This window comes from Lynx canadensis, chromosome B2 (genome assembly GCF_007474595.2).
Source record: "Lynx canadensis isolate LIC74 chromosome B2, mLynCan4.pri.v2, whole genome shotgun sequence".
Taxonomy (NCBI): Eukaryota; Metazoa; Chordata; class Mammalia; order Carnivora; family Felidae; genus Lynx; species Lynx canadensis.
The window spans coordinates 56,449,084-56,521,172 of record NC_044307.1 but is presented as its reverse complement, the minus strand read 5'-3'; positions in this window follow the sequence as shown (position 1 = coordinate 56,521,172).

Genomic DNA, 72,089 nt, shown 5'->3' with positions numbered 1-72,089 from the left:
AAAAAGGAAGAAAGCTCAAAATCAATAAAATAACCTTCCACCTTAACCTAGAAAAACAAAACAAAACAAAACACCTAAAACCAGAACAAGCAAAAGGCAGGAAATCATAGAGATTAGAGCAGAAATAAAGGAAATGGAGAATAAAAGAAAAAACAATAGAGAAAATCACCAAAATCAAAAATTGTTTCTTTACAAAGATTGGCAAAATTGATATTTAGCTAGACTAACTAAGAAAAAAAAAAAAAAGAGAAGCAGTCAAAGCTATTAAACTTAGGAAAGGAAGTGAGGACATCACTACCAACTGTAAAATAGTAAAAAAGATCATGAAGGAATATTATAAACAACTGTATGCTAACAAGTCAAATAGTGAAACGGATAAATTGATGGATGCAAATTATCAAGGACTCAAGGAGAAATAGAAAATCTGAATAAAACTTTGACAAATACGGATTAAAAATAGTAATTAAAAAATTTTCACAAAGCATATCCTAGGTTCAGATTCTTCACTGGTAAATTCTACTAAGCATTCAAAAAATTAATTTCAATTTTCCTAAGCTCTCCTAAAGATTAGAAAAGGAGGGAATACTTCCCAACCATTTTATAAAGCCATTATTCTGTCTATTTTAGACAAAGGTAGCAAAAGAGAAAGGAAGCTACAGGTCAATATTTGGTATGAATGTAGGTGCAGAAAATCCTCAGTGAAACACTGCACACCAAATCCAGCAATATATGGAAAGGATTGTATGCTCTGAAAAAGTGGGACTAATCCCAAGAATGCAAGTTGGTTTCATACCTATAGATCAATTAATGTAATACATTATTGTAATTAATAAAGTGTAAAACCATATGATCATCTCAACAGATGCAGAAAAAACATTTGACAGAATCCAACCCTCTCTCACTACCCACCAAGGTAGGATTATAAAGGAATGTCCTCAACATGAAAGAGCGTAGCTATGGAAAGCTATGGAAAATGCACAGTTAACATGATAATACAATGGAATATTTCAACAATAAAAAGAAATAACCAACAATAAAAAGAAGGAACCAAAAAGTGAACTTTTTTAAGTGAAAAAAGTCAGTCACTAAATGCCATGTATTATGTGAAACTTGTATTTCACATTTATATGAGATGTGCAGAGCAGGCAAATCTGTAGAGACGTAGAGACGTAGAGAAGGTAGATTTGTGGTTGCCTAGGTTTAGGGATGTGATAGGGAGTAAGTCTAATGGATATGGGGTTTCTTTCAAAGAGAACACCAACATTCTAAGATTTGGTATTGACAATGGTTGCATAACCCTGTGAATATACTGTGACTATACTAAATATGAATATACCAAAAAATATACTGTGAATATACTAAAAGAATGAATTGTACACTTTTAGTGGATGAATTTTATAGTATGTGAATTATACCTTAATAAATATGTTCAAAATATTCAAATCAATAGCTGACACTTTGTGAAAGAGTCATGTCAGATAATGAGGACTGGGCAGCTATAGCAATTTTATATTTATCAGCAGAACTCTGAAGATAATCTTTAGTTTTGACAGAGTCCATTGTCCTAAAAGAATCAAGTCGAAGCAGAAGAATCATTGAGTTTAATATATTGTGTTTCTGTTTCTGGTATAAGAAGTTGCCTTTCAAATATATAGTACCTTTTATATTTTCTAGTATCACTAAATGGGTATAAAGAAGGACTTGCAATCTAGATTTCCTGTTTTCTCTTCTAACAGATCCATATCAGTTTCAGTTGAGGATTTCAGAAAAGCAGGTAGGAATACTACTTGTAGTCAGGTGAAAAGCATCCTGAGTAGTCTGCTCACAATACCTAATCTTTTAACCAGTGTTGATCAACTTGATGATATTTAAATGAGCTAATCAAATCAACTTTCTTCTTACTCTACTACTGAATTGATATTTAACCTTAAGGAATTAAGATATCCTTTTAGAATGGTTGGAATTGTCCATATTGTATGCAATAAAATCCTAAACAATACAATAGTTGATTTTTACACAGCCTGAACCTTGGAAAAAGTAGGTAGCATTTAGGAAACAGAAAAGCAGTTGCTTGATTTAAGTTGTAAATAAATGTTTGTTTGTTTGAAAGATTTTATTTTTAAGTAATCTCTACACCCAACATGAAGCTTGAACTTACAAACCTGAGATCATGCGTCATACCCTCTACCAACTGAGCCAGCCAGGCACCTCTAAATCTATATTTAGAATGAAGCTCGCTAGGGTCAAAAAACACTGTTTCATGTGCTTCTATATTCCTAGTGTCTAGAACAGTGCCGGTTACATAATAAATACTCAATAAACACTTCTTGAATGATTATGTCGTTATCAAGCACAAGCTCATATATTGATTTCATGACATTGCGTAGAGAAGAAAAAGTCCTGTAAAGGACAAATATCTCTAATTTGGACATGTAAACACAGTTTACAAGGGACATATGTGGCATTTAAATAAAGGATTTAGTTTAGTTATTTTTTTAAAGTTTATTTTATTTCATTTCGTTTCATTTCATTTCATTTCATTTCATTTCATTTCATTTCATTTCATTTCATTTCATTGTATTTTATTTTTTGAGAGAGAGAAAGCACATGAGTGCAAGCAGGGGAGGGACAGAAAGAGAGGGAGAGAGAGGGAATCCCAAGCAGGCTCTGTGCTGTCAGCACAGAGCCCAGCGCAGGGCTTGATCTCACAAAAGGTGAGCCGAAATCAAGAGTTGAACGCTTAACCAACTGAGCCACCCAGGCTCCCCAAAAGATTTACCTTAGAAATTCAGGATTCTATATGATGGCACCATTGTGATTTATTGAAAGATTTTTAAAATTCCAAACTATACGAATATAACTGACTTAAGATGTTATTATAGTGACTATTTGAAAAGCCAAAGAAATATCTGCTAAGTATTTAAAGTGCAAACATGCAGATAAAAAAAGAGTTATGTGCCTACATGTCACTGTACTGAGTAAACACTTAATCATTAACCTCTACAAATGGCTTTATGGTAATCTCATCATACAGTATTTTAGAAGCATTTTTATTCAGACAATTGTATATGTTGAACAAATTAGTGTTTGGGTTTGAGCTGTGGTTATAATTAAGATGATAGTTGTTTTTTAATGACACTTTTCACTTAATGATAGTGATTTAAATGAATCTTTCCAAATAAAAATAACTTGAGCTTGGAGAAGGTGCCCCTAGAGTTGTATAAATATGACATAGATGGGCTCAGAAGACATTTAACGATGTTCCACACCGGATGAAAAACATTTAAAACATGACCAAAGGCTCTTTAGTTGTCTACGAAAGGAGAATATGATTTACACACATAGTGCTGAAACATAGGAAAGAATTATTTATAGCAGAACAAATAGGACATGAATTGTATATGTGTTTGAAATTATTAAATTATTTACATTATTAAAATTATTAAAATTTAAAACTGGTAAATTATTTACATTATTAAAATTCCTGTCCAATCATTTTTTATCAGCATCTTGCCAAGTTTTTTGCTGTTTCTGTAAAACATGGACTATTCTGTAGAATGGCAAAAGACAGTGTGATTTTTAACCTTGACTATGCTTTTTGGAAACTTCAGAGACAAATATTGATTAAGCCCAAGATATACTGAATCACCACATTTTTAAAGGATCCACATTTTTATACTTGGTATAAATGGATTCTTCTCCAACCCTGTATGCTTTCTTCAAATTCAAATATTTCCCTCTGAAGTGAGCAATCCCAAATGGGATTTTATGATCTCATGGGGAAAGCATGAGTAATTGCTGCTTATGTTTTTGGTAGGCCTTTTTATTTAAACTCTTTTAGTTCATATATGTGTTGACATTTACTGTTATATTTTGAAATGTTATCTAAATTCTGAGTTTAAATATAATGTAATGATTGGTGTTTTAGCACAGAATAAGAATTCTTCCTAATTGCCAGATTCAGTGATCAGTTTGTTTTTTCTCAAACCCTAGGCTAGCTCCATCTGTAGCCTCTGCTAAAGTTATTGCTTCCTGATTTCTCCACCTCTTTTGCTTACTCCTTCTATTCTTCACACTTCAGGCAGCAAGATGCCTTTAAAGAAAGTTAATGGGTGGGGGTGGGGGAAGAGGGCGCCTGGGTGGCTCAGTCAGTTAAGTGTCCCACTTTAGCTCAGGTCATGATCTCCCGGCTCATGATCTCATGGCTTGTTAGTTCAAGCCCTGCATAGGGCTCTGTGCTGACGGCTCGGAGCCTGAAGCCTGCTTCCAATTCTGTGTCTCCCTCTCTCTCTGTCCCTCTCCTGCTAGTGCTCGCTCTCTCTCTCTCTCTCTCTCAAAAAATAAAGACTAAAAACAATTTTTTTTAAATAATAAAGTAAGTTAATCAGGCCTCAGTTCTCTTGTTCTACCCCTACTCCCCACCAGTCACCAGTTCAGAGCTTCAAAGGCTTTATACTGCTTTTACCTAAGACCAGAATTCTCAACAGGGTCATAAGTACCTGAATATTTTCTCTATGTTTGTCTCCCTTCCAGCCACATTTCTTACACCTCCAAAGTGAATTTTTACCAGTTTATCAAACATCATACTGGGGTTTTTTCATGTTATTTCTTTTGCCTGGAAAGTCTCCATCAGAACTCCCATCTTTTGCCCCTGCCTCAGCTTCCTATACATCCCCTCTCTGCTTAAATGCTAAGTCGCAGGGAAAGTTTTCTAAGGACTCCAGTTTTACGTTCCCGTGTAATCCTAACCTTCTTTTAGCACAGTACTCAGAACATAATTGTCACTTGATTCATATTTGGGGATTGAGTGATTAAACAGATCTAGCATTCTTTTGTTTTCCCCATTCTCTTGTATTCCTCCAGACCCTAGTCCTTTGCCCCTCTTCCTTGTTTTCCTTTCTAAATGTAAGTGTTCCTCAGATTTCTCTCCTGGGCTTTTTTTTTCTTTTCCCTTATCCCTTTCCTGTAGTAATTTCTTGACTTTTAAGTAGCACTTCTATGTAGAAAATTGCTAGACTTATATTTTTATCTTAACTCTCTCTCTCTCTATGTCTATCCATATATGGCTACTAGATTTCTCCAATTGGAGGGCATGGGAAATGGATTATAACCCAGGTTTCCCTCTAAAACTTTCATTCTTGTCTTCCACAGTTTTGTTAATGATACAATATATTTTCAGCACTCCAGATTTAGAATGTTTTGATTAATAATTCAATATCCTTTCTTCATATTCCTCCAATTTAATAAATTGCCAGGTCTTGTTGCGGGTACCACCCCGGTCTCTATTTCACTTCCTGTCCTCTTATATTTTCTATGACTGCCATTCTACTTTACGCTCCATTATCACTATCAACGTTACACCAAACAACTTCTGATAGGCTCCTCCATCTTTTTTTTTTTTTTAATTTTTTTTTTTCAACGTTTATTTATTTTTGGGACAGAGAGAGACAGAGCATGAACGGGGGAGGGGCAGAGAGAGAAAGAGACACAGAATCGGAAACAGGCTCCAGGCTCTGAGCCATCAGCCCAGAGCCTGACGCGGGGCTCGAACTCACAGACCGCGAGATCGTGACCTGGCTGAAGTCGGACGCTTAACCAACTGCGCCACCCAGGCGCCCCGGCTCCTCCATCTTTAATTCCCCAACTCCACTCCACTACGTCTTCTCTAACCTCCCTTTTTAGAGTTTTGCTATGTGCCTGCCTTTTTTCCATGCCCAGCTTCTGCCTCCTTGTTCAAGGTTTAACAAAAACATCAAACTTCCTAAGCTTTCCCATAGGGAAACGATTTCTTCTTCCTTTGAATTTTTGTTGCACTTAATGTACTTCTTTTATGGCATTTACCAGTTTCTTTTAAAAATTTTAACAGCTTATCTATGCCCTTTTCCCCCCACAGGAGTATAAGTTTCCTGAAAGAGTATTTATATCTATGTGGTTCACTTTGTATCCTCCATACATTTCACAAGTTCTAGGTGCTAAACCAATGTGTTTAGTGAGCAACTGAATTGATTCCATTCTTGATTTTATATAAATATGTTTTTGAATAACATTTAGTTTATGATAATATATTGATACTATCTTTAATGGTTCTAAAACATTCTCCCCTACTCCTGCCATTTTCTTGAACACTCATCCTTGTCTATTTTGTTAAATTGGAAGTGCTTTTCTTTATAGAGTTCTCTGTTAATTCCAAATGGTATTATTTAATTCTACAGACATAGCTTGATATTTTTGTGGTTGAAGAAAGCTCTGTTCCTTTACTCACCAGTGTCCTTTGATGATTGCTGAGATGAGTACCTGAAGTATTGTCTTCTCCTGTCTGTTTATACAGAAAGAATATTTTTTGATCTGTAACTGTGGTCTCTCTTTGTGCAGTCTGCCCAAATTTGCTTAACTCTGTTTTAATGGCAACAAACATAAGAGTAGAATACCAAAGGATGACTTAACGTTGAATTCCCAAATACAGAACAGCAAGCAGCTCTATGAATTCCTACTCATTAAAAAAGGGATTCATACTCAATTCAGGAATAGGATAGAGATGAAAATGGTGTTCAAATATAAAGAAAAATTAGGACAAGGGGAATTTGAGGATCAGGAAATGAGGGAGCTCAAATCCAGTTGTGGCATATGAAAAAGTAGATGAAGCCAACAGCAGAGACTAGTAATTCAGAGATTCTTCACAAGTGGCCCTGGTGATAAACCCTGACCTTTCATTGCAAAGCAGATGTAATTCTGGTGCCCACAAAAGGAGAACTAAGGCTAGGTGTATTGCCTCTTCTATTTGAGAACAAACAGAACTGCCGGAATTAGTTTACAAACATTTCATTAGAAGAATACTACATGGTGGGGCACATCGGTGGCTCAGTCTGTTGAACATCTTACATCGGCTCAGGTCATGATCTCACAGTCTGTGAGTTCAGGACCCACATCAGGCTCTGTGCTGACAGCTCGGAGCCTGGAGCCTGCTTCAGATTCTGTGTCTCCCTCTCTGTCTGCCCCTTACCCACTCGCACTCTCTCTCTCTCTCTCTCTCTCTCTCTCAAAAATAAATGAACATTAAAAAAAAAGAAAAAAAAAGGAAAATGCCACATGGTAAAAAAAAAAAAAGAAAAAGGTTTATTTTATACAAGTATTGATGAAACATTTTAAAAAGGAAGAAATGAACTAATCAAGAAAAAAGGGTAAAATGAGAGACTGGAGATTCTGGAGTACTCTGTACTTAAAGGGTGAATTGGTAAACCTTGAAATACATATACCCAATATTATTGAAGTTTATTTTCACCTAATTTTCTTTTGTTTTTATTTATTATTATTATTATTATTATTATTATTATTATTATTATTATTATTTTAAGTTTAAATAGGCTCCACAGCCAATATGGGGCTCCAACTCATGACCCTGAGATTGAGAGTCATATGCTCTATTCTTGGAGCCAGCCAGCCCCCATATTTTCACTTAATTTTAAACTGTTCCTGGATTTGCTGTGTTAAAAAATGTCCCTGAAATATTTTGCTTAAGATGTCCCCATTTTTATGAAAAGCAATTGCTTTGCCACAAATTATATTTTATAGCTTTACAAATCCATTGAAATGTGTTCTCTTGGTTAATTTTACTTGACATGATTTAAATATTTCCTTTTAGGAAAAAAAAATTAAAAATCTGATTAAAATTGCTCAAAAGGCTTTTTGAAAATAAAAGTTATTACAAAACAACTGTTCAGTGACTTAAGCATAAATGAATTTGACATCCAGAAATTTAATTTTCTTTAAATACATGTGGATAAAATACTTTCAAATTATTTGAAGATATTTAGCATACTGAAAACACAGCTGTGTTCACTCTATTAAGCCTTAGGAATCTTGGAGGTTCCCAAGTTACTAAATTATAGCTAAATATTGAAGACACTATGGTGTAGTGTTTGAGTTATTTTCCATGTTGAAAGAGATTTGCTTTAAAGAAAGGTTAGAACCAACAGTTTTCAGTGAACTGATAACTCACCTGTCATGACTATGTCATTTGACTTTGTTTGGAAGGGAACTGAATATAGGCTGAAAGCAGAACAACAATAACAACCACAAAAAAACAAGTCTTAATTAGAACAACTTTTGTATCGTGTGTTTTCCGAATTTATCTTAACATAAATTTCCCAAAACTAAGCACTGTATGCAAAATATGTACCAGCTTAATGATTACATCTTGTTTTAAAATATGAAACAGAAATGGTATCCATTCTTTGGATGGAAGTGCCTGCCTTTACAATAGAGGTGGCCATGTGAGGAGGTGTTTGTAAACATTTCTTCTCGTCACCACACTTTCTGTGAGATCATCCATGTAGAGGACTTAGTGCCCAGCACAGAGTGACCCTTCAAAATATGTTAATTGTAGCAAGTAATAGTAGCCAATAATAAAAAAATCATTATATATTATAAATATATAAAAATAAAAATATTAATATAAAAATAAAAGAATAAGGGTTACTGAAGTCAAATTTCGGTATAGGTGTCATACTATTACAATCTACTGAAAAAAATAATAATTGTGTAATAATAACAACCCACTTTATAAAACTGAAGTATAACTAACATGATGTTATATTAGTTTCAGTTTTACAATGTGTTGATTCAACAATTCTATACATTATTCAGTGTTCATCATGATAAGGGTATTCAGCATCTGTCACTACAGAATGTTATTAAAATATTATTGAATATATTCCCTAATCTGTACTCTTTATCTCTATGACTAATCTGTTTTATAACTGACAGTTTGTACCTCTTAATCCCCTTATTTCAACTATACTTCCCCTCTGGCAACCATCAGTGTGTTCTCTGTATTTAAGTGTCTGTTATTTGGGGGCATCAGGGTGGCTCAGTCGGTTAAGTATCTGACTCTTGATCTCAATTCAGGTCTTGATCTCAGGGGCGTGAGTTTAAGTCCTGCATTAGGCTCCAGTTTAAGTAGGTGTGGAGCCTACTTAAAAAAAAAAAAAAAAAAAAAAAAAAAAAAAAAAAAAGTAAGGGTCTGTTTGTTTCTTTGCTTGCTTTTTAGATTAGATGTATAAGTGAAATCATACAGTATTTGTCTTTGTTTTAAATTCTGAAAGAGACTTATTTCACTTAGCATAATACCCTCTAGGTCCTTCCATGTTGTTGCAAATGGCAAGATCTCTCTCTCTCTTTTTTTTTTTTTTTTTTTTTTTTTTTGCTGATAATATTCCATTATACATACACTCACATACACACGCATATACCACATTTTCTTTATCCATTTATCTATCAGTGGACATTTGAATTACTTCCATATATTGGCTATTGTAAATAATGGTGCAATAACAATAAGAGTAAATATATCTTTTCAAATTAGTGTTTTTGCTTTCTTTGAACTACCCGCATTTACTGGGCACTTATTGTGCATGTATTATTATCTTTATTCTTCCCATTTACAGATAAGAAAAATGAAGTTAAGGGGAAGTTAAGTAATGTAGCTAAATGTATATAGCTAGCAAATTTACAAACCCATGTAATTGGTCTTCAGAACCATGCTATTAATTATTATGCTCTAATTGTTCACTGATGTTGGTGCATTTTACTTACCCAAATAATAATTGAGAAAAAAAGTTTTCGTGCCATTCCTCATTGTTGGCTCCAAAAACTGCAGATATTAAGGAAGAGATAAAATCACATAAGCAAACTTAAAGTATATAAATAAATACTTGTTTGCAAAAGCAAATGGTAGATTATGTTTATAAATTTTAAAAACACATTAAAAGTTCTGCATCTTTAAAATAATGTTATATAATTAATGTTACTCATAAAAGATACTTTCCATCAGTTTAAATCTGATTATACAACATCTTCATTCCGTTGAATCTATGTGTTCTATTTCAAAATGTAGAGTTTGGGAAAGAATTGAAAGGGATGTCTCCCTTACAGCTTTAGACAGTTTGGTTTCAGATTGGTCACTGGTTAGAAATGAAGCTACTGTATTGAGAAATAAGTGTTGGGAAATGTGTCACAATAATCAAGGCAAAGAAAAGAAATTTCTCAAGAGTATAGCCCATATATATATTTTGTTAATAACCTGTCCTCAGCCAGGAATGCGTGAAATGCAATCTCTTCCTTTCAGTCATAAGCATTCCCAGTGGAGATATCACTTTAAGTGCTTTGGTTTTTCTTTTCTTTTCTTTTTTTTTAAATGTGTTTATTTATTTTTGAGAGAAAGAGCGTGAGTGGGGTAAGGACGGAGACAGAGGGGGACAGAGGATCCCAAGCAGGCTCTGCGCTGACAACAGTGAGCCCAAAGCAGGCGTAGAACTCACAGACTGTCAGATCATGACCTGAGCCAAAGTCAGACAGATACTCAGCCAACTGAGCTACCCAGGTACCTCACTTTGGTATTTTTCTATCTGATGTTTTACTGCTACCTGTGAAGGGACAAGAAAGTTCTACAACAGAGTATTGAAGAGAAGTTCAGTTAAAATTTACTCAACTGGAATTGATCTATTTGATTTTTTAAGTTATGTAGTATTTAATGCATTCAAGTATATGTGTGCTTTTCATGTAGAGCATAAAATAAAATGGATACTCATGAGCCCCTAAGTTAAACTAAAGTCTAAAATATTACTTATCACTTTGACATCACTGTGTTTCCCTTTGATCACATTCTCCACTGTCCATTCCCAGAGGTTACCAAGACCTTGAATTTTATGTTTATTATTATGCCTGTTATTTGAGCATTAGATTAACTACTTAAGCATTTATTCATAAACAAAACATTGATATTGCTCATTGGGTTTCATGAAAACAATGTAATATGTCTAGAACTTGAATTTTTTACTCATAATTTTATTTCTAGGATTTAATAATCAGACTTCATGTAGTTATGGGTAATTTATGTTCACTGGTATAAATATCCCACTATGGATATGTCGCAGTTTACTCAATCATTTGTACCATCATGATTCTGGGAGATAAATAGGATCTACTCTCTAGATAATTGTTATAATCTCTAATTTAGGACTAGCATGTTGTTGAAAGAGGTAAGGGACAGGACCTTAAGAGAGCTGTCACCCATGGGCAGTGAAGATCTGAGTCTGAAGCCTGACAGAACCTAGAACTGGAAGCTTGTGGACAGTCTGTGGAGCTTTTATATACACGGAGTGGGGGCTCATGTAGACGTCAGTAAAACAGCCATGTCTGAGCACCATGATTTGCCAAGAATAATGGATGACAATTCATGTTCATCTTCCTCGTCTCATGCAACTTCCTGTTATTGACAAAATCCCAAAACAAAAGGAAAACATATGTAGAAGATCTGGGAAACACATCTCAGACATAAACAAGTGTTGATATGGGGTCAAGTTGACAGCATACCATTCTTGAATTGATGGCTTTTCCCAATTATTTTTGCTCTTACAAGCTTTGAGACTTTTAATGTTCTTCTACATGCACCAAGACTTACCTGCAGAATATACCTGAGAACAGAATTGCTGAGACATGGGTTAAATACATTTGCAGATTTACAAGACAATGGCAAAATAGTTGAATCTATTTACATTCCTGTAAGCAGGGTATATGAATCTTTGTGTCTCCACATTCTGACCAGTGTTTGGTTTCTGACTTCTACCATGATTGGGTGTATAAAATGACATCTTATTGTCATCTTAATTTGACTTTTATTTAAATTCTAATGAAGTTGAAATTTTCATGCATTTTTCTTTTGCTGTTCTTTCCTCAATGACATATTCATGATTTCATCTTTTATTTATTAAGATAAAAATGATTTTATCTTTTATTTATCTTTTATTTATTTATTAAGCTGTTTGTCTTTTCCTTACAGTTTTGTACTTGTTTTTGTAAACTAATGTTTTATTGGTAACATAATGTAAATAGTTTTCAAATTTGTGACTTATGTTTTCGTCTTTGTGGTTTATTTTATTTTATTTATTTATTTATTTATTTTTAATTTTTTTTTTTTAACGTTTATTTATTTTTGAGACAGAGAGAGACAGAGCATGAACGGGGGGAGGGGCAGAGAGAGAGGGAGACACAGAATCAGAAACAGGCTCCAGGCTCTGAGCCATCAGCCCAGAGCCTGACGCGGGGCTCGAACTCACGGACCGCGAGATCGTGACCTGGCTGAAGTCGGATGCTTAACCGACTGCGCCACCCAGGTGCCCCTGTGGTTTATTTTAATAAATAGATATTCTTAATTTTAATCAAACTTTTACTGTTAGCATGTTTTATGTCTTGTCTTAGAACTCTTAGGCATTATTTTCCTTTATTTTTCTGTTAGAAATTCTAAAATTTTGCCTTTCACTCCTAAATCTATAATCCATCTCTATTTATCTTTTTTTTTATGGTGTAGGAAACAATTTCATTATTCTTACTATGGGTAGCCAATTATGCTCTGTATTAGATAGTTCCTTCTTTCCCTAACATATTAGTTTTCTGTTGTTTCTGTAATAGTTAACACAAACTTAAGTGGCTCGAAACACAACAGATTTCTTATTTTACAGTTATAAAGATCAGAAGTCTGAAATGGTTCTCATGCACTAAAATTAAGATGTCAGTAAGGCTGCATTCCTTCTGGGGGTTTTATGGGAAAATCTGTTCCTTGATTCCTCTAGCTTCTAGAAGGTATCCTTATTCTGTGCCTCATGGCTTCCTCCTGTCTTCAAAGCCAGCAACTGCATGACTCCAACCTCTGATTCTGTTGCATTTTTCTTTAATGTATAAGGACATTGAGCACACCTGGGTAATCTAGGATAATCTCTTCATCACAAGATTCCTAATTTAGTCAGAGTTGCAGAGTCTCTTTTGCAGATTAACATATTTACAGATCCTGGGTATTAGGCCATGGGCATCTTTAGGGGGCCATTATTCTGCTTTAGTGATCTGTACTGCCCCTGGTATCATACATCATTTTAACATAAGGAGGAGTCTGTTTCTGGATTCTGGATTCCACTGCTCCATTTTCTATCTGTGTTCCAGGACTACACATATCACATTGTCATAATTAATACAGCTTGATAATGAATCTTTGTACATGATAGGCATAGTCCTCAACTTGTTCTTCTGCTTCTGAATGCTTTGACTATTCTTGGACTTTGATGTTTTCATACAAATTTTACAACCAATTGGTAAATTGATCCAAATCCTATTATGATTGTAATTAGAACTGTGTTGAGCTATAGATGTAATTGAAAATACTAGAAATTGAGACTTCATGTCCATGAACATGATCTGCCTCTCAGTCTATGTATATCCATTTGACAGCTTTATTAATGTATTTTATATATTTTCTGTAAATGTTTTGATTATACAGAATTCAGTTTATTCTTAGGAAATCTTATTTATTTTTTACTGATACTGTAAGTGATATCTCTCTTTTAAAAAAATTACTAATTATATGTTGCTTGTGCACAAAAATACAATTGATTTTTTATATTGATTTTGTATGAAACACCTTGCTAAGCTCTTTTACTTATTCTGATGATTTTTCTGAAATTACTTTAAGCTCTCTCTCTCTATATATATATATATAATATATATGTATATATATAATATATATAAATTTTATATATATTATATATATTTTGTTTCTTACTTTCTGATGTTTATGACATTTATTCAGTGGCTTGAATCTTCATTGTTGAAGAAAACAAGAATGTGGATCTTTACCTTGTTTTTAATATTATTTTACTCATAAATACACTATTCTAATGGGTTTTTAGTAGAAAGCTTCTACTAAAATGAAGGAAGTTTCCTTCATTTTTCAGATGATATGAGTTTTACAAAGATTGGAACTGAATTTCATAAAATTATTTTTCTGTTTCAATAAAATGTTAGCCTTTTTTCACATCCAAATAAAACGTTAACCATTTTTTCTCCATTGTTATAAATTAAGGGTTATAACTTAGGGGTTATAAATCTTAAACTACCTGTGTATCTGTGACAAACACAACTCAATCATCATGTGTTTTTTTGTATATACAGCAGGCTGGTATTTTGTTAAGTGGTTTTTATTTCATGAGTGGATTTGCTCTATAAATTCTCTTTTCTGATATGCTTTTATATCAAGGTTATACTAGACTGCTAACTGAGTTGAGGGATATTTCCCCATTTCTTCCTCTGGATAGTCTGCTATTAGCTCACAACCATAGGAATTTCCCAGTGATTTTCAAAACTGGCTCCCGTACACGCAGGGCAAGAACAGACTGAAGAAAGAGGTAGGCCACTCCAGATTGGTGGGTGAAAGGTTTAATAAGCAAGGAACTTCTATATGAGACTTGTCTTGGGTGACTGCAAAATGAGTAGATCTTAGCACCTGCCCACCACAATCTTAAGAGTTTATACAGACGCCTTAATATGGTTCAGTCATGTTTACAGTCCAGATGGTCTAAAGGCTGTGTCCTTAAAGTGGCTCCTACTGTGGGAACAGTGGGTGGAACATAAATTCCAAGGATAAGGGAGGGGATAAAGAGCCTCTGCTTGCCAAAGTCCAGGTTGTGGGTCAATTGGCAGTCATATCTCGACGACTCCTCCAACATCTGCATAGATTGGAATGATGTGTTTCCTAAAAGTCTAGTGAAATTCCTATGTAGAAGTGCCTGCAATTAGTATTAGTTATGATACTGTTCTTAAATATTTCTATGTTTTCAACCTTCTAATTTTGCCTCCATTTTTAATTGAAGTACTATTTACGTACTGTGAAATGCACAGGTTTCAGTGTACAACTTGATAAGTTTTGACAAAAATGTACCTATACTTTCAACACAATATAGAACACTTCCATCACCCCAGATGTTTCCTTCAAATCACTTTCCCGTCAGTCCAGTCCTGGCCTTCTATTTTCCATAGGCAACCACTCTTAGGAATTCTACCACCATGTATTATTTTGGCCTCTAGAACTTTGTATTAATAGAATCTAATGTGATATACTTTTTTTGTATCTGGCTTCTTTCACTCAACATAATTGTGAGATATATCCATGCCATTATATTAATCAGTGAATTATCCCTTTCTATTTATGTATAAACTTGTTGATCTTTTCTCCTTGGATAGGCATTGGTTTATTTATAGTTTAATGGTGACTGTGAGTAAAATATTATGGAAACTCTTGTACAAGTTGTTTTGTGAACATGTGCTTCTATTTCCCTTGGTTAAATACCTAAGTAGAATTGCTAGGTCATAGCAGAACTCCATGTATGACTTTATACATAATAGCCAATCTTCCCAAGGTAGTTGTATCGTTTTAAACTGCCAACAGTAATTGCTCCAGTACTTCCACATCCTTATCCTCATCAATATTTGGTCTTTGTTTGTTTGTTTGTTTTAGTAATTCTGATATATGTGTGTTTAATTATTGACTTGATGGAATTTTTTATAGATTCTAGATACTAATCTTTTTTTTAAGTTATTTATTTTTGAGAGAGAGAGAGATAGAGAGCAGGGAAGGGGCAGAGAGAGAGAGACAGATTGAATCCCAGGCTCTCAGCATGGAGCCTGACGCAGGGCTCAGTTTCATGAACCGTGAGATCTTGACCTGAGCCAGTCAAGAGTCAGACAGACGCTAATTGACTGAGCTATGTAGGCACCCCATAGATACTAGTTTTTTTTTAAGTTTGTATTTTAATTCCAGTCAGTTAACATACAGTGTTAACATTTAGATACTAATCATTTTTCAGATGTATACACGGGGAATATAGTCTCCCAATCTGTGGCTTGTCTATTCAGTTTCTTAGTGGTTTTGGGATCAGCAAAAGCTTTAGTGAGTGCTGTTTGCTTCATATTAAGTAACTTTTCCCAGTTTAACTTTGCAAAGGCATTCTTCTATGCTTTATAACTAGAATTTTTATAATTTTAGATTTCATGTTTAGATCTACGATAGATCTCAAAATAAAGTTTGCCTAAAAGCGAGGTGGGACAGAAAAGTTTCTCTGTGTGTCTGTTTTCTTTTGGTGTTTTGTTTTGTTTGCATATGATTATCCAAATGTTCTAGCTACATTTGCTAAAAAGATCTGCTTTCCAAATATTATTACTTAGGCACTTTTTCTGAACATCAATTTACCTTGTAAGTGTAGTCTTTCTGAACTTTGTACTGTTCTATTTATCTACTTCCCTATAGGTACGACAATCCACACTTCAGTACAATATTAAATAAATGTGGTGAAAGCAGACATCCTTGAATTTATCCTAGACTTAGGGGAAAAGCATTTAGTCTTTCAACACTCAGTAGGGTGTATTTCTTACTACAGGATTATGGATTTTAAAACATATAGAGAAAAACTCTCGTTTAGAAAGAAGTTACTTAGTTTTATTTATCTTTGTTTTTCATTTACCCAACACAGCTTTTGGTGCATTCTATGGTTTTTGGTGCATTCTAACCCCTTTTTATTTTTTATTTTATTAAAATAATTTATTTCTTTATTTTTGAGAGAGAGAGGGAAAGAGAGAGAGAGAGAGAGAGAGCGAGCGTGAGTGGGGAGGGGCAGAGAGAGAGAGGGAGACACAGAATCTGAAGCAGGCTCCACGCTCTGAGCTGTGAGCACAGAGCCCGATGCGCACTTGAACCATCGAATCAGACTTTGAGATCATGACCTGAGCTGAAGTCGGACACTTAAGCGACTGAGCCACCCAGGCACCCCAAAGCCCTTTCTATTTCTTAAATTAATAGGTTAAAGATTATTCAAGTCATTTGGTGTGGAGTATGTTAGTAACTGACAATATACTCCAATAACTGCTTTTATTTCACTTGTTTTTAACTATGTTTTAGGAAGAATAACATACTGAATAGACCCTCTAGAATTTCCTTTTTAGAGAAACTGTTTTGTATGTATGCACTATCAGTAGTGTTTTAAACTTTTCTGTATATGTGTAGTTTTCAACATTCTGTTTGGAGAGAAAAAGCTTTTAGTAATTTTGTAACCATTGTGCTCCTCCCTAATTTCTTTTTTGTAAGTGATTTATTTATTTGATTATGTAAGTATATGACATGTTCAATATATTATTGATTTTGGCAGTCTTTAGGAAGAGGCATCCTTCTTAAAATGGATCGTAGATGAGAAGATCTGAAATAGTTTTGTGTGTGTATGTGTCTCTGTGTGTGTGAATGGCATAACTCTCTTCTGCATGGTAAAGTTTGAAAAGCCCACAGCCCATCATTTATTTTTGGTGCAAATTATTACTTTTTTCTACTTTAAAACAGAATTCTATTGATTTTGTTTCCTAGTTCAATTTTGTGGGGAAATTGCTTGGACCAAGAGGAAACTCCTTGAAGAGACTACAGGAAGAAACAGGTGCTAAAATGTCTATCCTGGGCAAAGGATCAATGAGAGATAAAGCAAAGGTACTGAACTTTGAATTTGATATTTAACACATACAGGAGGTTACCTGTAACACTGATGGCCAAACTTACAAGCATATCTGCACTGTTGTCCCATCATTTCCTATGATTTTTCACCTTCTGGAACCACCCTATTGCACTCCCTGTTGATTCTTCTATTTTCGTAAAAATCAATTACCCGCCTTTTTTTTCCCCAGAACATGTAATTCCATATCTTTATTCTCTTTAGTCCTTTGTGTAAATTGTTGTCAAATCTTTTCACTTTTCCTGTGTCTTCTGTAGGATGTTTCTATATGTCTATGCTCATTTTCTTTAATTCCCTGTCTGGATCCCCTTTCTCTCTTCAACTATGTCACCTAATCACATCCATTATATCATTGTCTCTTTTTATCTCTTTGCTCCATTTCACTCTGGCCCTCTTATCTAAAGCAATTTCAAATACTCATCTGCAAATCTAAGAGAATTCCACTTCTTTTCTTAAATGTTTCAATTCACCTGACCTCAAAAGAACAAATTAGCTAAGAAATATATGAACTTTGATATTTGAAATGATTTCCTTCATATCTGAACGACATCATCGTCCCATTTTATAAAGTGAAAGCAATTTTCAATGTGTTAGAATTCACTGTTTTGGAAAAATAACAACCATTTATAGAGATTTATTCATAAAGGATCCTTTAAGATTCATTGAGAAAAGGTGGGTGTGTTAAGGTAGTATTATTTGATCAGGCCATGCTTTTCTGATTCAGTATGTTACCATGGAAAATATAATTTTCAAACATTTATTTCTGAATATGGGAATTACTTAGAAAATTGTTTAGGAGTTCTCCCTTTTAACTGTTAATGTGAAATCTTGAATAAATTTATAGTGGGAAATGTCACTGTACAGATAGCTCATAATCTTACAATGTAAACTTCATATTGTGCGCTTTTTATATTCTTCAAACTTTCTTAAGAGTTAGATCAGGCATCATCTCCCCAACAGGGATTTCCTGAACTCCTGTGACAGGCTAAATCCTCTCATCACAACGCATTTTATTGAAATGTTGGGTTTCTCTCATTAAACTGTATACTCCCACCAGCTGGAGAAATACTCAGAGTATCTGTGTAGTCCCTCCCTCTGTAGCTTTCAAAGTAAATGAGTATTTATTGCTTTTCCCCATATATTTGGAAGTTTTTTTTCTGTTCACAGAGTTGTACATTGGATGCCTTTTTTCCTGTTAGGTACCAGCATAAGTATTTGAAAATCTAGGAGGAAACAAATTTGGTTCTATTAAGTTTCCATTATGTTTAATTTACTAATATTAGCTGTTGCTTGAAATCCAGGTTCTCATTGATTACTTTTTGGGTGATCCATCATGTTTGCCTATGCTTCAACTACTTTGATTGTTCTTTTACAAAATGAAAGAAAGTAAGAACATTTAAGAACAACAATAGGGGTGCCTGGGTTGCTCAGTCGGTTAAGCCTCTGACCTCAGCTCAGATCATGATCTCAGGGTTCATGGGTTAGAGCCCGCGTTGGGCTCTATGCTGACAGCTCAGAGCCTGCAGCCTGCTTCAGATTCTATGTCTCCCCCGTCTCAGCTCCTCCCCCGCTTGTGCTCTCTCTTAAAAATGATAAACATTTAGGGGCGCCTGGGTGGCGCAGTCGGTTAAGCGTCCGACTTCAGCCAGGTCACGATCTCGCGGTCCGGGAGTTCGAGCCCCGCGTCGGGCTCTGGGCTGATGGCTCAGAGCCTGGAGCCTGTTTCCGATTCTGTGTCTCCCTCTCTCTCTGCCCCTCCCCCGTTCATGCTCTGTCTCTCTCTGTCCCAAAAATAAATAAACGTTGAAAAAAAAATTTTTTTTTAAATGATAAACATTTAAATTTTTTTTAATATTAAAAAAAGAACAACAATAATGTATTGCACTGTAAACTCCATTTTATAGAATCTAGATAAGATCTTAACTGCCAAGGGTGGTGGGCACACAGATGACATAAAACCACAGACGTGGATATGCAAAAGTTCACCTTAGTAAACACTTTATTAAAATAAAAAAATAAATCCTTGTTAAAACATTGATTACTATGCTGCTGTTTTACCTCTTCCCAACATGACCTGATCAGGAAGAAAGATTTTATATGTGATTTTATTCTTTTAACAAATAAAACTCATATGATTCTTCTGTGGAAGTATCTCTGTGTGTATGTATTATACAGCCACACAGGAATATATTCATGCATAATTGCAGAAGTATTTGTTGCTATGTGTCACACTATGTGTCATCCATAGTCTCCTCCTAAAGTTTACATTCCAATGGCAGAGACAGATAATAAATAAGTGAATAAGCACAATTTAATAATTATTATGGATTGAAATAATACGGATTGTTTTCCTGTGTTGACTCTGCTATTAAGATGCTACACAATGTATGTCCTAAACTTGATCTTTGCTTCACGACAAAAAGGAGATACTTGGGTAGTTGTCTAAGTCAGGACAAAATAACTATGCAAAAGTCTTGCACTTCTGCTATGTGCTTACCTGTAGATTAAATATCATGCTCTATAGAAAATAAATATTAGACATGAGTCAAGCCCTCACAAAACTTTTAATTTAATTAAACATCCTGATATGTTTAACGCTTTCTTTTTTTTTTAACTTTTTTTATTGTTTATTATTTTTGAGAGAGAGAGACAGAGAGACTGAGAGCAAGCAGGAAAGGGGCAGAGAGAGAGGGAGACACAGAATCAGAAGCAGGCTCCAGACTCTGAGCGCTCAGGACAGAGCCCGACGCGAGGCTTGAACTCACAGACCACGAGATCATGACCTCAGCTGTAGTCGGCCACCCAGCTGACTGAGCCACCCAGGCACCCCTGTTTAACACTTTCTTTAAAAAAAAAAGTTAAGAAAGCATCAATCATTGAATTAGTAGGTGGAAAGAGTGACATACTCATTTAATTTTATAATTCTAATAAGACATTTTCATCCTTAGCAAAGCATGACATTTTAAGATTTATTCTAAGATCATTATAAAATTGCATGGTATAGAAAATAGTTCTAGTGGTTTAGTGTAGTAAAGAGATTCTACCAAGTTTAATGTTTTTATTTGTGTTATTTTGGTTTTGATGGATTTGGGGGAAATATTCCTTTTAGTTTTGTGATACCTAGCCAATAACTCTATAAGCAAAGAAAGGAAACAGAGCCAAAACAAAGTGAAATGTGGTAATATCCAAGGTAATACCAGTGGCAAAATCCTACCGTATATTCAATATTTTATTCCCATAGTGGTCAGATCACCGAATATATGAACTCACATTTTACCTAAAACTATGCAGGAATGCTTGAACAGAAGCTGGCTTTTAAATTGTGATGATAAAGGTATTCTTAGAGAAAATTAGGAGGTAATATATACAGCATGTTTGCGATATTTCAAAATATCTCAGGAAATTAACTGGCAGTTCAAAAATTTCTTTAAAGTCTACGTCCCTCATGCACCATATGGCCAGCCAGTTCGAAATAACCATGCAGCTGCCGGCTTCACTAGCGGTTGCTTCTGAGCAATCTTCAGGGGTAACTTACTGTAGCTTCGGATAGAGTGTTGCTATTTTTAGTGATGCTGATGGCAGAGATTGGTGAGGGAGAACAGAGGAAGCAGTGGTCTACAGGCTTATCTTTGAAAAGAGTGAGGAGCAAACATATTATCTTCAAGAGAAAAGGTTTGAGGGGCGCCTGGGTGGCGCAGTCGGTTAAGCGTCCGACTTCAGCCAGGTCACGATCTCGCGGTCCGTGAGTTCGAGCCCCGCGTCAGGCTCTGGGCTGATGGCTCGGAGCCTGGAGCCTGTTTCCGATTCTGTGTCTCCCTCTCTCTCTGCCCCTCCCCCGTTCATGCTCTGTCTCTCTCTCTGTCCCAAAAATAAATAAACGTTGAAAAAAAAAATTTAAAAAAAAAAAAAAAAAGAAAAGGTTTGAGAGTTTAGAGAAAATCAGACAAAAGCCAGTCACCCCGATAACAGTGAAGAAACCGCGGAAAGCATCAAAGCAAATTTCTTGCATGCTTCCATTGTCCTTAAATGGAAATCACAAATAGACATGTTGCAAATAAATGATGTTGTAATGACAGGTATTCTGGCATTTCTATTAATAAGCTGGGTTGAAATTTTGGCATGTAGTCTTAGAACATGCTGGTTATTATATGTTAAAAGTAAAGTGCCATTTGGTGGAGTTTTATGTGAAACTGTGTGATAATTCTCTAGGCAAGCCTTTCTCTCTTTGATGTGCTAATATCATGTGCAGTTTCTATTTTATAATATATCTTCTGTATTGGGTGATGGCTACTTTAGTAAATCCTTTCTGATTTCATGGCAATTTGATTTTCATCAACAATAAAATCAACCGAAAACCTTCAAAGTGATGCTGCTGCCTGGTGGGTGTGAACCCTGTACCAATCATCCTTCTCTCATTTGGCTTCTGGGCTATGCCTCACATCAAACAGCACTGTTAGTCTCTCAAATCCTGAAGGGGAGAGGCTCTGCTCACTGCCTGTCAGTCAGGCTGGGATCGGTTATGTAGACTCCTGTTTCAACTTTTTAACACCCCCAACAACAAAGCAACTTGTAATCCCACAAAATCAAGAGCCCAGACACCCTGATTTTAATTTTAGCTGTGCCCCATAATAAACTGCACCGTAGATCAACAATATTTTTTTCTCAGCTCCCCTCTGCAGGAAAGAATGCTTAGCCCAATCGTGACTTCCAAACAGAGATAGGGGAGTAAGCATTATTCTTTGCTTAAATATCACTTGAGTTTGTGAAGGACAAAGAGTATATCAGAAATTACAGATAGGTGGAAATTTATTTTTTATTTATTCACTGCATTCATCTGTTTCTTGGATCTGAATTTTGAGAAATTAGATTTTAACAGACTAAACGGTTACACCTGAGCAGTGGCACATGTGCTAACGAACACTGGATTGCAAACATATATTTTGTGAGAATGCAAGGAAACCAGTTTTAATGGTGAACCAACACAAGGTTATATCAACCTATGATATATTACGACTCCAAGTGACCAAACAATTAATATAGTCAGGTTTGAGTTGAAGAGTGAAATATATCATCACACTAGTGAGAAATAATTTTTACATTAACATCTTCAACCCTTTTATGTGTAAATAATTTGTCATTCATTGCAGTGGGCTTTGACCTAAGAATGAAAACAAAACAAAACAAATTCCATAAATCTATCCAAGCTCTGGTCTTCATAAGCTTCATTGACAGAGCATGAGGTGGCATTGTTTTGCATGTTGTGAATCAAAATTATATATATGTTTTATTTTTATTTTTGTTTAATGTTGATTTTTTGAGAGACAGAGTGCGAGCCGGGGAGGGGGAGAGAGAGAGAGAGAGAGAGAGAGAGAGAGAGAGAGAGAGAGAGAGAGAGAGAATCCAAAGCAGGCTCCAGCCAGTTAAATGGAGAGGCCAGTGGGGAATCCCAGTGGAGCCCAGCGTTTGAGTCATCCCTTCCCAGGCATTACACATGCAAGTAAAGAACTCTCCAGATGGTATGGGCCTCTAGCCATTTGAGTGATCACAGATCGTTGGAGTCCTATGTGTAGCCCCAGGCTCTGGGATCAAAATACATTATCCCCATTGTGCTCTGTCTATTCCCTCACCCACAGAATCCATGCACATAGTAACATGCTTGTTATTTTAGGCAACTAAGTTTGACATGGTTACTTATATAACATTAGATGACTGGAACATATTCCTGCAATTTTATTTATAAAATTAAAAGAATCTCAACATTGTGAGCAATTTTCCAAATACTGGATTTGTTCTCTTGTGTTTCTGCTGCCCTCTCATGGCAATTACTACAGACTTTGAAAATTTCTGGGGATTTGTGTGAGTTTGTGTATTTGGTGTTTTGATTATTTTGTTATTTATCTGCACCTTATTTTGAAGCATATGTCAAAGTTCTGTTTCAAAGTTGCCAGTAAGAGAAAAGGCTTCCAAGAAAGACAATTCAAAGATTTCCAGAATGTTTGGCTTAAAAAGTATTAAGCTAGTCATAAAGCTGGTTTAAGGCCTTTGTACCTTTGAATGTCTACTTTAATGCCAAGAGACTCAATCAAGGTTAATTGGTGAGGTAATTCTTATTTCTTTGTAAGGTTTCTTAATTTTATTACAACCTGCGAAAATGAGTGCTATGGCATTTTGTCAGGGATGTTACATAGATCCCAGAAGGGGAAGGTATTGCACCATACGGAATGTACTGCCCCAAACCAAGACTGGGATAGTTTTCTTTCTTAGTCCCTCCTTTTGACCAGGTCAGATTGTTGAAGGTGTGTTGTAGCCAAGAAAAGGACCGTGTGGCATTTTTGTGCAGAGAACATTAACTGAGTTTGTTGCTTCATCAATCATTTCTTAACTTTCTTACAGATGGTGGAATTTAGATAAGGGATCAAGTTATACAGTATACTACCATCAAGGTTACCTGCAATCTATTTACCCATTGACTTCTTTCTTTACCAGTTTCCTATGTTAGGGAAGAATTTCTAAGCAGAATCCTAAGGTTATTCAATTTACTGATATACATTCATATACTATTAATATATTTTATAATATTTAGTGCTACATATATGTTTAGTTGGCTTATCCCTCTCAACATATGTTTTTTAAGTATTAATATTTGCTTTGCTTTTTTAAACTAGACCCAATCTTCGCTCTGCCCACACATTACAAATTCCAGTAGACACATAAGAATCACCAGAGCGAAACAATAGACCCACACAGATAGACAATGAATATATTGGGTCTATATAATAGGTCAAATGAGAAAGAAAAATTTCCCAAATAACTTTATTTTGCTCGTTGTAAGAACTACTACATTTTTAGTTTTATGGGTAATTTTAATGTCAAACCAAGTAAGAATGGTGATCTACAATTAAAAAAAAAAATTATGGTTTTTAACTCTTAGAAAAACCTTTGATGGAAGGTTGTTATTTGTACATTTTTAGAAAGATAGTGTTGCATGTTTGTTTTAAATTGTTAGAACTTGACCCCAATAGATGTTCTTTGAAGAGAAATTTGGACTACTTGTTCTAGTGCAGCTTGGGGAGTTTAGAGATACAGTTAAGAGGATAATGGGACCGGAGTAATGTTAAAGAGAAAAATCCTGCACTTAAGTGCACTATCAGCACTAATTCAGATTTTGAATTTCATTAGTTGCAGTGGTGTTTTTGACTTTGTACTCTGTTTTCTCCTTATTGTTTTCTTTAATTTCACAAACCATTCAAAAGTTAAATAGTAATCTAGTTTTATCAGCCATAAATACACGAATCATGCGTAGTTGAATAGTGTTGTCATGAATACTTGAAATTTTGTTTGAGCTCTTGACAACCCTTGATAAAAAGTAGAGAGTTCTTTTTTCTGGTTATGGTTCATGATGCTAAACAGAGCCCAGAGAAGGACAAAGTAGCCAGACTCCTTAGTCTAACGGATAATATTACTGAGTTCACTTTTGCTTTCTGTATTGGTTCACCAAAATTGAAATCAAAAAGACCGAGTAAACATAAAAAAAATGTTAAATAAAAAAAAAAAGGCGGTGGGCGCCTGGGTGGCTCAGCTGGTTGAGCAACCGACTTCGGCTCAGGTCATGATCTCACGGTTTGTGAGTTCAAGCCCCACATCGAGCTCTGTGCTGACAGCTCAGAGCCTGGAGCCTGCTTCTGATTCTGTGCCTCCCTCTCTCTCTGCCCCTCCCCCACCCATGCTCTGTCTCTGTCTCAAAAACAAATAAACATAAAAAAATTTAAATAAAAGGACCAAGAAAAATGAAAAAGCCAGGATACAAATTAAATTTTATGTATTTTGCTATGAACACAATAATTGCACCACTTGACTTTTAGTGGCTGAGACAAAGTTTTATATACTTCCCGGGATGCCATTCGCAAGGCATTCTCTGTGAACTGTGCTTCTAATTGTCCAATACTGCTTGTCACCAGCACTTAACCTAGTTACAGGAGTGACCATACCACAAGTCAGTACAGGACACACTTCCATGTATGTCTTCCTTAATATCTAAATATCAGAAATTACCTAAACTTCTTTTTTTTAAGTTTATTTATTTTGAGAGAGAGAGAGAGAGAGGGAGAGAGGGAGAGAGTGCAGGGGAGGGTCAGAGAGAGGGAGAGATAGAATCTGAAGCAGGTTCTGTGCTGTCAGGCCAGAGCCAGATGTGAGGTTCAGTCTCACAAACTGCGAGATCATGACCTGAGCCTAAATCAAGAGATGCTTAACTGACTGAGCCACCCCGGCGCCCCTAGATTTCTTGTTAGTATGTTTATTGTTGAAATGTTACTTGCAAAGATATTTATTGTGTCACATACTTTCTGTGCAAACAGCATTTGTTTTAATTTTGGTAATACTAACATTTAATTTTTTTTGCTTTTGAGGTCAGGGTTTTGAGATGAACTGTGAATGTATGCCAGTATTCTTGCGTGGAGTTTACCCCAGATAAGGCATGCCTAAGCTATAAGTATATAGTTGCTAAACAGCTACAATTTCGCATCACTATGGGGTCAAAAACAAAACAAAAAAAATGTAACCATTGATTTAGAAAACTTGGAATATCTGCAGAAGTTTTTATGTTCACATTTCTAAGTTTATTAAGCCCTGTGTTTGCTGCTGCTTCTTTCTCAATAGTAGGCTTACTGTTTTCTCTTCCTTTTGATATTTTGCATGTTTTGAAAAAAAATTATTTCAGTTATTTGGCACTTTTATGGGATATTTTCCCCCATTTTTCTTAATTTTCTTCCTTTCACCTGTCTACCTTAAAACAATTTTAGAGCTAAAATTATTTAAAATCAGGAAAAATTTTCCAGTGTTTGAATACTGAATAGCTCTCATTTCTATTTCCCTGAATATTACTGAAATATGTGAGAGATATTTATTTCCTCAGCAGCACCACCATCATATTTACTTAAATCAAACTAAGTCAACAGTCACCACTACCAAACCAGGAAAATAAACAGTAAAGAATAAGAGGCCATCAACTAAACAGACACAGCCTTCCTTGGGCTGAGTTAATATTTTCAGGATCTCAGGGTGCTTGGGTGGCTCAGTCGGTCAAGAGTTGATTTCGGCTCAGGTCATGCTCGGTTTGTGAATTTGAGCCCCACTTGGTTCTCTGTGCTGACAGCTCAGAGCCTGGAGCCTGCTTCAGATTCTGTGTCCCTCTCTCTGTGCCCCTTCCCCACTCACATTCTGTCTTTCTCTCTCTCAAAAATAAACATTAAAATAATTAAAAAAAATATTTTTAGGATCTCAATCCTATACATTTTAGATTAAAAGTGATATCCACATTTTAAAAATAATTATAACTATAACAATCTTAAAGCATGTAGAAACTTTTATTTTGATTATCATTCGTCTTAAGGAAGAATTCGTAATATGGATAAAGCAGAATTATGTTTTATGGGCAATTCTATATCTTTAACATAATAATCTGGATCGTAATAATTAAACTTGAGGAATCCTTAATATTATGAAGGTGACTGTGGGGTGGTCTTAATTTTCCCTGAATTGATCAGAGGTGTAAACTATGTGTTTCCATATTATACACATACACATGCACATGTACATTGGCTTATATAATCTTGGCAGAGAAGTTGGCAGAGAAAGTGAAGATGCTAGCTTATTTAGTTCATTAATTTTTATAACCAAAATATATTGTTGCCCAAGAGACAGTAGTTTGCTTGAGATTACTGCGAAATTATTAGGAAATATTTAATTATATGAGGTAAAAAAGAAAACATAAATAGGAGGACCAGTTTCATGAAAATACTTTGTTTAAACTGGCAGATTAATTTCAAGGAGCCATAACGTTGGAAGCAATAGACTTTACTAAATTTTATCTTGCTGTTTCTTAAACTGCTACACCCAAGGTAAGAAGAAAATGGATCCAAATTACTTTAAATAATATAAAATTACCTGCAGGATATAAAAGATTGAGTTGACTATGATTTTTCATCATGATCCAGCCTCTTTAAAACTGAGTAGCATAGGGGCGCCTGGGTGGCGCAGTCGGTTAAGCGTCCGACTTCAGCCAGGTCATGATCTCACGGTCCGTGAGTTCGAGCCCCGCGTCGGGCTCTGGGCTGATGGCTCAGAGCCTGGAGCCTGTTTCCGATTCTGTGTCTCCCTCTCTCTCTGCCCCTCCCCCGTTCATGCTCTGTCTCTCTCTGTCCCAAAAATAAATAAACGTTGAAAAAAAAAAATTAAAAAAAAAAAACTGAGTAGCATAGACTTGCTTTGGATTCTGTCTTCCTCTGTCTCTGCCCCTCCCCACCTTGTGCTCTGTCTCTCAATAAATAAATAAATAAATGCTAAATTTTTTTTTTTTTTTTTTTTTTTTTTTTTTAATAAAAAGATCTCCTGGGAGGCTCAGCTGGTTGAGTGTCCAACTTTGGCTCAGGTTATGTATGATCTCACAGTTCATGGGTTTAAGCCCCGTGTTGGGCTCTATGCTGACAGCTCAGAGCCTGGAGCCTGTTTCAGAATCTGTGTCTCTCTCTTTGCCCCTCCCCAGCTCATGCTCTGTGTCTCAAAAAAAAAAAAAAATAAACATTAAAAAAATTGTTTTTAATTAAAAAAAAAACTGAGTAGTTTAGATATAATTTATTTGTGAAAATGCTTTCATCCAACCTCTGTGCTGTTTATCACAGACAGTATGCACCCCAGATGGATGAAAAAGGGGAAAGGGACCCTGTGCCGGGAGTCCCTGAGTTAACAGCCCATATGTTGGGGTGTAACAGTTGTCTGCATTTCATGAGAACTCATACAGGGAAGAAGGTCACCACTTTCCAACCCTAGTCCTGTTCTTAGGGCAAGAGGAAGAGCAGCATGAGCTTTTGGGGAAGTCTGCCTGTGTTACGAGCCCAGAGTTTCCTCTTTAAGAGGAAAGAGTTTTTCTTCATCCCTCTAGGTTTATAGGTCAGAAAATTGGTCACAGTATGTTTAGTTGCAAGTGTAATAGTTTCTTCCACATTGCTATGAATTCTTAAGGCTATAAACCAAAAATGTCATTTAAGTGCACATGTTTTACCCTAGCCATTGTTTGTTTGTTTGTTTGTTTGTTTTTTAAAGCCACCAGGCCTAGATCATATTTTTTTGCCTTTTATTAGGGTATAATTCACATATGCAAAAATCTAACACTTTTAAAAAATTTTTTTTGGATGTTTATTAATTTTTGAGAGAGAGAGGGAGAGAGAAAGCATGAGTGGGGACGGGGCGGAGAGAGAGGGGGACAGAGGAACTGAAGCAGTTTCTGTGCTGACAGCAGAAAGCCCAGTGCGGGGCTTGAACTCACAAACTGTAAGATCATGATATGAGCCAAAGTCTGATGCTTAACCAACTAAGCCACACAGTGCCCCGAAAATCTACCACTTTTCAGTGTACAAATGTACATAGTCATGCTTGTACCATCACAATCAAGATAGAGCATGTTTCTGTCACACCGAAAATGTCCTTTGGGCCTAGGAGATCTGGTGCCACTCTGGTCCTAGGAGATCTCTGATCTGCTCTCTGTTACCATCTTTTAACTTTTCCTAGAATTTCATAAACTAATTTACACACTATATAGCTTGCTTCTGCGTTGTTTCTCTTGACGTAATGTTTTTGAGGATTATCCATGTTGATGCATGTATCAATAGTTTGTTCCTTTACATCACTGAGAAGTTTTTCATTGTGTGGCTGCACCAAAATTTACCCATTTTTTGATGATTATTTATAGATTGTTTACAGTTTAGGCTATTATGAATAAGGCTGCTGTAAAGGTTCATATATGTCGTTGTATGGAGATATGATTTCACAATAGAGGATTTGGGAATTATTCTTTGAAAGTTAAAGAACAAGGACGTTAATATAATCTTTTTCATTAATATAATACATTTACCACAGGGCTATATATTTTTTTAGAAAGTTAGAAAGAAGTATTCCTAATGTGTTGGTCATAAATTTACTTTCTGATTTTTGGTATGGTTTACTCGACACTCGTGACATCTATTAGTTCCGTGAAAGACTATTTTATTAGTTATTCATTTTTCATTCTGCAAATAATCATTTCTAAATTAAGGTTTGGGAGAATTTTTTTTTCAGCAGTGCCCTAAATTAGGATACCAGAGTTCAGATGCAAACTGGAGATTCTGATTCCCAAGCCAGAGAGATGAGATTTGTTAGATAAATGAAGCCATCTGCATCATTTTAAATAGTTCTACCAAATTGATTCATGAAGCGTCTAATATTTCCATGTAATTAGCAGTGGCATTTTCAAATCTCTATAACTGAGAGGAAAATTTAACCTTCTCTGAAGAATTGCACACTCTAGGGTTGATACTTTAGAAAATTATATTGTTCTAAGGGAATACTCACCAAAGAATTACATCAGACTTTGAACAGATGCTGCAAGATCCCTGTTTTATTGCTGGTGCACCGGAGTGGTGATATTAAAAGTCTTCATCTCCTCCCTCGCATCTGATGTTAAAACAGATTTCCCATTTCTCAGCTCTGACAGTTTAGTGGTGAATCTCTTGTGGCTGTTCCAAAAAAAAAAAAATCTGCTTTCTCTTCTTTTCTCTTCTACTGTAAAATTAAACTCTGGGCATTAAGTTCAATGTCTATCTGTTGGGACTGTAAGGAGTCTTTCCCTCTAATGAAAGATGGAGGGCTTATTTCAAAAGATAATGTCTGCTTTTCTCTCACTCAAAGAATTTTATTTCTTACTATAAGTATTTTATACCTGCATATGCACTTTCACCTAAAAATAAATAAACATGCAAAATCTATGTATAATATTAATAGATTTTTATCCAAGATGTAATCTGTGAGCCTTACATCATATCTCATATCATCGCTTTACTAGGGGAAAATCTTAGAGACTGATTTATTATGAAAATCCACAAGTCTGGTAATATCTCATACTCCTGCTTTCTCTTTGCTGCTTAGATTTCTGATCTTTTTCTCCTTCATGCCGTATTAGAGGCATTGAATGCAGATGAACCACTCAGCTATTTTATGTTATAGAGGATAGATGTACTTAGATCGTTAATGTGGAGAATGTTTGTCTTTCATGGCCTATTGCATGGGAGTTACAAATTAATTTCTAACCCTAGTTATCTTTCCTCATGATGTTAGTGATTCATAAATTTTTTAGACACTATAGTAGGTGATAGATGTAGTTTACTTAAAAATATTGATACATTTTATGAAACAGTTTCATAAGAAGGATGTTAGATAAATCAGGCATGTTTTATAAATTATTTGAAGGTTTTGTCTAGTACCATACATCATTCATGTTAAAAAACAAATAAACAAACAAACAAATAAACAAAGACTCTTCTCTCCCAAATGTGAAGTAATAAATGATAGTTGGTCATATTGATGTTGATAAAAAGTATTATTGCTATCCCAAATATTTTATTGTGTCTTTTAACTAAAACGTGGTTATGAATTTTTCTATATTTTAATATTATTAAAGTATATGCTACCAATAATAAGATTTGGGTAATTATTATATAAAATTTCTAAAATATAGGGGCGCCTGGGTGGCTCAGTCGGTTAAGCATCCGGCTTCGGCTCAGGTCATGATCTCGCGGTCCGTGAGTTCGAGCCCTGCATCAGGCTCTGTGCTGACACCTCAGAGCCTGGAGCCTGTTTCTGATTCTGTGTCTCCCTCTCTTTCTGACCCTCCCCCGTTCATGCTGTCTCTCCCTGTCTCAAAAATAAATAAAAAAAATTTAAAATATAAAGGACTATTACCCATACTTAGTGGAATTATACTGTACTTTGTCACCATATTTGACTTTTTGAGGGCTTAAACTCTTTAGTTTAAGGATAAAATTTGCCAGATCCATCTCCACATAAAATATTACCATTTTTATTGTTTGTTCAAATAATTTAACAGAATTCTAGTTATAGCTTGGAGCAAGTAACTTCACGACACAAGAGAAAAATAAAAATTATAACTTTCTAATCTTGGTTATCTTGCAGTCATATCTTATTACTCTAAAGCAGAGAGTCTTGTGAATTATCCCATGTGTTGACAAGCAACTTTTCCCATTCTGCTAAAGTGGTTAGTTAAGAGTTGAACATTAATTAATTTATTTATATTTCTTTTTATTTTTTACTTATGTATTTTATTGTTTCAAGTTTTATTTAAATTCTAGTTAGTTAACATATAGTGTAATATTAATTTCAGGAGTAGAATTTAGTGATTCATCACTTACATGTAACACCCAGTGCTCATCACAAGTGCCCTCCTAATACACATCACCTGAGCCTATCCCTTGCCCATTTCCCCTCCAGCAACCCTCCGTTGAACATTAATTTATTTAACCAGGTGTTTTACTAATGTCTTTAAGAAAACGAGTTGCCAGTGAGCGTTACTAGTTTGATTTTGCACATACATTTCCACATGCATGTAAACATACCCTGATATTTTAAAAAGTACAATAGAAATATATGACTGAGAGCTTTGACAAAAGATACATGGTGAATACAATGTAAGTAATATAGGTAGAAAGAAAATAAATAAAAAACAGTACAAATAAGATAGAAAACACAAAATACTTAGAAACAAATCAGCATGTATACCAAAACCACATGACAGTTATCTTCCACCAACCTCAAAATGCAAGTGGGTAGAGATGAAGCAATGAAAGCTGCAAGATTAGCATTTGTCGAGGGAAAGCGGAAACAAAACAGTGTGGTTTCTGATGGCACAAGTACAGGCAGATGCCCAGGTAATATTTGTCAGGTAAATCTAAGAATAGAAGCTGACCCTTGAGAGGTGTTTTATTTTTATTTTTATTTATTTTTACTATTTTTCTTTATTTTTGAGACACAGAGACAGAGTGCAGTGGGGGAGGGGCAGAGAGAGAGAGAGACACACACACACAGAATGTAAAGCAGGCTCCAGACTCTGAGCTGTCAGCACAGAGCCCAATGCAGAGCCCAAACTCACGAACCTTGAGATCATGACCTAAGCTGAAGTCAGACGCTCAACTGACTGAGCCACCCAGGTGCCCCTCGAGAGGTGTTTTATACCTGAATTTATGGGTGAAGTCATTGAGTCCACTTCAAGATCTGAAGATACTGGGAAAGCCTAGGTTCTATGAACTCTTGAAATTCTAAGACTGAGCTACACAATGAGAAGCTGCTGGGCACAGCCCCAAACTAAACAAGGAAGTAAAAAAAAAAAAAAAAGGCAAAAATAGAATATTTAAATTAAATGGATCATTGAGCAGATAAGGTAGATTTCAGAAGGCAAGAGGCTGTATTTTTTTATCCTTTTGGAAAACTAAAAAGAGGGGGTGGTAGTGTTTACTCCACATACTGAACAGTAAAGAAAATCTCTTTTCACTTAAAAATGAGCAACAGGAAAGGATTTTGGCTGAATTACATAGGGAGCTATTTTAAGAAATGATAAAGCATCAGAATGAAAATCAAAACAGAAAGATGCACACCAAACAAGTAAAACATGTAGTTTCATATTTAATAGCAAACTAAAAAAAGGAAGTATTGAAATAACCTCAAATTATTTAATTGGGAAAAGAGAGATTCATAAAGAGAGATGACAGGACTGATGAAAGAATTATTATGACCCAGTAATTAAACTACTAGGTATTTATCCAAAGGATACAAAAATGCTGATTCTAAGGGACACATGCACCCTAATGTTTATACCAGCACTATCAACAATAGCCAAAGTATGGAAAGAGCCAAATGTCCATCCACTGAGGTGATGAAAAAGAATGAAATCTTGCCATTTGCAACAGTGTGGATGGGACTAGAGTATATTATGCTAAATAAAATAAGTCAGTCAGAAAAAGACAAATATCATATGATTTCATTCATATGTGGAATTTAAGAAACAAAACAGATTAACATAGGGGAAGGGAAAGAAAGAATAAGATAAAAAGAGAGAGGGAGGCAAACCATAAGAGACTCTTAAAGACAGAGAACAAACTGAGGGCTGCTGGAGAGGAAGTGGGTGGGGATGGGCTAAATGGGTGATGGGCGTTAAGGAGGGCACTTGTTGGGATAAGCACAGGGTGTTATATGTAAGTGATGAATCACTGGGTTCTACTCCTAAAACCAATACTACACTGTGTGTGAAATAACTTGAATATAAAAAATAAGTAAAAGAAAATGAATTATTAATAAAAGTAAAATGAATTTTGGAAATAAGGAATAAATTAAGAGAAACAAAAGAGGGGTGACTGGGTGGCCTTAGTTAAATGTCTGACTCTAGGTTTCAGCTCAGGTCATTATCTCCACTGTTGTGGGATTGAATCCTGTATCAGGTTCTGCTCTGAGTGTAGAGCCTGCTTAGGATTCTCTCTCACCCTCTCTTTTTCTGTCCCCTGCCCTGCTTGTGCACACCCTCTCTCTCTCTCAAAATAAATGAACTTAAAAATAGAGAAACAAAAGAATAGAATTTTAAATAGAATTGTGAAATCACTATGTTGTTCACCTGAAATTAATACATTTTATGTCAACTATACCTTAAAGAAATTTAAAAGGAGAAACAAAAGAGCAACGAAAAGCAAATAATAATTTCTTAAATTTAAATATGATTAGAATTTGAAAGGATGTGTATATAGAATACAGGCAAAGAAATCCACCATATATACAGAAGGAGTTCTCAAAAAAGAAAACACAAGCAAAGGGGCAAAATAAAAAGCCATAATGAATAAAATTTTCCTGGAACTAAAAGCATTCTTGAAACTCTTTATAGAGGGTTGCCTGGGTGGTTCAATTGGTTAAGCATCCGACTCTTGGTTTTGGTGCAGGTCATAATCTCATGGTTTTGTGAGTTTGAGCTCCACATCTGGCTCTGGGCTGGCAGCATGGAGTCTGCTTGGGATTCTCTCTCCCTCACTCTCTGCCCCTTCCCTACTTGTGCTGCCTCTGTCTCTCTCAAATAAATAAATAAACTTAAAAAAAAAAAGAAACTACATATAGAAACACATATGAACGTATAGAAAATGTTCACAATGTACTCTGGACAATTGTATTAGATTTACCCTAAAAGTATTAGATATACCCTAATAAAAATAATAATACTTAGGGGCGCCTGGGTGGCGCAGTCGGTTAAGCGTCCGACTTCAGCCAGGTCACGATCTCGCGGTCCGTGAGTTCGAGCCCCGCGTCGGGCTCTGGGCTGATGGCTCAGAGCCTGGAGCCTGTTTCCGATTCTGTGTCTCCCTCTCTCTCTGCCCCTCCCCCATTCATGCTCTGTCTCTCTCTGTCCCAAAAATAATAAATAAAACGTTGAAAAAAAATTAAAAAAAATGTTTAAAAAAATAATAATAATACTTAAAAAAAGTCTTTGTTCATGAAAGCAAAAATACTAAGTCACTTATGAGAGGGGGAAAAATCAGACTATCTCAGCAATGGTTTTTGCCAGAGATAATCAACTAACCTATATAAGATGCTGTGAACCAAGAACTTTTATTCAGCCATACTACCTCCCTACATAAAAAGCTTAAATTGTAAGTAACACACAAGAACTAATGAAATTATATTTCCATAAGTTCGTTCTGAGTAATTTACAATGCAAAACAAATGTAATGGGTTTACTGTGTTATCCTTATGTTATATTGTTAAATGACCAAAGCATAGCCAAGAAAATTATGTATATCATCCTATCATTTATATAAGAAATGAGAAGTGTAAATACAAGTAGGTAAATTAAAACTGTGAGCCTGAAGCTCCTTGTCACAATAGAAGTTAGGAAATCTGTTTACTTCAGGGTTAAGTACAGAAGTCTTAGGAGCCAATTCGAAATGGCTCCCCCTGTTCAAAGACAGGACAATTTTAGCATCAGTAAGGACAATAATTCCAGTGAATTGAATACATCAAATATTTTTCATTTCATGATAGAAGCATGCGATACCACCTATGACAACTACTTGCTAGAAAGTTGTATCTAATTTTTACCAAGTCTTTAGATATAATTAAAAACTTATAGAAAGTACAGGAGAAGGAAGAACATGTTAAGCAACATAACAATGATATAATAAAAGCTGTTCTCTCACAACACTACAGGGGGAAAAAGTGTCTTAGTATCTTCTAAAAGAAAAAAAAATGTGAGGAAGTAAGACAGTTTGAGGAACAACCTAGAAATTAAAAAAAAAGACTTAGGAAACATCGAGTCTGATCACAATACATGCACTTAATTTCAATCCTCAAAATAAGAAACAAAATGTAAATAATTAAATTGGATAAATGAACACTAAATTGATAATATTGAATTAACATTTTATTGTTGATTTTTGTGGGTGATGATAGTAATGCAGCTATGTTTTTTAAAAAGTCACTGTCTTTGTGGAGCCTGAGTGGTTCACTTGGGCAAGCATCCAATTCTTGGTTTTGACTCAGTTCACAATCTCACAGTTCATGAGTTCGAGCCCCACATTGGACTCTGCACTGACAGCACAGAGCCTGCTTGGGATTCTCAATCTCTCTTTCTTTCTCTCTCTCTGACCCTCTTGCATCTCTAAATAAAAAACAAACAAACAAACAAACATTAAAAATATAAAAAATGGGGGCACATGGGTGGCTCAGTCAGTTAAGCATCTGACTTCAGCTCGGGTCATGGTCTTACAGTTTGTGGGTTCCAGCCCCTCTTTAGCCTCTTTGCTGACAGCTCAGAACCTGGAGCCTGCTTCAAATTCTGTGTCTCCTTCTTTCTCTCTGCCCCTCCCCCACTCACACTCTGTCTCTCTCTTTCTCTCAAAAATGAACAAACATTGGAAAAAATTTTTTTAATTTAAAAATAAAATAAATAAGGAAAGTAAATAAGTAAATAAATCTCTGTCCTTTAGAAATACATATTGAGACAGATACACTTTTTTTAGAAAAAAATGTAGATATATGGAAGAACAGTTTTTTCAATACAAAAAAAAAATTATACAATGCATTTTCTAAAGTAATAAGTAGTAATTACAAAATATTCCTCCCACAGATGGAAATACCCCAATATCTTTAAAGATACTTCATGGAGTAATAAAAGTTAGGAAGAGGAAACTTGTAAGCAGTTGATAGTAGTAAAGTTGAGATAAATGATTCAGGGAAACATGTCAGATTAAACATAATGCCTGAGACAATAAAATTTAAATCATCATTAGCATAGTATTTTAGCAGAATTGCATGCCATTGCCTGACCATCTCTATAGTGTGAAACTGGGACACGTATCCATCAAAATTCAATTTCAATTTTATTTAGTATAGGAATCTCACAATATTGACAAATTTAGAGATGTTTGCTCATCATGAGAGTAATTTTCTTCTGATTTTTAGATATGAAAATGATTAATTTTTAATACTCATTGATTTTTGTAAAATAAATTTTTGTTTTATGCTTTAGTTTAATTGCTGCTTTCTGGCTTTTTTACATGTAGACAAATAGAGATTTTTCTGAATTGTTTGTACAGACCATGTATTCCAGGTTTCTATTTGTGTGTTATTGGTATTTGTGAGGATCATGATAAATACTTTTAATATACTTTAATTGTTACAATTAACAATTGTTACAAGAAATTTTGCATTGCCACAATAGAACATTTCCATTAAATTACCTTACAGGGCTACAATTAAATAGAATGATGAAAAAATAAAAGCTCAAAGCAGCAATTTTTTAAAACCCAGAGAAATTAGATCCCTTGATAATTCAAAAATATAACAAACAGAATTTAAATAGCTAAAGAATGATTTGGTTTGTAATATAACATTAAAGATTAATTGTCTTGTTTAGAAAGATTGATGTCTATAAATTATTTTATCTTGGTAAATTCTACAGTAATATATTTTGCTTTCAAAATGTGTCTATAGTAAGTCATTTTGATTTTAAAATTATGACTTTAAATAAGTTTAGATATGACAAGACTGCAGTAATTTATGGTTTTCTTAAAAAAAATATTTTAGGGGCGTGTGGGTGGCTCAGTTAAGTGTCCATCATCGGCTCAGGTCATGATCTCACAGTTGGTGGGTTCCAGCCCCGCGTTGGGCTGTGTGTTCACAGCTCAGAGCCTGGAGCCTGCTTCAGATTCTGTGTCTCCCTCTCTCTCTGCCCCTCCCCCGCTCACTCTCTGACTCTCTCTCTCAAAAATAAACTTAAAAAAAAAAATTTATTTAGAGGGGGCTCCTTGGGTGGTTCAGTCGGTGAAGCATCTGACTCTTGATTTCAGCCCAGGTCATTATCTCACGGTTGTGAGATCGAGCCCCACTTTGGACTTGTCACTGGGCGTGAAGTGTGCTTAAAATCTTTTCTCCTTTGCCCTGTGTCCCTCATGAAGTCTCTTTCTCTCTCTTTAAGAAAAAAAAATATTTAGAGGAATTTTCACAGTCTGTGCTTTAGCTCCTTACATGCAGGTGCAGAGACCTTCACAGTTATGCAAGATGATAAATGGGTGGAGTGGAAAGTAAATATTAAAAAATGTTTAAACTTTGTAGAATATTAATATTTACTACAATAATATGTTAATTAAAGTTGTGTGCATATATAACTCACCGATGTGTTTTTTATATAAGAAGTGCACCTTCAACAAATTCTTTTTGTCAAGGTATATGATCAATAAACTCCAGAAAAGGAACTTTTAGTGCCCTGAAGATGCAAATAACTACATAGATGCTGAAAAAGTAATTGTTTAGTTTTAAAGAACAATGGATATAAGGTTAAAAAATATTGGTTTTGTTTTTTTTTAGCAATATTTACATTTTGCAGAGTAAATTCTTTGCATATGTAAGTAACTTAAGAAATTATTTAGGTATGCAAAGAAAATAATTATATCAAATAATCTCAAATTTATTATGTTTATAGTCTTACATTGTAAATATATTGCCGACTGAAAATTCAATTTACATAAGGGTCCAAAATGTTGTGGAAGCCATAAGGTTTTTTTTCACTGTTTTTGTTGTTATTTTAGTGATAAATATAATAATAAACATAATTTTCCCTTAATCTCTAAAACTATCAGATCTTTACTTATTTGAGTATTCCAAAAATAATAGTCACAGAACTACTAATTTTTGAGTAAAAGTAGTTTTTTCAAAGTAGGGTGTTGTTTTAAGTCAGTTTTGCAACTAAACAAGAAATTAAAGTTGTATGGAAACCAATTTGACAATAAATTTCATATTAAAAAAGTAAAATAAAGTGTGGATAATGTCAATTAAGTCTGAAAAATGAACACTGGGAAGCAAACTTGTCTTTATGATCAATTAAGATTTTATAAAGAGCATCTGTTCCAAAACCAACATTAACTCAAGACCATTTGACTCAAACCTGCTGTTTTTCTTACAATCAGACTTTGTAGTTTTGTACCAACTCCACTAAGATGGAAACACATGGCCAGGTTGTTTCTTGTAGACAGAAGTTGCTTGATAAATTAATATTTTTGAAAATGTGACACACATTTCAATAAACTCAGTTTTTATGAAACTTTCTTACATACATACTAGTAAATAACTTTTGAAAAAATAAGTTCTAGGGGCTTCTGGGTGGCTCAGTTGGTGAAGTGTCCTACTTCAGCTCAGGTTGTGATCTCACAGTTCGTGGATTCAAGCCCCCCCCCCCACCCCCCGCTCGCGTCAGGCTCTGTGCTGACAGCTCAGAGCCTGAAGCCTGCCTCAGATATTATGTGTCCCTCTCTCCCTGCCCCTTCCCCACTCATGCTCTGTCTCTCAAAAATGAATAAACATTATGGGACACCTGGGTGGCTCAGTCAGTTAAACATCCGACTTCGGCTCAGGTCATGATCTCACGGTTCGTGAGTTCAAGCCCCACATTGGGCTCTGTGCGGACAGCTCGCAGCCTGGAGCCTGCTTTGGATTCTGTGTGTGTGTCTCTCTCTCTGCTGCACCCCATCTTGCGCTCTCTCTGTCTCTCAAAAATGACTAAATGTTGGAAAACTTGAAGAAATGAATAAACATTAAAATTTTTTAAATAAGTTCTCCTAATCTTACTTAGACACATGCTTAAGATGAAATGCAAAATATTGTTTTGAAGGTACTGCATATTTATTCTTTCACATATTCCAGGCAGAGCATCTTGCAATATTTCTAAAGTCATAGAAGCCTACCCTTTTGAATCCAGGCTGTTAAATGTTTCTCTTGGAACTTAATTTTGATGATGGCATTATGCTACTTCATTGCAAAAGCTGGTGCCAGCTCTCTGGGGACCACCAATAATTTTTTTTGATACCATATGACATAAAGAATTATTACAGAAAAACAGCAAAAACCAAAGAACTTAAATTCTGCAATAAAGCAATTTTATCTGATAGGAAAAATCTGTATATCATGCATATACTGTTGAAAGATTGCATTGATGAAATTAGAATCTGGAAAATTTTTGAAGTGGACTTTCTGTTAAAATTTGATGGTTGCCTATGGTGCATTAGAAACTAGAAGCTGAGGTAATATTCCAAGGAAGACAGTAAACTTAGTTAAAATGAAATAGGGAAAAAAATCTAATGAAAAATCACAACTGAAAATAGGCAAAACATACAAGTTATAATTGTTCTAGTAATCTTAATTGGTATTTTTTTCATACAGCACGCAAATAATTTGTCCAGAATTTTTTTTCCTAGTGAGATGATTGATAATGAAACACAGGATGGAATACAGATTCTCCAGATTTACTGTTTTGATACAGGACTGATGAACTCAAATACGCCTATAGCCTTTGGCAAACCTGAGAATGCTTTAGAATATGATAAATTCCCACTACAGTTGGCTAATTAAACATTTTCACTTCATGAAGAGAAATCACTTTTCCAACTTTATACGCAATCCGTTTGCAAGGTGAAATCCTACCAACTTATTGAGACTGTTTCTAATATTTGATTTAGCACATGAACAAATTTTACTTTCCTTCATAGAGTGCATACTAACTCTTTTCCAAATATCATTTAGCTGTTTATTTCAAGGGCCTGCTCTTCTTCAGAAAATTTTGTTGCTATTTCCATTTTATTCATTAGAAAGATTTCTTTCCCTTCCACAGACTCTAATTTTGTTTCTGTACTATCAATAGGACTAAACTGACTCTTGAAGGCATTATATGTTGTACTATGTTAATCCATTTTAGAATTTCACTTTTTACACCTACATTTTAACCTTCAAAATGAAAGTGTAGTATATTAATACATTTAGGGTGACATCATTTTGGTGACATTAAGAAGGATAAATGTGCCTTTGGTTGGCAAGTAGATGACTGCTATTGGTCATGACTCATTATCCTGTCACAGACATGCTATTTCAATAGATTAGAAACCTCACTCCTTCTTTATATTCAGTGCAAATCATACATTCTTCAGTGCTTCATTTTATTTTCTTATAAAGTGCAGGAGGTTATTATTCATAGCTAAACTATGAGTTATACAAAGTACACTTCATAGTTCTTCCTGTTCAGGTATTGGGAAGGTGCATTATTATTTTTTAAATAAGTACTTGGTAATATTGGAGTGAATTTATAGTTTTCTAGTGTTCTTGTTTTCCTTAATGTTCACATTTTTTTTTTACAATTTTGAAAAAAAACATCAAATTTCTTTACAAATTAGTCTCAGAAGTCATTGGAAAATATATGATGTAAAGTTTTTCTTTCATATTGAGGGGGTTTGCAGAAATGAAAGATTATCCTTGAATATTGACATGACTTTAATCATAAATCTAAATTTGACCATGCTATCAAAATATCTTTGTATTTCATGGGCAAATTGAAAAGGACAAATTTCATCTTAAGAATGTGGTTGAGAAACATAAGAAAATGGTTATCTTGATGACTATAAACAGTATTCTAAATTAAACAATAAATAAGCTTTGGCTCAAGGGCTTCATTACCTTCCAGGAGAGAGATAAAGTAAATTCTATTAACTCACCTGGACATAGCCTCTGGCTGTTTAACTAAAATAGCTTATAAGTGTAAAAAGAGGATTTATGAAAGGGCAAAGGTGTATGTGACCACTTAGGCTTATGCAGTGAATAGTCATTAAATTTGGTTCAAGCGAGGGTGCTTGGGTGGCTCAGTCAGTTAAGCGTCCAACTTCGGCTCAGGTCATGATCTCACAGTTCGGGAGTTTGAGCCCCACATCAGGCTCTGCGCTGACAGCTCAGAGCCTGGAGCCTGCTTCAAATTCTATGTCTCCCTCTGCCTCTGCTCCTCCCCCACTCATTCTCTGTCTCTCTCTCCTTCAAAAATAAATAAAAACATAATTTTTTTTTTAAATTTGATTCAAGCAAAAATGACTTTATCTTCATGTTTAAATTATCCAGATCTTTAGATTATGCCCTGCACTTTCAGTTAGCTCCTATGTAAATGAGCAGCTCCATATTTATTTGAAGCGACAGTATACTCATATAGTTATATTTATGTATACTAGTGATACCATAGCTAAAAAAGAATAAATATATGGAGATAGAATATCTTTCAGTAACATTTTTCAGTACAGTGATCAGAAGTAATGAAAAAAGTTTTCCCAATGCAAAACATAATCTTATGACCCTAAATATACTACTACATCGATTTTATATTGATATCTTGTCTTTTCAGAATTTACATTCTGATTGTTACACTTACTCAGATTCAATCTACTTTAGTCTATATAACAACATACGAGGCATGGGTGAAAAATTTAGGCAGAGTTTTCAAATTGTTTCACTGAAATCATATATGAAATTATTTAACTAACAGCATTACAGATAGTAGGATCTATTGATATGACATGCTGAGAAGTTGTAGAATGGTATACTGTAGCTTCAGAGTAGGCTTTTTTTTTAAATTTTTTACAGTTTATTTACTTATTTGGAGAGAGAGAAAGAGAGAATATGAGCAGGAGAAGGGCAGAGAGAGAGAGAATCCCCATATTGGCAGTGTGGAGACCAAAGCAGTGCTTGAACTCAGGGACCAGGAGATCATGACCTGAGGCAAAACCAAGAGCCAGATGCTTAACTGACTAAGTCCCCCAGGTGTAATTGAGAGTAGGCTTTAATAAGTTAAATATATGTACTTAAAAAAGTATACTGTACACCATTAAGCTTCACAAAAATAACAAAATAGAGTAGGGCCAATAAACCAACCAAGAATATAAGATAGAATAAAAAAAATATTCAGTTAATCCAAATGTAGGAAATAAAGAGATAAAAGATAACAAATGACACATGGGACAAATAGAAAACAATATTTAAAAAAAGAAAATTAATATGATAAGATTTAAACCCAACCATGTGAATATTCACACTCAATGTAAATAGTCTAAACACCTCAATTAAAAAGCAGAGATTGCCAAATTGGATAAAACACAGGTCTCAACTACATGATGCTTACAAGAAGCACACTTTAAATATAAGGCACAAATAGTTAAAAGAAAAGGAAGAGAATGCTAAAATTAATCAAAGGAAGTTGGAGGGGCTATATAAGTATTACATAATTTAGATTTCAGATAAAAGAATATTATCAAGGATAAAGATGCTCATTGTTAGTGATAGGGATTTGATAATAAAAGGGGTCAATTCATCAAGAGAACATAACAATTCTAAAGTTTATGCACATAACAACACAGCTTCAAAATATATAAAGCAAAACTGTTAGAATTGCAATGAAGTATAGACAAATCCACAGTTATAGCTTGAGAAATACCCTCTCTCAATAATATATAGAATATGCAGACAATTAGTAAGGATATGGAAGAGTTAAAAGGCATTTTTGGTAACTGACTTAATGAACACTTATAGAAATATTTCCCCCACATAAATAGCAGATTATATATTCTACTCTCAGGTGCTCACAACATATCAGAATGCAAGAGATACCAGTAAATCAGTAGCATTAAACATATATTAAAAAAGGACAAATGTCAAATCAATGACCTTTGCTTCCACCTCAAAAACTAGAAAAATAACAAATTAAACAAAACAAAGAAAGATAATAAATATCAGAGAGAACATTGCTGAAATACAAAATCGAAATATAAGGAAGAATTTCAAAAAAGTGTTCTTTGAAAAAAATCAATATAATTGATAAACCTCTAGCCAGACTACTCAAGGATAAAAGAGAGAAGAAACAAATTATTAGTATTAACAATGAGACAATACTATGGATCCACAGATATTAAAAAGATAATAAGAAAACGTTATGAACAACTTTATGTCAATATATTCTACAACTTCAATGAAAAAGAAATATTCTTTAAAAGATACAAGCTACTGCAGTTCATTAAAGGAAGTAGCCTGATAGCCTTTATCAACTAAGAATTAACTTTGTACTTAAAGCTTTCCCTAAAAACTCTATCCCCAAATAGCTCCATGGGTGAATTCTACCAATTGAATAAGGAAAATATAATACCAATTCTGCATAATATCTACCAGAATTTTGAAGAGGAGGAAGTATTTTCCAACTCATTCTATGAGGCCACCATTACCTTCATATCAAAATTAGATAAATACATTAACAAGACACAGAAAGAGAAAGAAGAACCATATGATAATCTCAATTAGATGCATTAAAAGCATTTGACAAAATCCTGACACGATTCCTAATGATAATACAGTAAACTTGGAATAGAAACAGACTTTTTCAACCTTATAGAGAGCATCAATGAGAAACCTGGGGGTAACATTATACTTAATCCTGAAAGACTGAATATTTTCTCCCAAGTTTAGGGACAAGATAGAAGGTCTGTTCCCACCATTTCTAGTCAACATTTTGCAGAAAGTGCTAGCCAACGCAGTAGGGCAGGACTGTTGAATTAAAGGCCTCCAAATTGTAAAGGAGAAATAAAACTGTCCTTAGTCACAGATAACATGATTGGCTATTGAGAAAATCTATTGAAATGTCAAAAAAAAAAAAAAAGCAAAAAACAAAGAAACTAAAGCTAATAAATGACATAGCAAGATTGCAAGATATACAATCAACATACAAAAACCATTTTCTAAATTCTTATAAAAAATAATTCAGATGTTTAAATTAGGAAACCATACTATTTACAAAAGCATAATTCTGAGGATTGATGAAAAACATTAAAATGTATTCAATTCAGATTTACATTTCAATTATGAAATTTTGTTTTCTAAGTTAAAATTTTATGACACATGTTCCTTTTTGCTATTTTTTTTATAGAATTTTATCATCGTTTGGTGCCAAATAGGATTATTCTACTTTGTCATTTAATCAATTCCTGTCTAAAGCAGTTCTTACCTTCCTGTACAGATTTCAGGGCGCTACTGAAAATCACCACTGTTATGTGACTTTAGGCACAACTACTTATTGGTTAGGGAATGAAAATTATTTGATAGAAAAAAATGGATAAATTGGTTCTACCAACATATAGTTGTTTTCATTTGATTGTTTTGTTATGATTTGTTGAATATTTCTTATTGGGACCTAATACTTTCAGGTATTAAAATTTGAATATAAGAAACTACAGTTCTATTCTGACTTCATATAATGTATATATATGTACATACATGTATACATATACATATATGTGTACATATAATATATATCTATATCTATATCTAGATATCTATATACATATACATATATACATATATCTCTATATACATATACATATCTATATGTGTGATACATATGTATCTATATACATATACATATAATATATATCTAGATCTAGATATCTATATATCTATATCTATATCTATATCTATATCTATATCTATATATCTATTTCTTCTTACCTCAATACTTTATTTGACTTTTGCCAAAGCTATCAGTTTTCAAGTATTGCCTTTTTTAAAATTATTGAAATATAATTGACATACAATGTTACATTAGTTTCAGGTGTACAACATAATGATTTGACAATTCTATACATCGGGCTGTGTTCACCACAATAAGTGTAATTATAATTTGCTACCATATATTATCACAATATTATTATTTATGTTCCCCAGGCTGTTTTTCATACTGTGACTTTTTTATTTTGTAATTGGAAGTTTGTATCTCTTAGTCCCCTTCACCTCTTTTGCATAGTACTCCAAGCCCTCCTTTCTGGTAGCCATTAGTTTGTTCCTTGTATTTATGATTCTTTTCCTGTTTTTTTGTTTGTTTTGTTTTTTAGGTTGCACATGTAAATGAAGTCTTATGGTATTTGTCTTTTTCTGTCTGATTTATTTCACTTAGCATACCTTCTAGGCCCATCTATGTCACAAAATGGCAAGTTTTTTTTTTATGGCTAAGTAATATTTGATTACATATACACCACACCTTTTTTATCCATTGATCTATTGGTGGACATTTAGGCAGCTTCCATATATTGGCTATTATAAATACTGTTCAGTGAACGTAAGGGTGCATATATGTTTTTGAGTTAGTGTTTTCATTTTATTTGAGTAAATACCCAGTAGTGGGATTACTAGACTATGTGGCATGTTGGTTCTATTTTTAATTTTTTTGAGGAATCTTCATACTGTTTTCCACAGTGGCTGCACCAATTTGCATTTCCACCAACAGGGCATAAGTGTCACCTTTTCTCCACATTTTTACTAACACATGTTATTTCTTGTCTTTTTTATATTAGACATTTAAACAAGTATAAGGTGATATCTCATTATGGTTTTGATGTACATTTTTCTAATGATTAATGATGTTGAGCATCTTTTCATGTGTCTGTTGGCCATCTATCTGTATGTCTTCTTTGGAATAATGTCTGTTCAGGTCTTCTATACACTTTTAAGCAGATAATTTGTGTTTTTTTTTTTGGTTTGGTTTGGTATTGTGTTGTATAAGTTCTTAATATATTAGTTATCAAGTATTTTCCAAACACTTACTATATAGTCAGCAATGTTATGCCCAGAATTCGTGATCCCCAAAGACCACTAGGGAGCCGAGTCCGATGCAAAAGCAAAGAGCCTTTATTCGAGCTAGCTCGAGCTCAATCCCCTACCTGCACCGACGCAGCAGTGAGATACCAGGGAAAGAGAGCGAGTTTCAAAAGGACAAAGGTTTTATTGGGGCCTGGGGGCAGTTGGTGAGGTAATGGCTATGGCCTCAGCCGATTGGCTGGGGAAGGGTCCTGGGGAAGGGTCCGAGTCCTGTTAGGCAGGTGAGGGAGGGTTTACTCAAGGGGAGGAGGTGTGGTCAAGGTGAAGGACACAGAACAAGATGGAGTCGGCCGGCGTAGGCCCGCCCTTTCAAGCAACATGTTCAATGCTATTTTATTTCTTCCAGTATAACCAGAATTAAGTGTTCTCTACTAATACATGGATGCAAAAAACAGCATCCCAGGTTATTTCCAAAAATTATTGATGTGATAAAGCTTTTTAGAATGGTTGGATTTGATCATCCTGCCTCATTCTACCATTAAATGTAACCTTGGGTTGAAAGTTGAAAATCCCAAGGACAAGCTAATAGAACCATGGAAGGGGCAGTGAAAGAAAAAGAAAAGATCCTTTTTGAGAAGGGCTCCTTAGTTGCCACTATTTGTGTTTTTTTCTGTCTTGGTCTGGCTATTGATTAATGATTGATTTAAAAGCATATTTGAAAGTCTAAACCTGGGTGAGGGAAGACCAGCTTGAGAGAGTTCAGGAGGAAGGCTAGTGACTGGGCATAAATGGCCCCATCTATCTTTGCTGAGTGAAGTTACTGAAATCATCACAGCAAGAAGGAAAATCCTCAAAAAGCTTAGCATTTGTAATTCAAGAGGGAATGCTAGCTGTACTACCTTTATGAGAGACTTAGAAATGACATTAAATTTATCTAATTTTCGAGAGAACAGTTCTAGCTGTCATTAGTAGGATCAGAAAATATAAAGGCTTTCCCTGTGATTTGAAACATTTGAAACCTAGATGGAACTGCTATTTTTGCCATCTGTGTGGGCTCCTCTGTGTATTTCTTGGATCCGACCATGAAACTGGAGGTGGAGTAGGTGAGTGGGGACACAAAGTGCTTCAGAGTTTTGTCTGGAGCGCTGGAAATTGTCACTGCACTAGAAGGAGGATCACAGGGCCTTTGGATAAAAGGCTGATCATGAACTAGACTGATTTTGACAAGATGTTTCTATTAGAAGAAGGTAGACTGATTAAGGTGAAGAGTGGTGGAGTGTGAAAATACTGCAGTAGACATAATTCATGCACCGATGTCTCCCCAACTTTTCCCTACATCTTGCAAAGCTAAGTGGGCCAGGATATGGGATCTAGCCTGGGTTCTTGCCATTTCAAACTATGTGACATTTCAGAAATGTTTTTTCATACCACTGACAGTGGTGTAAAGACTCAGAGTCTTTATTTGTAAAAGTCAAATTGCATAAATAAGAAATTCTTCTAATTCTATAATGTTGCCATATGCACTTTATTTGTGTATTAATCTATAATTTTAGCAGCATTAAATATCATTGAACTAGCAATATAGTTATTATTTAATTATGTAGGTTTGAGAGATGCAACAGGAAAGAATCACTTTTAAATGTGCCCCTGATGTGTTAGCATCAAACATGTCCAACCCTGAACACATTTTGTGATTATGGTTTGTCATCACAAATGTTTTTAGTCTAGTGGTGCCCGGGTGGCTCAGTCAGTTAAGCGTCTGACTCTTGGTTTCCACTCAGGTCACAGTCTAATGGTTCGTGAGTTTGAGCCCTACTTCTGGTTCTGCACCACCATCCCCTGCTTGGGATTCCCTCTCTCTCTCTCTCTCCCTCTGTGTCTGCCCCTCTCCTGCTCATGTTCTGTCTCTCAAAATAAATAAACTTAAAAAAAATGTTTCTAGTCTTCCTTGAATACATGCTAGGTATGTTTTGCCAAGACAAAAAACTCACAGTAAGAAAACCAAGGCTAGGAAAGTAAAGGAGATTAGACTTATCTTTGTGAATTCAGAATCTTCCTAAATAAAACCATACTCTTATTGTTTTCTTATACAGTGTGATTTATATAATTCATTAAATATATGACAGTTTTATGACCAGCTATCAAAAATAATTGCATTAAAAAAATATTTCATGTGTTGTATGACTAGACAGAAGTAAAATCCAAGATTTCCCAGTTCAGGAAATAAATATTTTAGAATCCAAATTAAGTGTTGAATATTAGTTAAGAATGAGAGATTATTCAGTTAATCTTTGTTATGCTAGTAAAAATAGTTAGATTTCATATTGTTTAAATTCCAGTTTCAGGTATTGCATTACAATATGAATTAAATTACCTTTTCTCTCTCTTTTTTTTTTCTGTCATTCATACTCTGTCTAGCCAATAATATTATAAAAAGGTTCAAAAGGAATCAGATACAATTTGTTATGTCTAGACTCCCAGGTAACTTAACTGTCATTTAGTTATTCAGAGAACAATTTGGAGCTTGCATTTTGACAAGTTGTTGGACTCCCTTGATAAAACTAAAACTTCAATTAAAATATTGAATACAAAAAGCCAAGCTAGAAAAAAAAACAAACAAATGAAACCCCCAAACCCACAAACCTTTCTATCCCTAGGAAGACAGGAATCAAGATCTTCTAGTACACATATACGTTATTTATGAAAAACTATACGAAAGGAAAGATGGTACAATTGATTCTTAGAAAACATATTTGAAACTAATATTTTGAAGACTGAAAAAAAAATGTATACACTTCATTAGGAGTAATGATACAACCTAAGAAATATATGGGGAAATAAGTAATATGTATCTTATTAAAATACATTTTCAATTGATACACACAGCACATAGTTAATACTGTTTTCATAATATTTTCTTAGAAATTGGGGCGCCTGGGTGGCGCAGTCGGTTAAGCGTCCGACTTCAGCCAGGTCACGATCTCGCGGTCCGTGAGTTCGAGCCCCACGTCAGGCTCTGGGCTGATGGCTCAGAGCCTGGAGCCTGTTTCCGATTCTGTGTCTCCCTCTCTCTGCTCCTCCCCCGTTCATGCTCTGTCTCTCTCTGTCCCAAAAATAAATAAACGTTGAAAAAAAAAAAAAGAAATATAATCATTAGTGTCATTCATATCTCATTGCAACAGTTAAACACATTATTCAGATGTTTTAGTCAAAACTTTGTAGTAAGATTCTGGGCACACATACAGCTTTGAGACCTAGCAAACAAACATCCTGCAGAATCAGGAGTGGGAAAAACGTCTCTCCTTCTCATGGTTGCTAGTACTGACACCTCTCTGGTTTGTGCCTTTTAATCAATTCCTTCTAAAATTATATTAATATTATATTTTGGGGGACTGGGTGATATATGGGAATGTTGAATCACTATACATCTGAAACTAATGTAACACTGTATGTTAGCTAACTAGAATTAAAACAAAAACCTAAAAAGCCAAAAAAGTGTTACATTCTACAAAAACTAGTTTTTGTAAAAATAATCATTAAAACTATTCATTAAGTGTCATAGACTCTGGGTTTGGAGTTCTCTCTTGTCCAGCAAGAGAGCTGACTCAAGATTAAAATGCGAGAGAGGCTAATGTCCGGAAGGAGACAAGAGCCCCGAGTAAGCGTCCTTGCTGCGTTTTTATTAGGATCAGAAGGCTTACAAGTGTGATGGACCTGCAGAAAGAGACAATGAAACCGTGAACATTAACTCATGTGTGTGATGGAAAGGGGGTTTTGAAGATATGCGGTGTTAGGAGTTTGGGTCAATACAAAACAAAATCCTGGTGCCAGCCAGTGGTTGTTTATGGCAGGTATGAGGGGCCAAGTCTGTTTATCTTAGCTTGCCTAGGGAATAAGACAGATAGAGCATGCTACCTCGGGGTCAACAAGGCACCTTTCTTTTGCTAATAAGCTCCACTCAGAGCAACTTTGCCCTGCTGTGGTCTATAGTGGTTTACCTGTTTACCTATTCCTGTCTTCCCTCCTGTGAAAACAGCTTTCTGCTATTGTACTAAATTGGTGGGGGGGTGGGGTGTTTCTGCCCTGAATACCTAATCTTTTGTGTTTTTTTAATGTTTATTTATTTTTGAGAGAGAGACAGAGAGACAGAGCATGAGCAGAGGAGAGGCAGAAAGAAAGGGAGACACAGAATCTTAAGCAGGCTCTAGTCTCTGAGCTGTCAGCACAGAGCCCAAAGGAGGGCTCAAGCTCACAAATTGTGAGATCATGACCTGAGCTGAAGTTGGACATCTAACTGACTGAGCCACCCAGGCGCCCCCTGAATACCTTATCTTGATTACCTCATCTTAGATGCTTTCATCCTGACGCTTCCTATTCCTATATGCCTTGTTAACCCATGCGTGCAAGCTCAGGGAATTCCTAAGCTTATTCCCCACAATTAAGTAATGCACTAATAATAGTAATGAACATTTATTATATGACTATTATGTCTCAGGTACTATGCTAATAAATTTGTGTGTGTAATCTAGTTCAGCCCTCACAGAGTTATTTGAAAAGTTCTTTTTGTACACATGTGAAAACAACATTAAAAAGTTTAAGAAAGTTAACCATAGCCACCAACTGTAAACAGTAGAACATGTATGTCACCCTGGGCAGTAAACTTCAGAACTTTTATCCTATGGACACCTGGGTGTCTCACTTGGTTCAGCATCTGACTCTTGATCAGAGCTCAGATCTTGATCTCAAGGTTGTGAGTTCAAGCCCTGTGTTGAGCTCTGTTGGGCATGAAACCTACTTCAACAACAACAACAACAACAACAACAACAACACAAAAACCCCCAAAAATGAAACAAAGTTTTTATCTTACACTGTCTCATTTTTATAAAAAAAAATAATACGGATAAACTTTGCTAAGATTTTAAATTATATTAAATGTATCATTTTGGGGTAGTTACATAATAATGACTGCACTTCTGGTAACATTTTTTCTTCTATGATTTTTAAATTGTTACTTAATAGAGGTTAAAGTGTAGAGAATATAAAATAAAATTTTGTTTCCACTGCAGTTTGGTCAAATTGTATCAATAAATTATGAGTAATGCATTCAGGGTGTAATATATTGGAAATAATGTAACCAGATTATCAATTAGAATTTTTCAAGTAGGCTCAAAATTAGAAATACTCTTTCTATAATTTCTATTCATTCTTACTACTAGGTAGAAATCCTACTTCCTAAGTTTCTTTGTGCCTCGTAGCTCTCCCTATTGGCTGCCTGGTAGTCTGAATAAACTGCTTATAACCTCCCACCCTATGAAAGGGCCTTCGAGATTTTATCAGTTAAGATTTGTTCCATAGGCTCTCCTTTGAATTCCAAAGAATTTCCGTTCTGCAACCAGACCGTTTTCTAGAATGAAGAAGCTATTCAACCACTTGGAGTACGGTTTGTGATGTGATCTTCCCTATTAGTGTCCTCTCGGTTCCCAAGTCCTCCTTCCACACTACCCTCTATTCATTTCATCAGTCGATATGTATTTATTAATTTTAAAGTTTTTTATTTATGTTTAGAGAGACAGAAAGAGAGGGAGGGACAGAGAGAGGAGAGAGAGAATCCCAAGCAGGCTCTGCACTATTAGTGTGAAGCCCAGGGCAGGGCTCTAACTCACTAACTGACAGATCATGACCTGAGCTGAAATCAAGAGTTGGAAGCTTCGCCAAGTGAGTCACCCAGGAGTCCTTCAGCCAATAATTATTGAGGACTTACTGTAATCCACAAATATTCTAGAATCTAGACACTGGAGATATCACCTAAACAAGGAAAACATTTCCCCTACTTTCATTTAACTTAAACTCTCTCTTTATTAAAAATGTTTAATGTTTATTTATTTATTTTGAGAGAGAGCGAGAGCAGGGGAGGGGCAGTGAGAGCCGAAAGAGACAATCCCAAGTAGGCTCTGTGCTGTCAGTACAGAGCCCGACGTGGCACTCGAGCCCATAAACCGAGATCATGGCCTCTGCTGAAACCACGAGTTGAGTGTTTAACCGACTGAGCCACCTAGGTGTACCATCATTTACCTTAAATTCTATTTAGGGGTGTTGTAGAAATGAAAGAAAACAGACAAGCAGGTAAATAGACCGGAAAGCCTATCAGGCTGTGGTACATGCCATGTAGATAACTGAAATAGAGTGATGTGATAAGAATGCTTGGTTGGCTGCTCTAGTTAGAATTGTCAAGAAAGACCACTCTGAGAGGGTGACATTGAAGTTGCGATAACAAGCTGACTATCAAGAAGAGGTGAGCCAAGATCAGAGGAAGAACATATCAGGTAGCGGGAAGAGCAAATGCAAAGACCAGAGGAAGGTACTTGCTTGGTGTGTTTGAGACACTTAAAGAAATTTTCCTGGAATGTAGTAGGTAAGGACGGAAGTGTCACAGGGTCAGGGCCATTAGCAAGGATTGAGATCAAGTAGGGTGTTTAAGCCAGAAAGAACAGTTTGTGTTTCATGCTAAGTGAAGTGAGAAGAACTTGAAAAGAATCTGATTTATACTCAAAAACACTGTCTCTGTTTAGTAAAAATGTTTGTGGGTGAACAAGAGTGGAAAAAGGGTAACTGGTGAGAAATCTATGGCAGTGGTCACACAATATATATGGTGGTGAGATGGAACAGGAGACCAGGAGAGAGGCAAGTACATGCCTTTCGAGTGTGTTTTGAGAACAGAATCTGCAGGGCTAATTGTTACACATGATGTAGATGGTGAAGAAGAGTGAAAAGCAAAAATAACTCGTGGACTCTTGGGGTAATGTGAGCAATTGCTGTCTGGTAAGGCTGTACTCATAAAGTTTAGTTGTAGGTGACTAGCAGGCATTTACATGGACACATCCAGAAGGGAATTTTTTATATGAGCTTAAAGATCCTGGGAGAAGTCAGTTCCTTGGTTCAGGTCAAGAAACATTTATTAGATGCTATTTTCTATTTGCTTGTTTTATGTGAACACCTCATACCACTTCTTCCTTTTTGTTTATGTAAATATTGCCCTAAATCTGTTTCTAGGTCATTAAAAATCTGTACTGCTCTTGGAAACAGTTCTAACAACTTCATATTTGCTGAATTCATTTTTTCATGGTACATTTGAGAAAGTTTATAATAAAAGGAAAGCAAATAATAAACTAAAACAAATAGTAATAATGATGCATAGCTCACACTTACTGAGACGTAGTATGTGTCAGGCATTGCTACAGGTGCTTTGAAAGATCTGTTATCAAAAAATATTAATCACAACAGCCCTAAAAAGTAATTTCTAATAAAAATAGGAAATCAAGACCACGAAGATAAGGAGCGAATGTTCAAGCCAAGAGTATTAATATTATCACTGTCATTGAGCCTAAAGTGAAACTAAGTGTCCTGTAGTATATTTAGCATAATTCTTGTGGTTGCAAAGGAGAAAACATACTAGCTCCTCAGGGGAGGTAAATATTTTCCTAGTACTATATAATGAAAGCATTCTCCTACATGCAGTATTACTTAGGGAGTATTGCATTGCCATCTTTCATTGATTTTAACATGCATATTTTTAACATTTCCACATATCTGAAATTGGGGTGAATATTACAATTATGAAGAACCAAGCAGCAGTTGTGATATAGTTGTCATTGCTTATAGACTTCAAAACTTGCAGACTATGTACTTGGAAGAAAGTGCTGGGGACAATGGTGAGGCATTCTGTTAAGGAATGCTGATTCATCAGATATTCCTCATCGCACAAAGTTCATATTGTGTTGTGAGATAAACTGCATTGATGACTTTGTTCTTCACCCTTCTGTGTATTCATTTCTTTACAATGCAACTTCGCAGTGCCAGCACCAATGATGGGAGTGTGTTAGACTGCTACATACTTTGGCACTGGACCCTTGTTTTGACCAATGGAGAGTTAGTTTACGTGATGTAAATAGAGGCCTGAAAAGGAGCTCATGTATATACACCATCAACATAAGAACTTTCCTAGTGTAGCCTGTTGGAATATGAGACAGAGTGCTAAAGCCCAACTCCACCAGCCAATAGCCATCTAACCCTCAGACATCTAAGAAACTTTATCCAACGTTAGCAAATGCAACGCCCAGCTGACTTCAGATACGTGGGCAACAGGTGTTTATTGCTTTATTCCATTGAGTTTTGGGCAGTTTGGTAGTCAGCAAAAGCTGATACAGAAGAAAATAACATCAGTAATTTTGAGTTGAAAAGTGATTCTGAAAATTCATGCTCTGAATGTGAAAAAGTTTTAGAAATGAACCAGTTTATTTTGATAATATTTTAATTTTTTTGCATTTACACAATATAATGATTTTTAAACATCTGTAATTCTAAACAGGTTCTGTCAATAACATAAAATAAAAGTCATAACAAAGAAAGCAATATTTTAAAGTTAAACTGAGTATTTTTTTTCTTTTTTCCGTGGTTCATTAAATATAGGTAGGTCTTACAATTAATAGTACTCTTATATTACATGTAAGTACATGACTGTATCATTTCCCTGTTTGTTTCTTACATTGAAAAGCAGACACTATCTCATATATATCATTGGATTAATCAGACATAGCTTTGTGGCTTGCACATAATTAAGTCAAATAATATTGCCAATCACTTTCTATACAGCAAAATCATTAATTATTAATTAATTAGCATGCATTCCTCACTATCACTGTCTCATTTCACATGACTGAATAGACTTCAGTGCTAAGGTAAAAAAATATTATTTTATCGATTTTTAATTGAACAGAATGTATGAGAGATAGCAAGAAGATTTTTGGAGGTTGGCTGAGAAATTCATTTTAACTTTTAAGATCTTTATTAAATATTCAGTTTTAATATGAATAGAAGTAAATTTACTTTGCATCTCAAAAATCATAGTTAAAAATGCATTCTCTCTATCCTGAAATGTTTGTTATTGGTTGAATGTCACCAAGCTGTGAAATGGTTTACTTTGTGTTTTTATTTTCATATACATTGTGTTACTCCTTTGTAATGTTGATTCTTGTATAGTCTTCATGATTGTAAATAGTATCACTTGATTTTTCATGACAGTTTTGTTCATATCACAGGAGGAATTATGGAGTCTATTTCTACCTGATTCATTTTGCATTCTAGATGCTCCTTGAGTTCAGCATTTGCACTTCTAGACAGATGGCAGAATCCTGTTAAGTTCAGTTTTGATAATTTCCTTCATGCTAGCCTGGTTGTACATTTTTAGGGGCAAGTATAAGTTATCAAAATGTTACCATCCTTATATACCTACTTATTACTTAATAATGAGCTCTTGGCTCCAAGCCACCTGGGTGGCTCCGTTGGTTAAGTGTCCAACTCTTGATTTTGGCTCAGGTTGTGATCTCACAGCTGGTGAGATCGAGCCTGCAGTTGGGCTGTGCAATGGCAGCATGGAGCCTGCTTGGGATTCTACCTCTCCCCTCTCTCTCTGCCTTGCCCCCACTCATGCTGTCTCTCTCTTCAAATAAATAAATAAAATTTAAAACAAATTTTAGGGGCCCCTGGGTGGCTCAGTTGGCGAAGCGTTCCACTTCAGCTCAGGTCATGATCTCACTGTTCTTGCGTTTGAGCCCCTTGTCGGACTCTGTGCTGACGGCTCAGAGCCTGGGGCCTGCTTTGGATTCTGTGTCTTCCTCCTCTCTGGCCCTCTCCCACTCACACTCTTTGTCTCTCTTTCTCTCAAAAATAAATAAACATTAAAAAAATTACAAATTTCTTTTTAAAATAAAGTGATAACCTGTACTAAGACAGATTTGTTTGTTTTTGGAAAACTGGAGGTGGGGTATGCAGGCCTCAATTATCTTTGCTGATATATTTTTCATCATTATTTTAAAAAAGATGAATTTCCAAAAAGCAAACATTTTGGACATGCACTGTGTAATTAAGAGTTTAACAAAAATTTAATTACGAATACGTCAATGAAAACTAGTAAAAAAAATAATGGTCGTGTTTGTCCTTTGTCACATTTTCCTGTGCTTCGTGTTGATCTGCGCTTATCAAATTTTAGGTATACATTTTTGTTGTAGTTCTTTTCATAAAACATTTCACTTGTATAAGCCCAAGAATCAGCTATATTAGAAATGTTGCTTTAACTTCTAAGAAAGATTCTGATTACTTTATAAAAGGTCCAGGAATTGCTAAATTTTATATAAAGTTCATACACATAAGATTCAAAACCTCTACTTTATTATTATGTGAGGTCATGCCTTTTATTTTAATGCACAATTATTGATAGAATCTATCTAAACTATATTTGAGGAAAAGTCATATAAAGTCAGAAGTGTCAGAAATAACAAGTTTGCAGGTGATAGTTTATGGAATATGTTGTCTTTGTGGCCTCCCACTCTGTGCTATTCTACACATTAACGCATGTCCAAACCACTGCAATTTCTAATGTCTCCTTGTCCAACATTGTACTTCTATAGGTACCTTCTATAGGTTTTTGTTCACTTACAGACACTGTCACATAGTTTCCATGTTATAATTTTGTCACTCAATTATTCTTTGTGATTTTTTAAAGTAAAGCTGTATGCTTCTAGATGACAGAAGTTATACTTTATTTTTTAAATGCTGATTTATTTATTTATTTTGAGAGAGAGAGAGAGACAGAGAGACAGAGAATCCCAAACAGGCTCTGCAGCTGTCAGCGTAGAACCTGACGCAGTGCTCAAGCTCCCAAACTGAGATTGTGACCTAAGCCGAAACCAAGAGTCAGAGGCTTAACTGATTAAGCCACCCAGGTGTCCCCAGAAGTTATAATTTAAGTGTGTGTGATCTATAGCAATTCATCCAAAACAAGAAGCTGTACTTAATGTGTGTGAGAAGAGAGAGATATTCCCTTTTATAGGCTTGGCGTCATAGAACAGGTGGCTGTTAGAGAATGTTAACTCTGCAGTTTTATTTAGAGGCCTACCATGTTTAATTGTTTTCCCAGTTGAGAATAATTATGATGACAACAGCAATGACTGCACTTAAGTAATTGTGTAGGCCACATCCTTTACTTCTTACAAGAAGCCTCTGAGGTAGGAATCCTTGCCCTGTTGTACAGAGGAAGAATTTGAGGGTTTTGAAACATTAAACAACTTGTCTAGTATCAAGTCATACCTACCGGATGGCAGACCTGGGACTTAAAATCAGATGTGTCTAACTGGGCAGAGGTTGTGTTCTTAATCTACTACCATGCCATCAGAGCTCCTTCTATACAAAAAATGGCAATTTATTACTTTAAACTGGAAAAATTAATTTCCAAGTGAAATTTCTCTGATGCACTGTTATCCTATAGTTACTAATGTGGCTTTCAATATTGCATTTCATGTAGTATGAAACTGAATTTGAGAGAAAATGAGATTTTAGCAAAATATTCAATCAAATGTAGACTAATTTTTTATCAGCCTCAGCTTTAGGGGGTTAACATTTGATGTTAATCGTACCTTAAATCAGATACCATACACGACACGGATATGGAATTCCTCTGTATTGATTATAGTTAAAATTTATAGACTTGTAATAAAGATAATGATAATCATAATATTTAAGTCCTGAGACCTATGGTAAATTCTATACATATATTTCTTTAATTCCTTACAATAATTCCAGTGAGGTAGTTACTATTACCGTCTTCATTTTCAACAAGGATATTAGTGTCATATACATGAAGTAAGTTACTCAAAGTCACATGACTGACTAGTAAAAGTCTTTTGTGTGATAACTTTAGGCTTAAAAAAATCCCTCTTATGTGGAAAAAACCTGAAGCATACAATACTTTAAAATTTTTTTAATCTTTACTTATTTTTGAAAAGAGAGAGACAGTGTGAGAGGGGTAGGGGCACAGAGAGAGGGAGACACAGAATCTGAAGCAGACTCCAGGCTCTGAGCTGTCAGCACAGAGCCCAATGCAGGGCTGGAACCCACCAACTGTGAGATCATGACCTGAGATGAAGTCAGACACTTAAATGACTGAGCCACCCAGGTGCCCCTATTTTTCCAGATTTTATAATTATATCTATGGGATAGTCCTCACGACCACTTTACTTTGCCACCATTATTCAACATGACAGAGAAAGATTGTTTGGCTCTTCAAAGCTTTTCGTTTATTTATTAATTTTTAAATTTTTTTTTGCCATGTGCATGCTTTACCTGATTTTTAAAATTTATGCATGAATTTATTTCTCTGCTTAACCCATCAGATGTATGATAATTAATGCCACAGACCACATTTTATTTATGCTTACATTCTCATGCAATTTTAATTTGTTGAATTAATTATTACCTATCAAAAATAGAATGTGAAACTTCAAGTGTAATTAGCATTCTGTATAAAATCATTAAAACATACAGCTATTTAACAAGGAACAAACTCACACCATGTCTCACTTTTTAAGGTATATCAACTAAAATTCACTGCAAGTAAGTTTAATAACTGAAAAATGGCAAAGCTTTTCTTTATTTTTTTATTTATTTCTTTAATTTTTTTTAATTTTTTTTCAATATATGAAATTTATTGTCAAATTGGTTTCCATACAACACCCAGTGCTCATCCCAAAAGGTGCCCTCCTCAATACCCATCACCCACCCTCCCCTCCCTCCCACCCCCCATCAACCCTCAGTTTGTTCTCAGGCAAAGCTTTTCTTTAAGTCAAACTTTTACTCATACATTTAAAAAACAAAACTGCCATTTTATGTCTTCATATATTTGTCATAGTTTTAAAGGCATTTTTGACACTAGAGAAACAAGAAAATTATAAGATACACTTTTTGCTAACTCCACTCTTGAATGACAAAATCCAGTAGAGGAATTCTGCAAAAGTAAAGAAAATACCAGGCAGAAATGAATTCCTAATTTTGTATGTTAAAATATGCCAAGCATTGATCATATATAAACATGCAACTCCTCAAATAAAAAAGTTGAAAAAGTAACACATTCTGATTGAAATATTACACAATTTTGCTATTTGCTTCATCAGAAAAGTTCTCATTTAGGACAAAATATCGCTTGCATTCAGGGTCACCAAAAGCAAATAAATAAAGATTATTAACTGGGTATAACCTTCCTCGACAAGATAGAATAAAAAATACCTTAAAGGGGTACCTGGGTGGCTCAGTTGGTTAAGAGTCCGACTGCACCTCAGGTCAGGGCGTAAGGGTTTGTGAGTTCGAACCCTGCAAGGGACTCTGTGTTGACAGCTCAGCCTGGCGCCTGCTTTGAATTCTGTGTCTCCCTCTCTCTCTCCCCCTCTGCCCCTCCTCTGTTCACACACTGTCTCTCTCTCAAAAATAAATGAACATTAAAATTTTTTTTTAAAAATCTAGACAAAGTAATAAAAAAAAGAAATTATTTAAAGGCACTGGAATCCTTATAAAAATAAGGAGAAATTGCAAGAGAATTCTCAAAAATTACAACTATAAGGGAAAAGAATTGCAAGTATCGAGAAGGCTTTCCAGCTTCCTTGGCGACAGGAAATGGCAGCAGGAACTAGCCTATCATATCAAGGAAGCAACCTCTATTTTGTCTTACATTTATGTAAGTTTTATTTTGGTTAATATGGCCTGCTCTAAGTTTCCCCATTTTTTTTTCTTTCAATGCCATTGTATCTTTTTGTTTTAGTTGGGTTTCTTGTTAAGGATCACAAAGCTGGAATTTTTTAACTCAATCCGACAACTTCTGAATTGTAATTTAGGATTTTATATTATTCTATTTATTGATATTTTTAGATTTCTCTACCATCATTCGTAGTTATGTTGATTTGTTTTGCTTTATTACATTTCTTCGTTTGTTTTCTTTCAAATTTCAGTTAGAACTCCTTTTTGTTCAATTTTTCCCAAATGTGGTTGAAAATTATATATTCCGCATCAAACTTTGTTAACTTTGAAATATTTACTATGCCCATTTACAGGATAAAGTTAATATTTTAACTCCACCCATAGAAGAAATTAAGAACACTTCAATATTGCCTCCTGAATTTATATTTTATGGGTTCCAGTATTTTAGTTCTCTCTCTCTGTCTGTCTCGTGTGTGTGCGTGTGTGTGTGTGTGTGTGTGTGTGTGTGTGTGTGTGTGTGTTAGAGAGAGAGAGAGAGAGAGAGAGAGAGTGCCTGTGTGCCCAAACATGCGAGCACATGTGGGACTGTATTCTAAACCATCTTTTAGGCATTATTATCACTGTGTTATTTTTATATAGTCTGTATCTGATTAGATTTGTCAATATGTTTACTTATTTCACTGCTCATTTCTCTTTGCATCTCTGGCCTTCATGTTGAGATCATTTCCTCCTTGAAATGTATATATATATATATAATTTCTTCGGAAAAAATATTGAACATTTAGTTTTCGTTAACCTGAAAATGTTTATCTTGCATTTCTTCATGCAAGATTTTTTTTTGGAAATATAATTTTAGACTGGCAGTTTTTCACTCACAGAATGTCAAAGTGGTCATTGGACATCTTTCTGGCTTCTCTTGTTGCCTTTAAGAAGTCTATGTCAGTCTAACTGTCATTTTTACACAAGTAGTAATCTTTCATTCTGCTCCTCTGGCTACTTTTTCAGATTCTTTATGTCCTTTCATCTTTTTTTTTTCTTTTCTCTCTTTTGCAGTTTCACTACTATATATATAGGACGAACTTCTTTTCTTTATCCTACATGTGATTCATTTTGATACCTGAATCATTTCCTGGAGATTCTCAACTTTTGGAATGCTTCTTCTTCACTCTATTTTCTCCTTTGGATACTACAGTTGAACATAAGCTAGACTGTCTCATTCTATATTTCTTTTAATCTTGTTTTTCACTGTTTCATCTCCTTGTATGTATGTGTTACATTTGTTATAATTTCTTCAGCCTCTACTTATCTTTTAAGATGTATTTCATGTGTTTTTTTAATTGAGATATAATTAACACACAGTATTTTTTAGTTTCAGGGGTACAACATAATGATTCAATATTTGTATATATTGCAAAATGATCACTGCAATAAATCTAATTAACATTGTCACTATATACAGAATTCTTTTTTTTCCTGTGATGGAAACTAGGATCTATTTTCTTACCAACTTTCAAATATGAAATACAGTATTATTAACTAGAATCACCATGCTGTACATTACATCCTAAAGGCATACTTATTTTATAACTGGAAGTTTGTAGCTTTTGTCTCCCTTCACCATTTGGCTTATACACTACCCCCAACTTTGGCAACCACCATTCTGTTCTCTGATCTGTGAGCTTGGTTTTATTGTTGTTATCGCTGTTGTTTTACATTTCACATATAAGTGATCTTTTCTTTATGCTTGAATAATATTCCACTGTATACATATACCTTACTTTCTTTACCCACTCATCCATTGATGGACACTGAGTTTGTTTCCATATCTTGGCTATTATAAATAGTGCTGCAGTGAACATGGGGGTGCATATATCTTTTCAAGTTACTGTTTTCATTTTCTTCAGATCAAACTCAGAATTGGAATTGCTGGATCATCAGGTAAATTTATTTTTAGCTTTTTGAGGAGGCTCTACACTGCCTTCCATGGAGTCTGCACCAATTACATTCCAACAGTACACAAGGGTTCTTTTTTTCTCTATATCCTTACAAACACTTGTTATTTCTTGTCTTTTTGATAATAGCTGTTCGAAAAGTATGAGGTGATACCTCATTTGGTAGTGTTATGCATTTCTCTAATGATTAGTGATGCTGAGCATCTTTTCATGTACCCGTTGGTCATCTGCATGTCTTCTTTGTAAAAATGTCTATTCATATCCTATGGCCCATTTTTCAATTGGATTTTTGCTTTTTGTTACTGAGTTGTGCAAATACTTTATGTTTTGGGGTATTAACCCTTCTTTTTATGTGTGTTTTGCAAATATTTTCTCTGATTCAGTATGTTACCTTATTTTGTTGATGGCTTGCTGAGCAGAAGCTTTTTAATTTGATGTAGTTCAACTTGTTTATTTTTGCACTTACGTTTGCTTTTGGGCTCCTTCCAAAAATTCATCATCAAAACTGATGTTAAGGATCTTACTGCCTGTTTCCTTCTAGGAATTTTATGGTTTCAGGTCTTACATTCAAGCCCTTAATCCATTTGGAGTTGGGTTTTGTACATCGTATAAGATAGTGTTCTAGTTTCCTTCTTTTTGTGTGTGGCTTCCAGGTTTGCCAACATTATTTCTTGAAAACTATTCTTTCCACATTGCATATATAGACATACCTCAGAGACAGTCGGTTCACTTCTAGACCACAGCAATAAGGCTGTGGCTTTTTCCCCCCATGTTTTTCCTTTATTGGGAAGCAGAAACAGGGCAGATCATAGGGCAGGAAGCAGTGTGATACCTCCTGGGGAGACCCAGGAGAGTGGTAGCCAGAGTCAGGGACAGCCCCATGGCCAGGCCTATGCCCCACATCACAGAGGTGGGAGGAGAGGTTGACCACTCTACACCACAATCAGCAGCTTTTCCCAGGAAGATCAGTGCCCCATGGTGATATCCATTTCTTTAGTCATGTGCCTGTGATTTTGATTTCAGGAAGACCAACTTGCGCCTTGGTCTCTCTAGGTGGGATAGCCTCCTGGAGCGGCCTGGAAGTCCACAACTACCTTTGTTACAACAGTTACAGATGTCATCCTTCTACTGGGAACCACCTGTTAGAAGACTTGATGAAGGAACAGGCATTATTTAGTTGATAGAGGACTTGGTCAGCTGGAGTGACTTTCAGATGGCAAGTGATATAGATCACGTTTTGGGGGTCATTAGCAAAGTGGAACATGTCCACTGTGAGCTGGAGAATCTCTGGCCTGGGTCTGGGGGCTTTGAAGGCAAAAGAGGCATCAGAGACATCGTCCACGAGACAGCTGGGAAGTCCACTATGGTGTGATGAGGGGAGGCAAATGAATTTTTCAGTTTCCCAATGCATATAGAACTTGTTTACATTATATTGTAGTCTATAGTGTGCAATAGCATTGTATCTAATAAATAATGTACATACCCTCATTGCCTTAATGTTGATATCTACTGGCCAATCAGGGTGGAGTTTGCTGAAGTTTGGGGTGGCTGTGGCAACTTCCTTAAATAAGACAACAATGAAGTTTGCCACATTGATTGACCCATCTTTTCATGAACAATTTCTCTGTAGCCTGCAATGCTATTGGACAGCATTTTGCTCACAGTAGAACTTCGTTCAAAATTGGAGTCAATTCTGTCAAACTCTCCTGGTTTTATCAAACTCTCAGGTTTTATCATGAGCTTGCAGCAATTCAGGCCCATCTTCAGGCTCTACTTCTAATTCTAGTTCTCTTGCTACTTCTACCACATCGGTAGTTATGTCCTTTCTCTTGAATTATAAGAGGCCATTTTAATTGCCTTCATTTCAATGTTGCTGTGTTTCAGATAACAGGGAGGCCCAAGGAGAGGGAGAATGGCTGGCCAGTGGAGCAGTCAGAACATACACAACATTTATTGCTCAATTTTGCCATCTTGATATGGACATGGTTCATGGTGTCCCAAAACAATTACAGTAGTAACACCGAAGATCACAGATCACCATAACAAATATAATCAAAATGTAACACAGAAACACAGAGTGGGCTGATGATGCTGGAAAAATGGTACCTAGAGACTTTCTGAATGCAGGGTTGCCACAAACCTTCAATTTGTAAGAAATGGAGTATCTGTGATGCATAATAAAACAGGGTTTTCAATATTCTCCATTACATCTATTGCCTTCATTACATGAAAAAATTTATGTGTAATTTTTTTTTTTTTTTAATTTTTTTTTTTCAACGTTTATTTATTTTTGGGACAGAGAGAGAGACAGAGCATGAACGGGGGAGGGCCAGAGAGAGAGGGAGACACAGAATGGGAAACAGGCTCCAGGCTCTGAGCCATCAGCCCAGAGCCTGACGCGGGGCTCGAACTCACAGACCGCGAGATCGTGACCTGGCTGAAGTCGGACGCTTAACCGACTGCGCCACCCAGGCGCCCCTATGTGTAATTTTTTTTTTTTTTTTTTTTTTTTAATTTTTTTTTTTCAACGTTTATTTATTTTTGGGACAGAGAGAGACAGAGCATGAACGGGGGAGGGGCAGAGAGAGAGGGAGACACAGAATGGGAAACAGGCTCCAGGCTCTGAGCCATCAGCCCAGAGCCCGACGCGGGGCTCGAACTCACGGACCGCGAGATCGTGACCTGGCTGAAGTCGGACGCTTAACCGACTGCGCCACCCAGGCGCCCCTATGTAATTTTTTATAAAGAGGTTAAGTCAGAAGACTAGTGCCATGAATGTTGTATTATAGATAATCAATACTAATAAATATAAATGATAGGTTAGTGAAACTGCCAGAATGCCTATTATTTTATTCCCTGACAACATCTGGAAAAATTTTTCTCTCCAGGGTGGAGTTTTAGGTTAAATTAGTGTGTTATTCTTCATATCGTCAAAGTTGAGTTTTATCCAAATATTATTTAAAACGATAATATGATAGATAAGATTTGTCACCTAGTAAAACTGTTGGGTACTTTCTTTTTAAAGGTATTTTGTTTTGTTGTTATTGCCTTTATATTTTAATATATTTTATAAATTAAAAATTATTTCACAAATATTTGGAGGAAGCCACCACTTGGAGATAGTATTATGAAGATAGACAAGGACTCTTATCTTAGTTAAATTATGCAAAGGAAAACAAATTGGAAAATCAGTTGCAAAATTTGTGTAATTTAGCCAAAAAGGAAAGGGATGATGTTTTATATGCGTTAGATTTATCTATGAAAATGTCTACATGTAAGCAAAGGATGGGAAGTAGTAAATATACTAATTCTCAAAATGGTTCTGTTAAAAGTTCAGGAATTATGAAGCTTAATTGTCTCAGTTTTCCAACTTATGTACCTTGAAATTATGTCATACAATCTCATATTTCAATTTAATGTATAGAATATAAAATTAACAGAAAACAATATTGTAAGAAATTTTACCTATACCATACTTTCTTTGTATAATGACATTTGTGACTAAAGTATAATTATGGAAAAAGAACATAAATTAAATGTTTTTTTATGATAGCCATTTGTAGTACATTCTTTGTAATTTTTATTGAGTCAATTAAATTTTAAAATAATTTTAATGATTTTTATATCGATGAATAATATAATTTAAATTTTCAGATACATATTTTACAACAAAATAATAAATGTAGTATATAATTGGTTACAGCAGAAAGATGCTTATATAAAAGAAGCGACTATGATTTTATAAATATTCCAATGTAGTAATTATTATAGATAGAAATGGTAGAAAAGATCGGTATTATATTTCATTAGGTGATTTGAAGAGACAGTTTTATCAGAAAAGTCCCCCAACACCAGCTGAATAACAGATATTAAAAAAAAAATCTTAGCTCTTATTTTATTCATAATTTTAACAATAGCAACATGCCGAGGAAAGCACTCACATCCAGTGTAATCCCCATTGCCTTTCACACATGATCCATCCTTTAATAATAGAAAATTTTGGAGACTCAAGAGGAAAAATATCAAACACTTTCGGTTGAATTAAAAAAAAAAATCACATTGGTGACTATGCTTCCTAATGCCCACAAAGGAAACTTAATAGCAAAATTGAACGGTTTCAATAGCTTTCGCTCTCTGACTACTCAAGGAAAACACTCTTAACTATTTGGTAAACGCCTTACAGCGATCAGGGAACATTGCATCTCCCATGTTTCATCTGAAGTGAGTACAGTGCTGTAAGGTGCTCAAATTTAATTTTCTCTTTGATCTACTTTGCAAGTTCTCTTGCTTCTTTCAAATAATTTCTCAAATAACCTTCTTTCAGTAAAAGCCCTGCCAGATAATCCACCTCTCTTCAAACTCAGTATGAAATAGATGTGTCAGTAGTAAGCACAAAGAAAATTGAAACAAAATCTGGTACCTTTTCACCCCGGAGATTTGTCCACCCTAGTGTCATTTTAGTTCATTTCCTGTATCTGTCATTAATGTTTGCCCAGATCCCCTTGGTTGTGTCTTGTCTAAAGGCCAAACTATTCCCCTGGTGTTGAGCAAATTTAAAAAGCAATGCATGCAGAATCTATGAATGACTTGCATTAACACTCAGAAGTCAATTACTACCAACTGCCCCAAATTAAATCTTATTAAGACTATGGTTTACTATCACTGAAGCTTGCTTTGTTGCTGTTATAAATCTTGGCTTTCTGTAATCTTTTTCCACCCCAGACAATTTCAAGTTTTTTGCATTTTTATACAATTCTCTCAAAACTAATGCTATTTTTTTTTTAAAAAATTAATTTTTCCAATATATTCAGTGTTTCTAACCATAGCATTACAGTAAGTGGAGTCCCAATATGTAAAAAAAATAAATGATTGTAAGGTTTTCAATTTTATGTCATCAGCTTAAGAAATAAATTTCCTTAGTGATCCTCCATTCATGGAAAATAGTATATTACCTATCTGATGAATCTCTGGGTATATTTAACCAGTTTTAAACTTTAAACTAGAAATTACTGACCCATTAACTCCACTAATTAGGCTGAAACCTAATTTGCATGTTCTTTAAGGACTTTGCCCTTCAGTTGCTCATCTGCTTTTACATTTCACTAATCATTTAAATTGACCTCAAATAAGGTGACCAAAACACAATGAGCTACACCAATAATATTGTGACTGATGCAAAAAAAGAAGGCTTACTTCTCAAACACCATACATCATTCTTCATACATAAATGTTGTTACTTTTCCAAGCAATATTCCTTTTGAATTGTTTTAAATTTATTTCTTTGTATATCAATTAAACATGCTTCTGAAGAACTTTAGATAAGTTAACAGTTTTTTTGTAATAACCAGATTCATTTTTATTTTTGCTATTGAAGGACCATATGTTCCCAATTTAGGAATCATTTGAAAATTGTTACATCTGTAATTGATCATTTAGAAGGATACTGATTAAGTCTCACAAATTTGTATGATATTTGATTTGAAACTTCCATCTCTCTTCCCCTTCCTTCCATTATTCCATACCAAGTTTGCAGTAAGTCTCTCAGTTTAATTCTAGAGCCCATTGTTGCTTGTTCTTTTAACAATAGTGTGATTATCAGGGATAGTTAAAAGTATTGCGTTTCTATTCCAAATCTAATCAATTGATACCTTGTTGGAATCCATGTTGGGAATGATTCTGATTCTGACGTTGCATTTGAGCTTAGCAGGAAAAATTTTAAGATCAATTAGTGATGTTTACTATGCTCTGTACCCGGGAAGATGGTAACATTTTTGCTATAACTGTGCTGTCACTGGATCTAAATGAGTTTTGTGCTTTTAAGCCAGAACTCACAGTAAGATGTTTTACATCATGACTCAGCACACACACATAGGTACACAAGCACATACACAATTGTGACAGGTTGAATGTTGCCTTCTAAAGATGTCAACATCTTAATCCTAGAACCTTAATTACATAGTAAAAGAGACTTTGCAGATTTAATTAGGTTAAAGATGGAGAGAATATGCTGGATATCCATATAGGCCGAATGTAATCACTAATGTCTAAGAGGAAGGTAGGAGAATCAGTTTGAAAAAATATGTGTAAAGATGGAATGAGGAGATCTGAAGATAGAATCAGAGGTTGGAGATCAGCTTTAAAGATGGAAGGAGGAGGGGCGCCTGGGTGGCTCAGTCTGTTCAGCTTTCAGCTCAGGTCATGTTCTCATGGATCCTGAGTTCAAGCCCGTATCTGCTCTCAGCACAGGGCCAGCTTGGATCCTGTGTCCCCCTCTCTATCTCCCCCTCCCCATTGCTTGCACGTGTGAGCACTTCGGGCATATGTGCTCACTCTCAAAGATAAATAAACGTTAAAAAAAAAAGAAAGATGGAAGGAGGAGCCATAAGCCAAGGAATGCAAGCATCCTATAGAAACTGGAAAAGCAAAAAAACATTTCTCCCCTAAATTCTCCAGAAGGAATGTAGCCCTGCTGATACATTGATTTAGACTAGTGACCTCAAGAAATATAAGAGAATAAATTTGTATTTTTTTAAGCCAGTAAATTTACGGTAATATGTTAAAGCAATAACAGAAAACTAATTCATTAATATGTAATTAAAGAAAAGTTTTATCAGATGATACTTACTAAATGTGTATACTTCTTTCTCAAATATTAATATACGACATACTCTTTGATATTATTATTCTATTGTATTTATTGTGTTACACTTTTCTTTTAAACTAAAAAAAAAAAAGGTCTCCTTATGTAAAACAGGGGCACTCAGACCAGTGATCACCAACTGACCTAAGTAAGATCTGCACTTGAAAAACATTGGTCTAACTTTATTTTCTTTTCATTTTTTGTTATAAATCCTAATGAATCTTAAAATTTATTATAAATCTTTAATTTTATATCCATAAGGTTTACCACTTTTTAAATTAATATAGTGTTTAAATGTTTATTTATTTATTTTGAGAAAGAGAGAGAGAGTACTCACAGCCAGGGAGGGGCAGAGAGAGAAGAGAGGAGAGTCCCGAGCAGGCTCCGCCCTGGCAGCGTAGAGCTGGACTCAGGGCTCAGTCTCAGGAACTGTGAGACCATGACCTGAGCTGAAATCAAGAATCAGACGCTTAACCAGCTGAGCCACCCAGGAACTTCATAAGTTCTACCACTTTTTTAAAAATGGCACCATTTTTCCAGTTTTTAATTCTTTTTTTTTTTTTTTTTTTTTAATTTTTTTTTTTTTTCAACGTTTATATATTTTTGGGACAGAGAGAGACAGAGCATGAATGGGGGAGGGGCAGAGAGAGAGGGAGACACAGAGTCGGAAACAGGCTCCAGGCTCTGAGCCATCAGCCCAGAGCCCGACGCGGGGCTCGAACTCACGGACCGTGAGATCGTGACCTGGCTGAAGTCGGACGCTTAACCGACTGCGCCACCCAGGCGCCCCTCCAGTTTTTAATTCTTAGCATTCAGTCTCTGCCTATTAAAATGTACTTTCAAAGTCATGTATCTCATTTTACAAGCATACCTGCTATAAATGCAAATATTATGGATCAAATCATTAGGTCTAAATGATGCATTTAGTTATTAAAAAATAGTTTGAAGTATTAATTTGCACAGAAGCCATGCTACATGATGACAAGAGTGTTGAACAAAATTATTATAAACCTTATAATGATGGATCATATGTTTTAGAGAGAATTAAAAACTGCTTTTTTTCCCCAGATATTTTAATTCTCTCTAGCTTTTTAAAAAAATTTTTTTAAATGTTTTAGTATTTATTTATTTTTGAGAGAGAGACAGAGTGTGAACAGGGGACAGGCAGAGGGAAAGAGATAACACAGGATCCAAAGCAGCCTCCAGGTTCTGAGCTGTCAGCACAGAGCCTGACAGGGGACTTGAACTCAGGAACTGTGAGATCATGGCCTGAGCCAAAGTCGGTTGCTTAACTGACTGAGCCACCCAGGCACCCCAATTGTTTCTAGCTTTTGTTTATATTTTATTCCTATTACAACTTAGATATACATCCACTTGGGCTCAGCTGTAGTTTCATTGATGTTTATCTTGCTTTTGTCTTTGTTATTAATGAGAAAATAATTTGAAATAATGTCCTTTAATTTCCACCATATTATAAGGAGTATTTAATCTTTAATTTTATTTTTGTTTTTTATAATGAACATATGATTTTATATTTTATTAATATAAAGTTTTTGTCAAATAGACACCACAGCAAGTTTAATGGGCAGAAAAAAAACTCAAAAAAGAAAATATATCTTTCCATGATTTAATAGGTATATTGTCCTGAACTGGCCTTAAAATTCAGTTTGTTTTAGTATTACTGAAACCTCCTTGGGCTAATGATTTATTTTTCTGATGAGTTGATTGACTGAAATCAGTGCAATACGTAAAATAATTTAAAAAATATATGTAATTTTTTTTTAAGTTTTATATTTGAGAGAGAGAGACAAAGAAAGTACGAGCAGGGGAGGGGCAGAGAGAGGGAAGACTCCCAAGCAAGCTGCACCCTTTCAGCTGAGCCCAATGTAGGACTCGATCCCATGAACCATGAGATCATGACCTTTCAAGAGGTGGTTACTTAACCAACTAAGCCACCCAGGAGCCCCCAAAAATATTTGTAATTCTAACTACTTTCAAAACTAATTGTGAAATTTAAGAGAGGTCCTTCCTTTGAGTTCATAAGTGCAACATGTGTGTAGAGTATGGAAAAGAGTATGGAGAAAACATCTTTAAGTTATGTCAACATTGATGCTCATAATAATGAGGCTTAACCACATTTTAATTTATGGAAGAGGTTTTACACATAAGTATTAATGTAGCAAATGCCAATTTCAGTAACTACACAAATTTAATTGGAATTAATTGGCATCCTTTTTTGGAATCTTTTTATGAGATTGCTTGTTTGCTAATAGAGAAAGAAAATATTGCATTTGTAGAGACTGTTAAAAAAAAGTCACTGAAGAATGCGTTTATTTGGTTAGGAGGTGATTGATCTTGCTGTAATGGAAAAGGGAACTGTAGAAATTGGTGGCCATTTACCCCAATGTGAATGAGTCCAGTCATGTTCTGGGCCTATTTATAGGTTTAGTTCAGTCTTTTTTTTTTTTCTTAAATTAATGAAAAACTTTCAAATTGATCTGTAATTTGCCATATAGATGTATAAATATAAAAAGTTCAGAAACAAAATAAATGAGAAGAATTAGTCAAGGAAACAGAATTTGGAAACATGACTAAGTCTAAAGCTGGTTAGATATAGTTTAAAAATAAATATGTACATACATGTTTATATCTAAAGGCAGGATGAAGTTATACTTACATGAATCAATAGCAATTGGTATGATTTTGAGGTGAGTTTTGGCATAAGAGAGGTCAAGAGAAGGAAAAGGATGTTGATTCTACCCTGTACTATGCAGATTAGACTCTTTTAGGAGCATAAGAAACAGCAACAAGTATATTATGGATAAAATTTTGCCAATGAAGTATGATTACAAAATTGTTGTTTGAAATACTTATTCACTGAATTAATCCAATTGCTTTTTACTCTTCAAAATTGCCTCAGTTAAACTGCTTTAATGAATTTTTATTTCAATCATGGCCTTTCAGAATGCTGTAAAGTATTCAATGAGTCTCCTTCATTCAGGTTTTGAATTTAATATATTGAAGAGAAAATATACTTCATTTCTAGTGCCACTGTATGCATAATAATTGAACTGGAGTTAATCTACACCTATAATTCAGTTTTAAAATGAATTATGATTAATACATCTTCATACTGTTTGAGTTACTTTGTCAAACATTAGTAAACCAAGCATATTGATTCTAGTTGATTTTAGGCTCCTACTTCTGTGTCCAAAGCATTTGTCACAGACATTTTTTGGAACACCTAATTCCTCCTGAATGTGCTATAGTCATTGTCTTCTCTGTAATATTATGCATGTCTTGTGGAAGAGTACTCTTCATCTTTGGAGCATGGCAACCGAATATCATTGGTGCTTAGGAAAAGAACATATAACCTGGGTTGGGAGTTAGTTTGGGAGAAGGCTTTGAGAGAATGTCCTCCAGAGTTAGTGATATATGTTGTCTCTAATTATACTCTAAAGGGCTTTATTGAGGATTAGGAGGATTCATAGCTAGTTGAACCCTAAAAGCACTAAGTTAACAGATAGGTGTTAAGTTGGAAGAAGGTCCTAAATTGAGGCAAGACAATTTTATCAGTGGACTGAGATGGGAATGTCAATAACATGTTCACCAAATTTGTAAGACAGAGAACTTGGGGAGAAATGTTTGGGACAAATAAGTATAGATAAACTTGAATAATATACTGCATCTGATTCTTTTAATCAAAAATTTTAACAGCTAACTTCAAAATATCAATGATATTACTTCTGAACATTCATG